We start from the raw sequence: 72,089 nt of genomic DNA, 5'->3' as shown, positions 1-72,089 counted from the left end.
AGAGTCATGGCAGTTGAACTTACAAAAAAATTATTCTTTTCATTGAACACAACTCCCCCTCCTTTTCCTCGGGTATGTGTGAAACACGAAACGAGAAACAAGAAACGCGAAACGAGAAACAATGGAATGTCAGATTCAGCATAAAACACAAAATGACCTTAAAATGTCAACAAAGGGGGGCAGGTTGTGCTTTTGATTTCATTTTGTTAGATAACAGCTAGATGCAGAGTGAAATGAGATATCTAATTTAGGTCAGATTTATCATCGACCCGCACAACTATCTCACACACAAAAAATAAAATGTTGACAAATTTCATTAATACAATACTATTACCTGAAAGAAAAGCTTACTCAGTTTTTGCTTAAAATAATAATAATGTTGTCATCAAATGATACAATTTTTGCTTATAATTAAGAAATTATGTTAATGAATATGGTCAGTTAAAATGTCTTTAAAGAGGGAATTCGTTCAATATCATGTGAACCCAACATATATTTTAAAGAGAGATGAAGCATTTGATGATGAAAAAATTATCTTGACACATAATATAAAATCATTATTACAAACTGATCATAAAAAAAAAATATTTAAAGAAAAATTGGGACTAATCATTTAATCTTCTTATACTTTAAGTAAAAAGGATTAAAAGAGACATTATTTATGTTTTGTTCTTTGTGATTTAGTAGTTCTGGTAATATCATTGGTGAAATTTATTGTCAATTTTTATATAATAGCTTTCTTTACTACATATAAAACAAAAATATAAATATATTATTTATAAATAATTATTTATAATTAAATTATTTAACTTTTTGTTTATACTTTGATTATGAAAAAATCAGAAAATAATTTGAAGGAATCTGTCTCTTACCAGTTAATTGTGTACTTTTCAGCTATTGATATTTAATTAAATCTGTCATGACTTTATAGGTTAGCAGTGCCAGATCACTGATAAATCTATCCTCAGTTATATGTTTTAATTTCACTCAGCACTTGTTTTCTAACAAAATGAAATCAGGGCAAAAACTGCCCCTTGGTTGACATTTTTAGGTCATTTTTTTTTTATTCTATTGTTTCTCGTTTCTCATTTCTCTTTTCTTGTTTCTCGTTTCGTGTTTTACACATACCCCCTTTCCTCTCTCATTTCTGTATGCCCCAGCTATAGCTGATATCTGTGATAACTGATCAGACTCTTGCTCTTGGAAACTTCCTGATTTCAGAATAAATGTTACAATTAGTCAGAAACTTGTTCATGTTGTATGAACCATATTGACAATAAAGTGAATGAATGACTGAGTAAATGAAAAAAAAATCATGACCTTCAAATGTCAACTCACCAATGGGAAAAGCTTTTTGTTTAGGGTAACAGAGACTACCGGTAAGTGACCCACATCCACTCCCATCCCAACAGGCGAGAAGTCATGACAGATTTAATTAATGCACTAGAAATGCTTACTCATTTGTTGCTTATAAAAACAAATTTGCTTTAAAATGAACTGAAGTAAATATAACTGGTTTTGCTTTTGTCAGAAAAAAAAAAGAATCTAAATTTACAGCTGGGCATAGTTTACAATTTGGAATCTATATAAGAATTACAGTAAAAATATAATTACACATTTGATACACAATAAATTTTTCAAGTTCGACAGTACCGGGTCACATAAATGTACGTACTTGTAACCTAATAAAATTTTCATCATTATTCAGGATATGTCCACTGGGTTATATTTTTGGTTTGAACATATTTTATTGTAATTTATAATTACAAAGGGATTGGGCACATGTTCAGAAAACTTATTACGCCCTCTCCCTTATACTTTTAACAACAAACATGGGCTGTAGTGAAAAAAGCATTAAACAAGGGTACCGCAAAGCGGAGCATCCCCTCGCAAAGAGCAAATCTATAAATCGAGACAGCATTCGACATCTAAACCGAAGCAAATTACACAAGGACAAACTTACATACACTCCCAACTCCGTTGCGGGGGGATAATAACTGATAAGACATATAAGTAACTTATTTTGCAACATACCTTTACGATCAGATATTTGAGACCTGATTCTTCAATGGATAATAAAATCTCTTGATATTTCAATCCATTGGCATTTTTGTGGCAAAACTTCTTAGACATTCTTCGAAATAGTTCAAATAATGCTTATAAGACATCTTGGGTCTGTTTCACAAAAGAACTTATGACTAAGACCAAAACATAATTTTGAGATTAACTTTCTTTTTAACATTGACTTGAAATGATTTGAAAATGATTTTAATCTTTTTAAAAATTGATTTAGATAGATATTTTTATGCAAGCAATTTTTAACAGAATCATTGATTTTGCAAGATTATATTATCATCTAAGGTGTTTGATCTTAGTAATAAATCCTTTTGTAAAACATGCCCCTGGTAAATGTTGCAAGGATTTTTTGAAAATAAAACTTTTAGGTACCATATAAATTGTATCCCCTAAGGTAAATATTGGCAGTCTCAACAACATCAAATACAAAATAAAATAATGATATTAAAACATTGAAAATTTTGCCCGTTGTAGGCAAACCTTGTAACTTATTTTAATAACTGAATCAAGATGACAGCATCTTGCTTGAGTCGTCTTTATATAACAATATCAATGAGTAACCAAATATATTTCAGCACATGTGGTTATGGGGATCGACATTCTTTTAAAGTTCTCATACTCCAAGTAAATTAATTCTGTCAGAAAGTCTTCATTTTTGTTTATAAGAAACAGTGATGCTTGTACTGGTTGATAGACTGCATGTGAAACACTGATCAGCAAAGTATAAAGAAAGCAATAACTCAACAGTAAGGATGTAATAAAATGTTTTAAATATATTTTAATATTACTCATATATATATAATTTCTGTTCTGAGTCACATTTATAAAACAAAAAAAACTTCTTTGTTCAAATATTGGTGAAACTAATTATAGGTAGGAGTTAACACTGCCCCCTCCACAAGAAACAAAGGTAAAAAAATTTAGAGTGAATAATGCATCATCATTTAAAATGCACAATGTGTACTTCAAAAAAATTAAAAATAACTAAATAAGCTGTTGAGTTTATTTTGATAACTATTTTCCTTTTTATGCCTCATACTAGAAGTAAATCCTTGACATTTAACTTTGATAGATTCTGTAGCAGATTTCCCCCAATTTAACCAGAAAAAGGTATATGTGTATGTTAATATAAACAAAACAAGAGGAATGAGATACAGAAAAAATAGTGACCTTCAAATATCACCAAAAAGGGTTGAATGCACTTTAAAAGTAAAACAAAATAAAAAGGTATTTAAATCATGTGCCTTTATAATTCAATTTTCATCAGTTCCGCAGTGCAGTTGTTGCTCTTTATCTGTTGATATTATAAAGCTGTCAACACTTCTTACTAGGTTTGTCTGTTTTGGATAGGCGAGCAGGGTCATATATCTGAGCTTAGTTTATATGCTGTTAATGTATTACCAAGTCTTTGTTTAAAAAAAAGCATTTCTGTTTGACATTTACAGTTCAATAATTTTTTGGTCGCACTGATATCTTTTGTTCCTTGTATCATTCTTGTTACACAAATCCAAAATGACACTGAAGGGGCGAGATTGTATGCAAAAGAAATTGCTTTGTTCTCAAACTTTCTGTACCATTATAATACTCCACTCCATGATTCCACAAGACTCCACTCCACTCCACTGAGCTTTTTACCCCAAGCCTTATTTTTTTTTTAATAGAAACCTTCCCAATAGATTCCCCTCTCCTCATCACACACGCACATACACACCATCACCCCAGACCCTGGGCTATGAATTTCATAATTTGGGAAGAGACATTGTCTTTTATCATAACCAAACATTTATCTGCTTAATACCTAGATATTTCTCTACTACAGCAGAGCCGAGTCCTAACATGCCTAATACATCAACCCATGACCCAAGGATCGTGAAATTCACATTTTCGGAAAATAGGCACCTTTGCTCTTCATTGCTATAAATTTAGTCTGTTCTACAAAATACTCAAGAGTAGAGAATAAGCTTTTTAAAGGAGGTTAAATATAAAATCAATAGAGCCTCGCCCTAACACCGAAACTCTTGACCAATGAATAGGTTATGATTTTCATAATTTTGAAAGAGACACAATCATCAAAACCATCTTCTCTCCCCTTGCTAAATAACCAGGGGGAGAGAAAAACTTTCTTCAAGAATGTAAGCATTCTCTTTATATGATCAATAGAGTCTCACCCTAACTCCAGAACCCTGATCTTTGGGCTAAGAATTTCACCAATGATAGAAGGCTAAACACTTATTACAATCATGCCAACAGTTTGACTGCTCTATTTCTAAGAGTACGTTTAGTCCCACTCATGCCTAAGTAAGGAGGAGTGCACGTGGATCATGATTTCACTGTTTTTTTTTTTTGCAATTGTTTCCCTTCAGACAGTATCTCCAGAGAAGAGGCCAAAATGTTCAATTGTTAACACACAAAGCATGACGACGGACAAAAACAGATAGCAATAGCTCACCTGACGGACTTACTTGATCTAACAATAGCTTGCTATATTTATATTTATATGTCATCATTAGAAAAATTAGCATTTAAGGTCGTTTTTTATAAGGTGACCATTTCTAACAATTGAGGGAGGATTTAAATAGTTATATTTCATATAAGAAATATTGATGTGATCAATTTATTTCAGATGGCAAAATCTGATGCCTAGACTAATTGCTGCAGTAAATAGTACAAAGGAAATTTACTTTAATTTAATTTAAATGTAAAAGATATTTTAAAAATCTTCTTTGTTATACTTACACTAAAGAGAGACCTACCTTAAATCGACTTACCTTAAATCGAAAGTGACTGCATGATATTTCGAACAAATATTAACAGTCAATGTTACATTGTAATGTTTAACAGTAATCGTAATTGAAGAAAAAACAGCACTAATTTCTTACCAGGTAAAGCAAAAATTGCTTTTAAAGGTGTTAAAACGAATTAGCAAACGCTAATTTCAATATGGCGACAATAGGCATGATGTTGGAAATCACAGGGTCTAATTTTAGATACATTTATTTTTTTTTAAAAACATTGATAGTGTACCCGAAATTATAATAACGAGGGTTGTTCCAGTGCGAGCTTTTAAAATATTTCATTAACTGCACTACCTGACGACTAAAAGTATTAGCCAATGTATCAAAATATAGTTCACTCAAAATAGGGTTTCAAATATTATGAGTAGAGTAAATAACTAAATTTTGTTTTCATTAATGAGCTATTTTTGTGTAAGATCCTTCATTTAGCCTCAAACACACCAAGTTAAATATCCAATAACGGCTAAGTGAAGTGGCTCTACGTAGTACACATATATGGTAAATCAGTTGTGTTATTTGTAAATAAAAATTTTGATATTCAAATTTTATTTCTTTTTTGTTTTACTTTTTGTAAAAGAGATGAAGTATTATTAATTATTAATATAAATGATATTCAACCAATTTTGTACTATGTTTTGGACTTAGTCCTTCCAATTTGCAGATTAGTGCAGTATATGTATTTCTCATGGAGAAAAGTAAATTAAACGATAAAAATTTTCAAGGATGTCAACTTAATTTAATTATCTAATTGCTTATTACTTGATATGTAAATTGTTCATCAAATGAAGAGTGCAGCAAAATTGAAATAGTTTTTTTTTATTTAAAGATATTAATAATAAATATTCTCTAGTTGAAATGGTTAAGATTGAAAACTTGAATTTCTGCTATTGGTTTCATCAAAAAAGAACTAATAAGGGCTCTTACCTGATCTTAAGTAACCATTGAGCATGCTCAATCAAATGTCACAAAGCATGTTTATTTTTAATTGAATGTTCATTTCATGTAAGTTTTTCATATGCTCAATCATACTTAGGTTGTTGGTTGCACTTGTAAGGAAGAGATAAGGTGCGGGGGGGGGGGGGTAAATCATGTTATTGATCCATAAATACCATAATATTCTTGTAGAAACCTCTAAGATTTTTCCATAAAATTGAAAAACAAATGAATGTATATGTAGCCACCACTTTATCTCAAAGGTTATTATTTTTTTTAAGGACCTGCATTTTAATGGTACAGGCAAACTTTGTTATTTCTATCCTGATGGGACCAATAAAAAAATCGAGAAATCTGGTATAGTTTGACACATTGAGGTTAAAATGCTTAATGAAAAAATGGAAGAGCCAATGAAATATGAAGATAACAAACAATAATCAAATTCACATTTATTGATGTTGGAGAGATTGAAACAAAACTCTATTGTTATAATGTCTCAGAGAAAAAAAGTTTTATTGGACACAGTTTCAGGAAATAAAAGACCATTCAGTTAAAACACTGATACCCTTCAACATGTTCAACAAAGATTAATATTTCTCTGGACTGGCAATTTCTGCATTTCATGTGATACCTGTGTTGGAGCCCTCCCAAAAACCTCCCCTGTAAGGTAAGTTTTATATCACAATGAAATGATTCTGTAGATTTAATAGACATGTGTATAAGGTAGGTGTTATAATCACAGTGAGCTGACTAGTCATTTTCATTTTGTTTGATTGGATTCAGATGTTGTTCTATGTGTACAGAATGGAAGAATTTTTATGATGAGAAATATATATGCGGTTGGATGAAAAGAAAGATCTTGTTTAAGTAAATGTTGTGTATGTGTCCATCGCATTGTCTCAATCCATAGTTGGAGTCCGCCTACAGCTCTCCCCTACCCGAGGCTGCTTGATCAAATAAAGTATTATCATATATAATCAAACCGTATGTGTAATGTCACGTTTATAAACCAATAAAAGTAATTGTTTATATTGCAGTTGACTTTATTGATAAAAAAACAAATGATAGGTAAACAGTGACTGAAAAAAGAAAAGTCACATCAGAGGTTATTTTTAAATATTTGAAAACTTCAATCTCTTTTGGAAGGAACTGTTTCTGATCATCTTCTTGTAGCTTACTAACACACATGTCATCATATCAGGTTTTTAAAATTCTGCCATCAAATCCTTACCTTGTCATTTAACCTTCAGATTTTGTACCGATACTTGTTTGCTTTATTTAATTATGATCTTATATGCTTGTCTCATCTACTTTCCAAGGCAAGATGACATGACAATCACTTGGGTTTATCTTGATCTTATTTATGGTTGACCTCTTTGTATACAGATTAGACTCATTTATCCCTATATTGATTAAACTACTCTGATCTACACTAATTGTAAATTAAAATAAGATATATTCAATGCAACAATCAGTGTTAACCAACATTTACGATATGACCATCATTGCTGAGGGATGTGTAGCCTTTGACCCTGAAATTTACATGTCTATCTTTGCATGCTTTTTTACTTAGTCATGATGTAAAGATTTAACTTTCAATTCAAGTTCCCTCTTTGAGAGTGATCAACAGTATTGTTTTTTAGTGGTATATCATAAATTATTTATATCTAATATTTTACAGATTTCAAAGTTAAGGAGATCATCCAAATGACAGAGGTTTTGGTCCATGTTGGTTCGTCTCAACAGTTAATCTTTTGGAAAGCAGTGTTGGAGAAAATATCAGCAACATGTGAAGACTGTGATTTTGACTTGAGAAAGTTAATATTTCATGGTTGTATGAACAAATGAATTGACCTTTCCAAACATCATTGAAAAAGAACATATGATGACCAAACAAAAATACATATTTGAACTTTCCACGAGTTTACAATGAAGAAAAGTTTGGGATCTTAATACATGTACAGGATATTATAATAATGTTTTATCTAATTTATTGTTTAGTGCATTTAATGCAAAAAATGTTTTAAAGTCACTCTTGTGAAACCCATGCTTAGAACACAGGTCTCAAATATCTTAGAGAGTTATATTAGACTTATATTGTTAGAATTGAAGCTTATTTATAAAATTATACCTTATATCTTTAAAGAAACTTTCACAAAAATTAGTCAAACTTGCATTGCTGGTTAACATGTTGAAAGAAATATAATATCCTGGAAGTGATTTAGAATACAAAAAAAGTTCATTTATCACCCTTTTCTTTTTTTTCTTCTTGGTGTCTTTTTTTTCACAATAATCAAAGACATTTTACCTCATCTGAGCAGAGGCTCTATTGAACTTTTCTGATCAAAGAGTCTCTGGTGTCTGTCCATCTGTCATCCATAAAAATTAAAACCTAAAATAGGGGTATCAAAGTTTGACAAGAATAGATATAGATATGGGAATAGATAGGGAAAAATCACCCTTTAAAGAATAACAAGGTAATCATTTAATATGTTTTGTTGCTCTGTTCTGTCAAATTTCCTTGTAGATAAAGAAACAACCTCAACATTAAGAGATCCGCTGCTCAGACGTCCTATAGCCTGTAGACAGAAAAAAAGTAAATTTCAGTGTTTCTTCATAAATTATTTGATTTAATTTTTTTGTGTGCATATCATATACATAGTTAATTTTTTTTATTTAAAGCCATACAACAGTTAGCAGAATGACATTTTGACTAGTCAAAGCTAAGATGCTGGATGTTATCGACACTGGTAGCAGATAACAATAATAAATGTGTCAATAATGTGTCCTGTGAATTATTCACTTGTACACTGTTTTCGTGACCTTTTTGCAGTGCTAGCTTGTACTTATTGAGTTTCTTTTTGGCATTTCTATTTATGTTGATAACAAGACAGTTTGTGTTTCATGTTAATTGACCCATTTTCACAAATGTTTTTATTTTCTTTTTACTGTTTTCCATACGTTTTGCTTCGCTTGTAGGAGATTAATTGATTTTTAATGTGAACAATAAATGATGATAATTAAGGATTACAGGTAATGTTCGAGTTCCATGTTAATGGACCCTCTCTAATAGGCGTTCTAATCCTTGGACTAAATAATTTTCCAATTATTTATACTTTCCCTGATTTTTTCCTCATATGCTTGTAGATATAATAAATTGTGAAATCGTCAACTGATTTGAGAAAAAAAAACAGCAATATAATATTTCATTTTTGCTTCATTTCCACCAATTATTATTTCATGTTTGTAATTTACAGAATTAAAAATAAATATTTATTTTTAGCTTACTTGTTCTTAAACAGAAAATTTTAACAGCAACCAGAATGATGGACAGACAGACAGGGAGATAGACAGACCAAAATCAATATCCCCAGCTTATAGCGAATGTATTTGACAAAAATCGAAAATTTATTATTTTTTTTTACTTAAGAAAAAAAATTCTATTCAGCATTACAACCTATGGAAGCTATTGCTGCCAATTGAAAAAAAAATTATTCTAAGTCGTACGCACGAGATACTAAGTCATACGTACGAGATAACAATAAGTAGTACGTAAGTCATAACAGTAAGTCGAACGTACGAGATACTACGTCGTACGTACGAAATACTAAGTCGTATGTACGAGATAACAGTAAGTCGTACGTACAAGATAACAGTAAGTCGTACGTACGAGATGCTACGTCGTAGATACGAGATACTATAATGTACGTATGAGGTACTAAGTCGTACGTACGAGATACTAAGTCGTACGTACGAGATACTAATGCGTACGTACGACATATTAAGTCGTACGTACGAGATACTAAGTCGAACGTACGAGATAACAATAAGTCGTACGTACGAGATATTACGTCGTATGTACGAGATACTAAGTCGTACGTACGAGATATTAAGTCGAACGTACGAGATAACAATAAGTCGTACGTAGGAGATACTAAGTCGTACGTACGAGATACTACGTCGATTGTACGAGATACTAAGTCGTACGTACGAGATAGTAAGTCGAACGAACGAGATAACAATAAGTCGTACGTACGAGATACTACGTCGCACGTACGAGATACTAAGTCGTACGTACGAGATACAAAGGCGTACGTACGACATATTAAGTCGTACGTACGATATAATATGTCGTACGTACGAGGTACTAAGTCGTACGTACGAGATAACAATAAGTCGTAAGTACGACATAATATGTAGTAATCAAGATTTGTTTATAATTTTATTAAGCATCAAGTATGGACGGCGTACAAACAGTTGTGGTGCTTATGAAGTTTATTTTTATGTTAGGATTTTACTACAACGAAATGATTTTCCGGGAAAATCCCGTTTGAAAATCAATGTTTCATTGTCAAGTTATTTTACAATATATATTTCTAAATATATCAGATTTGGATTTAGAACCTTAATTTCATATAAGCAATTTTATGATTAACCTTCAAAGTTTATCAAAAGAGCATATTCATGGTTAAAAAGTTTATTTTTGCATAAATGTTGACTTAGAAGTCCGATCAAAAGTAGGCCTCCCCCGCCCCTTTTTTCTCATCTAAGAAATATTTAAGAATAAAACTTTCAGAGGTACCGATGGGGTTGAAATGTAAAAAAAAAAAAAAAAAAAAAAAAAAAAAAAAAAAAAGATAAAGCAAAATCATATTTCTGTAATCGTGGTTTATATTTATGTCTCATGTCGTTTTAATTAGAAAAGCTCGGATGGATTGAGACTGACATTCAACATTTTTATAGTGGCCTGGTTCGAATCACCTGGTGGCACACGTTTATTTTTATATAAACAGTTTGTGTTTTTCACTTAAATTTTCTTCCATTAATGTTTTTTTTTTCTTTTTGAAATAAACGGCAATTATGAGAATGCAGATCATAAATATTATTCTCTAAAAATAAAAAAAAAAAATCAACTGGAACTATTCAACAATGTAAGCATACTTTGTTTGAGGACAAGAATTATTCACTCTTTCTTACCGATACAAATTGTAACAAACTAACAGTTTTACAGATAAATATAAAATAAACTATATTAAATCCCGAGTTCGAATCCTGCAGAGGAATCTGTCTGTATTTGATGAATGCGATTTTTAAAAATCGCATTGTTTATTTTTGCTTATTTGACTTGTATAGTTTTATGCATCATGCTATCTTTCAACAAATCTTGATAACTACATACAGTATTATCTCGTATGAACGACATATTATCTCGTACGTACGACTTAGTATCTCGTACATACGACTTAGTATCTCGTACATACGACTTAGTATCCAGGGTTCTCCACAAGAGGTTTTACCATGGCAGCCCGCCATGGTTAAATTTATGTGCGCCATGGTTAAACGAGCTGCGACATGGTCAAAATCGGCGGCCGCCATGATTAAATTTTCATTGCATTTCAGTATTGACACCTACTTTTTAAAGGTGCTTAGACACAGATTTGAAGTTAATATTTTCTCAAAATTTCTGTATAATATCACGACTTATATATTGCAATAGCATTTCACACGAAAATATAATTAAAAACTTATTTTATCTGGAAATTATTGGAACTACGAATTCCTGGACGCGTTTGATTAACATATCCTTGCACTTTCACAAATTTTATTTTTATCCTTAATATTTAAGAAAAGAAGCGATTTTGTTTTGTAATAATGAAAAACATTACATCTATAATCCAGAAAATTCAGAGTAGAAATGTGCGAAAGCAAACCCCCTCACTAATATCGTCAGCCCGTGCTCAGTGTTGTGTACAGAGTTTAACAAATTGAATACACCCGTGAAACGTAAACTGTTTCTGTAAACAAGGCACGAGCTCTGTTATTGTTAATGTTTACGATTCACCGGGTGAGTTCAATTGTTAAAGTCTGCACACACCACTGAGCACGGACTGACAATACTGTGAGTGGGTTTTGCTTTCGAACATTTCTACTCTGAATTTTCTGGATTATAGTTTTAATACTTTTCATTTATACACAACAAAATTGCCACTTTTCTTAAGCATTAAGAATAAAATTAAAAATTGTGAAAGTGCAAGGATGTGTCAATCAAACGCGTCCAGAAATTTGAAGTTTCAATAACTTCGAGATGAAATAAGATTTTTATTATATTTTAGTATGAAATGCTATAGCAACATATAAGTCATGAAATTATACAGAAAATCTGAGAAAATATGAACTTCAAATCTGTGTCCAAGCACCTTTAATGATTTAAGGAGTTAATTGTGTTTATACTTCGACTGCCTTGCATCTCGCATGCATTGAGCGAACGCGGTCTGTGCTAAACAAACACGGTAGTTAATCGGCGACTATGCTGTGTAGCGTGACAATGGAGATTCAATCAGCTGATGATCAAAATCTTGAGAGTTAATTATCCTGTACAGATGTAATTTCGGGGAATTCCAACGTGTTCACTGTAAGATAACAGATTTACAAAGGATGACATAAGGACTTACGAGCAGTAACAACATGATAATCGACAAGTTTCTGTGCCAAGAAAAAGTTAACCGTTTCAAAATTCCTATTCTTTGTATTTAATCAATTCCTCATGCTTTATTTTTTAAGTATTAACTTTATTATCTTTTTGATAAAATGTATGTAAGTGCCAATCGCCGTCTTAGTTTTAGAGTTACCTCCCGTTTCTATTAAACGTCGCGTGGCGTTATTTTTAGCACTGGGGCACGTGGAGAAGTAATCAATGGAGGAGACTCGGCGAAAATGCAATTTGTAGAAAAAAAAAAACGTTTAGAAAAAAAAAAAAAAAACAGAACAGAGAAAGCGATATTACAGTTATGTCAAAATTATGCCCCGGTTATATTAAGTTACTTTTACCAGGTTTGCCATCAGTAAGTTTTCAAAGACCATGCAGTTAAAAAAGCTTAATTAGGCATTGTTAGGATATCAGTGTTCGTTCATCTGTTAGTTTGTGTGTCTGTTTACTTTTTTTCAAATTACTACCCATTCATCAGTTTTAGTAATATTTAAATAAAACGTTTCATACAACAAGCAACATCAATTCTGTATTTCAGTTTTGAATGATGTTGCCATGGTTTACTCTATCAAAATTTTTTTTTTTTTTTTTTTTGATATTCCTTCAAAATGTTTTCTACAGTTTTGGGCCAATTTTGGTACATTTGTAAAGTAAGATAAATAATCTTTTTTTTATTTTTATTTATATTTTTTAGCTTTAAAAAATTATTTGATATTTCAACTTTATGTGTTGCAGTGGTTAAGTTTTGTGAAACCAATCATTGATAAATGAAGGTTAGGAAGTCTAACACACATTTGAGTTTTTGGTCACATTTCGCCTTCGCGAAGCTTCCTCCGTGGTTAAATTTTCAAATGTGGAGAACCCCGAGTATCTCGTACGTACGACTTAGTATCTCGTACGCACGACTTAGTATCACGTACGTACAACATATTATCTCGTACGTACGACTTAGAAATAAATATTTTCAATTGGCAGCAATACGCTTCCGTAACAACCCATGTATTTAAGAAATAAACAACAATGTTAAAAAGTTCTCCGGGAAATGAACTTGGTTGGTCACGTGATCAAATCCTGTGAAGCCCGAAGGGCTTCTCAGAAGATTTGATCACGTACCAACCAAGTTCATTTCCCAGTGAACTTTTTAACATTGTTGTTTATTACTTTTATTTACATTTGAGACGAATATTCTGAATAGAACTGCATTTATTACACGAACGGCCCGCCGTATTGCTATGTTGTGACGCGCAATGACCTAGAAGTTGTTTGGTCTTGAGAGTTCGCCTCGCTCCAACATTTGAATACTTACATTGATGTTTAGCAGTCCAGTTCAGGAAATGTCTGTTCATAATGAAAAAACAATGATCGCTACTGGGAATTATCTTACTATTATTGTACGAGTTCTTTATATATAAAGTCAAAAGCGGTGCTATCGTCTTCAGTTTACATACCTTCAAAGGAATTTCGGGTTAAAAAGGTAAGCGTGATTTTAGGCTAATTAGAAACATTCTTCACACCGAAGAAAGATCTAACGATCATTTGTTGAACGAAAAAAAAATATATGTTTCAATAATTTTATCTTTTTCATCGCTTTGACGGTTCAGAAGTTCCGAAACCAGTGTCACTGTGACAGAAATATGTAGACAAGATATCGTCTCGCTGTGTGATTCGGTCACGCCATGACCTCTGACCCCCTAATAAGTTCATACAGAATTGAACATATTTTCTCTTCTATAGGTTCATCTAAGAAAAATATTTGCAAATGTAAATAATTAAAAACAAAAGTTTTTGTTGTAAGTGGTCATTTTTTATAATTAGTTAATATTCCAAAACAATTTATTACCTGGGTATAAGATGGCCATCTGTTGAGGATTACAGCGCCTCTTTTATGTTGCTTGTACTTTCTTCAGTAGGCCTAATATGCCTATATCGTTACATTTTTATTTATTTACATTTGCCGTGTTTTTCTACTAAGCCAACTGTGAAATTGATTTGAAAGTCATTTTTGTGTATACTCACGCGTAGAAATATACACGGAGAAACTCGCGCTAAAGTGACGTCACAATGAGGCTACAGAGACGTTAATAAAAATATGGCGATATAGGGCAGCGAGAAATTCAAACATTGAGTATATTTTTGGTGCATTTAAGCATGTAAAATGTAAATATAAGGAATGTTTTAAGTTTAGTGTGAATTATTGGTGTGTAAATCACACAGACTTGCCCGTAAGCATATTTTTCATGAAGCGCTAGCGCGCTTCATGAAATATGCCTACGTGACAAGTCTGTGATTTACACACCAATAACTAAGCCAACTGTGAAATTGATTTGAAAGTCATTTTTGTGTATACTCACGCGTAGAAATATACACGGAGAAACTCGCGCTAAAGTGACGTCACAATGAGGCTACAGAGACGTAAATAGAAATGTAACGATATAGGGCAGCAAGAAATTCAAATATTGAGTATATTATTGATGCTTTTAAACTTGTAAAATGTAAATATAAGGAATGTTTTAAGTTTAGTGCGCTAGCGCGCTTCATGAAATATGCCTACGTGACAAGTTTGTGTGATTTACACACCAATAATTCACACTAAACTTAAAAACATTCCTTAAGGTAGGTCGCGGGTTTGCTTTGTCATCAATTTTGGTACACAATTTCGACGATTCGAGCGGTTGTTTTGTGCACATTTGATTATGACGTCAGTTACGTCACAAAGGCGACGTTGCGTTGTTTCCCGTATAATTCTCTGGAAATAACTTCATAAATAGTCTACAGGTACGAATCAAGTAGATTAATTCTAAGTGCATGTTATTGTACGTAAACCTCGTACATGTATGAACCAAGATCGGGTATTATAGAATGACAGTCTGAATTCTGATGTGATTATGTGTAATGTCTTAGAAAAACCAAATGAAAGGAATGATTTATATTGTAAATGTAGCTGGTGTATTACTAAACCGCTAAAAGTCAATCAAAATGAGTCAGCGTAAAAGTTATGGTATGCAAAAAGAAAATTATCGTAAATTTCTTAGCCAAAAACTTGAAGGGTTGTATGTGTGCACGTAATTTGCACCTCAAAGGGAAGTGCGTATTACACCATGTTTGCCGGGTTGAAACTTTTTCAGGATGGAATCAATCCTCAACACTAAAAACGGATGAAATTTAATTACAGTACATGTATTTTCCTTTTATTTATTATCATTATTCCAATCATCATAATTATTATTTGTTTATTTAAATTTTTGTATTTTAATCTCATGTAGTAGTTATGTATAATTTTATTATGCAGGCTTACAAATTGTGAAATGCATTTTAAAAAAAAAATAAATTTAAACAAACACCCGGACTATCAGACCTGTATGACACTGTAAACAATTTACAAGTATCAAGTACATTTTTTTCTATATAAGAAAAGCTCTCTGTGTATAAGCTAAATGCAAGTGTTTTACATTTTGCGTATGGAAGTTTGATTGAGAGAATTCGAAATTAAGAAATGTTTTAGAGTTAGCTATATATATACCAGCTTGCGACTAATATTGAAAGAACATAGCCGGTAACACCCTCCCCCCTCCTTTTTCTCAGTATTGGGATGTTTTTTCTTCACCGTTTTCGAATGAAGTGATCAAATTCATGTGTTATGCCTGAAATCTTGCTGAACATGCACATCCTAAAAATACATGAATTAATATTTTATCACTCGCCGTGTTGTCGCTGCATGTTAATTCTAACACACGAGAAATGTTTAATATACCGTTCATTCTGACTTTGTGGGCAGAATATGAATTTCACAATACTAGAGTAAATAAGTTACTGTTCATCCTAACATGTTTCCGCAATAAGTGAAATGATGAATAAAATTACATTTTGAAACTATGTCACCTTTTAGATCTTGCATATTCCAAATGTAAAGATATTTATACTCATATATTTACATTTGCAAATGTTTTCTTTTATATAACACTATTAAAAGCAACGCGTATCTATATCCGTATAAACACTGGTTCCTCGCGTCATAAACGTTCGACGTAATTTCTCAGTGACGACATAAAGGGTTGACGCGCAATCAATAGATCAAACTTGTGCCGTTGAGTTTGAAAAAAATAAAACATTCCACGCGTTAAAGGTTATAAACAGGCTAATGTATTATATGAATAAGTCACAAATGTAAATATAAGTAATAAGTAATCATTTTAAAACATCTATCGGGATATAAATACGGGTTGGTACGAGATCAAATGGAATTTGATCTCGTGACCAACCCGTATTTATATCCCGATAGATGTTTAAAAATGATACCTTATTTCTTAAATAACGCCATAAACGCAACATTTTGACAATGTAAAAGCAAACTTTGAAATTATTTAGCAAAAAAACTAGCGAGAAGACATATTGATTTTTTATTTCAATAGTTTTAATTTTACCTCATCTTGATATTTTGAAATTACTGACTAATTCGTCTACGTCTTTAAAAAGTTATCCAACCTCTTTTCGCAAAATTGGTTTAAAAACGTCATTTTTCTATATATTTCAATAGTAAAGCGTAAAAATAGTACTAAAAACTATACCGCGTTTACAGTAATACAGCATTAAAACTACGTAGACAAATTTGATAAAAATTACAGATAAAATGCTATAAATTCTAAGGAACATTATATAAAATTTTCAGGATATGTTTTCTCGTAAAAATTTTTAAGCAGTAAACCCGCGACCTACCTTAATTACGTCTCTGTAGCCTCATTGTGGCGTCACTTTAGCGCGAGTTTCACCGTGTATATTTCTACGCGTGAGTATACACAAAAATGACTTTCAAATCAATTTCACAGTTGGCTGAGTAGAAAAACACAGCAAATGTAAATATTATACAATGAAAAATGTGTTTTGTAATTAAATAAAATATTATTTGCAGATATATATGAGGCCATTAACTTGGATGCGATGTCTATTTTATGATTTTATTCATATACTTCCCGTACATTCCCTAGACAAGTGAAACTGCCGAACATTTGTATGCAGATTCATTAAAGGGTAATAGAAGGGTCGTAATAAATCGATATATTGCAAGGGCATACCCTCAGTGAATTACGACAAGCTTTTACACATAAACTCAAGAGGAATGATGATATTTGAAAAGTGCTGCGAACCTGATGAAATCTTGCAAATGAATTAATTATATCTACATTTAATGTACTTGACCAGCAAAATATTCAACATACGGTCTATCAAATGTAATTTTAGCAATTATATAGTAGAATCTATATAGGTTCGCAGCACTTTTCACAAACTACAAAGAGTGTTGAAAAAATTATAAATTAAACTTAGATTTTTAACCTGGTTATGCCCTTGCAATATTGGAATTTATAGATGACCTCAATACTGCATGTATATTTGCGAAAATCACGTGACTGCCACATTACGTGACAAATCTAAATAAGAAATATAAACGTCCTCAACATGTAGTTTTCAGCCACATTACATTTGTCCCATAATAGTAAAGGCCTAAAAAGAATCGCCCATCCTTTAAAGAATGTATTTTCTGTCTAAAAAATTCGCCGATATTTCCATTTGGCACCTTAACTGTACTGTGTTGAAGAGTCCTACATAACCGATAATAGGGTAACATGTAGGACCCGGAGGAAGACCTTTCTGTTGTTTGGAAAGATCGCAAATAAAACAGACCAACACAACAATAATGGCCACAGTATTCAACACAGTGCAAAAAAACTTTTACGGAATATATATATTTTTCCAATTTTTCGAAGATTTGTGAATACCTCTATATTCACTGTGCACCTTTCATACGAAATATAATTGCACTAACTTAACCTAACATTGCAATATTTTCTAACGATGTCCGACCTTGCAGTTGTTACGTGTATCTTGTTTTTCCTCAAAGGTACACAAAAAGAAATAAGAAATAAAACACATATTTCGATATTTTCAACCATATTTATTTAAAAATATAATTTTATATATTTAGTAAAACTTTAACTATAAGTTAAAAATTAACCTGGGAAAAAAAATCAACGAATAATTGCTCACGTTGTTGATATGATGGGAGATTATTTCATACATTGGCTTTATTCAAATTAATTATTTGGTTTTATTTTGAAGCGTAAAAAAGCGGCATTGAATGATTTTTTCCCTTTTTTCCGTGATAGCTGCGTTTAAAAATAATCACTTTCCAGTGCAGCATGTAGCTTTGAATATTTTCTAAAACTCTAATACCGTGATTGTTTCCTCCTTTAGGACATAGAATAATGTAAACTTTGAGTACATGATTTAACAGCTTTAATTAATTAAATAAATTGTTTAGTTTCAAACACGTGCATTTACGTTAAATACATGGATTAAAAAAATGATTTTCTGACTTCCGTTTTTTTTAAACTGGCAAAACAACTTTTTATTATTACCAACATTTAATTAATTTTTCTAATTGATCTTACACTGCAGTTGCAAGAAATCGGCGGTTGATGAATATTAATATCTCATTTTCCTTCAGTAACTAACCGTACTTGTTAAATTTTTGGAAAATCCTTGTTGATTTTACTTTTACAACTTTTCTGCTGAAAGTAAACAAAACTACTGCACAAAATGAAACCTGCAAATTCAGAAACACAAGGGATGAGGATTTCTTGTCATTTAGAATCCTTTTCACGCATGGGTGAACAAAGCAGTCCCAAGGACTGCTGGGTTTGCTTTCTAGAGCAGTCCCACAGCGGTCCCAGAACAGTCCCACAGCGGTCCCAGAGGGGTCCCACAGCGGTCCAAGAACAGTCCCGAGGACTGCTTTCTGGGACTGTTTGAGTGTCAGGTTGGGTCTGGGTGGTACTGTATGTAAATAAACAGTTAGGCCTACATCACATTCGCACCAAACTTTACTCTGTGCCTTTGAAAGTGTTGAATGGTTTATTTGTAAAACGCAAAGAAAATCCTTATTTGGATTCTTCGACACCATAATACAGGCTCGGATCTGTGGTTATAGACATTGCAAATCATAGGCTCTTAAAACTGCCACGTTTCGCGGAAGAAAATACCGCTCAAACAACCCGTTTGTTCCTTAAACTTCAATATGCCAACAAAGGAATTGACGCAGTTAATATAAGTAATATTCTTAATCACAAAAAGGCCCAGTCTTGTATTCCACCATATTTCAAGTTCAATTCCACACCTTGTATTTCTTACAATTATACATCGACAATTGCTTCCAAACTTCTTAATTCTAAAAAAAAAACTCTGATTCCAAAACTCCATAAGAGTCCTTACAATCAAAGGTACATAGTGGGTTCCAGTAAACTTCTACCAAGCCTCTCTCTTTACTCCTCACTAAAATATTTACAGCAATGAAGAAGAAACTTCAAGAGTACTGTACAACAGTATATTTGAGAAGTGGTGAAGATCAGATGTGGATACTTAAAAACTTCAAGGAACTTTTAGAAAATTTGAAATCACGAAATTTTATCAATATCAATAACATCAAAACGTACGACTTTTCAACTCTTCCCCACGATAATTTAAAGTCCAGTTTTTTGACATCATAGACAGTTGTTTTTCAATAAAAATGGAACTCAAAAATATACTTACCTTGTCATTGGTCATTTGCAAAATTATTTTGTAAAAAAAAAATCCTGAATCAAAAACACGAGTACTCTGAAGTTGATATTATAAAGATGCCTGAGTTTCTGATTGACAGTATCTGTGTATTTTTTGGAGATCAGGTCTTCCGACAATCTGTTGGAATTCTCATGGGTACCAATTGCGTTCCGTTGTTAGCAGACCTATTTTTGTATTCATATGAAGCAGAATTTATTCAAAAACCTATACATGAGAAGAAGTAAACACTTGCTGTGGTGTTCAACTCGACATTTCGATATATCGACGACGTATTATTAATTAACAATAGTTACTTCTTTAGTATGTCGACTCGATATATCCTAGTGAGCTTGAAATAAAAGATACCACAGATGATTTTGACATATCTGTTTCATTTTTGGATATTTTACTAGAAAAAGACGTTAATGGTAACCTAACAACAAAGCTTTATGATAAACGTGATGACTTCAACTTTTCAATCGTCAACTTCCCTTACTAATTTTTTGTTTGTTTGTTTATTGTTTAACGTCCCTCTCGAGAATTTTTCACTCATATGGAGGCGCCACCACTTTCCGGTGGAGAGCTACAAATTTTGACGTATACTCGGCACTTAGGGCCATTGAGCAGTGAGGGATCTTTTTCGTGCCAGCACCTACTGCGACACGGGACCTCGGTTTATACGGTCTCATCCGAAGGACCGGTCTCCACGTCCCACAGTGGGATTCGAACCCGCGACGTAAACTTACTAATGTAAATGCGCATCTGGTGCATCAAAATTGGTACCGTATAAGATTTACATTATATAGCAATATACTCTTATCACCTGCATATGCGGTTTACGTCTCTCAGTTGATTCGCGATGGAAGAGCACGCTCTACGTTTGAACAAATTCTAAAACGGGGCAAGCTATTGACAAACAAGTTGATGAAACAAGGATATCAACAGTTTCCTATGAAGTCATCATTTCGCAGTTTTTTGGTAGATACAATGAGCTTGTCAGCAAATACGACCTATCATCGAGCCAAATGCTGACTGATGTTTTTCATACTAATTGTTAGTCTCTTATTTACACACTGAATTGTCTACGGTTTTTCCCGATCATGACAAGGAGCACACGGCCGGTGTGACAGGTCGGCAGAGGGTGCTCACTCCTCCATGGCACCTGATCCCTTTTTGGAGGTTTGTGTTTGCTCTGCTTCCGATTTGTATTGTTTTAATGGACTTTTGAGGAGCTTGAATACTGTTCGTTATCTCCATATTTCATTTCACACTGGTACCAGTTTCTTCAAATGTGAGTTCATGTCATGCACAAATTGTGACTTATAACCATTTCTTCTGGAAATATTCCATTTCTACATTATTTTTATCCACAGGATTATAAGAATACAGGAACATGAGGTCAATTGAAGAGTTATTACGTGAGTTAAAAATTACATTGTGACATAAAATACGAAAATTTGTGATGTTTTCAATTATCAAAAACATAAAACTATTATTACTTAGAACTTTTAAATAGCCCTCGTATTAATGTCAAAGCTCATACACTATTGCAGTTTAACGTTTAACAAATCTCAGGTTAAAGGCATTCGGCGTGTGAGTAATCCCAAAAGTTCCCTTTAAAGAAGGCAGACACTCCGGATCCTCCGCTTTTATCTCAAACTTCTGTAGAAATCTGACGAAAAAAAGGAAGAGTTCCATTTTGGCGAGGGCGTCTCCTAAACACACCCTGGGCCCTGTCGGAGGAAAGATAAGCCATAATATTTATAAGTGCATGAGTGATTTCTAAATAATAGAGAATGATATTAAGGATATTGTCAGTTTAGTTCTAATTATCAATTCTAATGGGTCAGATTCAAACTTACGTATTAGCCATAATAATTACTATTTATAACCCTGGACATTTTTCATACTGAGATCATCTATTTTACATTCATACCTAACGAAAAGGTGATCAACTTGTCTTTTAAGTCTTCACGACATCTCCCACTGACATCTAAAAACCGTTCAGGTTTAAACTTTGAAGGTTCAGGATATGTTTCTGAATCCATCAATGCGGAATTCAAAAGAAACAGTACAGTGGTACCTTTAGGAAAGAGATACCCTTTGTACGTGAGGTCTTCCTTGCCTGTATGTGGGGCAGTTAAGGGAGAAGTATTTCCTACTCGCACAGTCTCCAGAATGAAGGCCTCTACCATTGGCAGCTGTTTCCTGTGTTCCATCTTAGGCTGACCTTGACCGATTACGTCATCAATGTCCTTCTGAAGTTTTTTCTGCCAATGCGGATAATGGATCAAGAAAAGTAGTGCCCATCTGAGTGTCGTGGAAGTAGTCTCAGTGCCAGCACCAAAGAAGTCTTGTAAAGTTTGGTTCAGATTTTCAGCTAGAAAAGAAGATGTATAATACTGGATAATTAAACAACCACAAAATCAATATAACGATATTATATAATATATTTGACTGCTAGTAAATGAAACAAAGATCAAAGCATTGTAAATAAACGAAAATAAGAACACTTCAGACTGTGTTTTATATTTGTTGAGGGTGTTCTATAAATATATAATTCTCTGTGATATCAATATCAAAACAGAAAAGCAAAATCTAGATGTATATATGCATATAACACTACATATACATAATTAGTGAATAAGAATAAATTATAGACTCGGTTTTTACAGTACACTTTCTTCTAACATGTCATGAGGATTAACATTTAAATGCCCTTTAATCCCTCCTTCAAAACTCCATCATTTACATACATGATGAAATACCTGTAAATATAGTGTTGATTTCATTTGATCTTTGTTTTTGTTCCAGAAGGAAAGCATCAATGAAATCATCGATGTGGTTCTCGTCAAAACTTCTTCTATGCTCCTCTATTATTTCATCAAGAAATGCTCTGAAAGCATGAACATTTTCTAAAACTGGGTCAATGTAAAAGATTCTGATGTTGCGTAAAGATGGAAAAATAAAAACAGGTGAAGCTGTAGTGACGCTGCTGAATGACTTCGACAGTAGATCAATTAAACGCTTGAATCTTGTATCATCATAATCAAATCTTCTACCGAATAAAAGCGAACAAATGACGTTAGCTGTGGATGCATTCAGTACATTTTTAATATCCAGAACCTCGTTTTCACATTTTCCCAATTTCTCCATCAAGCAGTCTACCTCTTCCATGATTTGGCTTTCCATGCACCGTCTCCCAAATCCAAACTTTCGTAATGTCATCAGTGCAAACGATCTTGTTTCTTTCCACAAAGGACCCGATGACCACACCACACCTGGACAGGTGATGAGAAATTAGGATCCAGGTAATAATAATGTTGATAAATGATCAGATAGGATGTGATACATTTTAATAGTTATGCGGTAAATAAGTTTATCATCAGATTTTTTAATATGGTGGAATGATCGGGAAATTAAATTGAATAAAATCTTTTTACAAATCTAAATATTTCACTGAGAGATTGTTTCTGTGGTATTGTCAAAAACCTGTGTCAAATTCACCCCAATATAAAGATTTGTTATCGTTGTATGCATATCGTCTGCCTCTAAGACTTGAAAGTGAACTGTTTTCATATATCATAACAATCATGGAAAATGAGATATGTACTTAAGAATTTTACCATTTCCTCCTGCAAGATCAGTGCCAAGACACCTTGGTCGCTCAGAGAAGATATCCCCATGTTTAGCAAGTAGCGCTCGAATGTCGTTGAATCCATGTACAAATATGATAGGTTTATGGAAAATCATTATGGTATAGATGTCTCCATAAATTTTCCTCAGTCTTCTGTGAGCTTCCAAACCCTCTGACGGTTTGAAGATTCCGACATTGCCGATGATGGGGTAACATGTAGGACCAGGCGGAAGTCCTTTTGGTCGTCCAGTCAGGCTCCATATCAAACAAAGTAATACAAAAACAATGGTCAATGTCACCCACATAATGCCAAATGTACGTGGTGTCCTACATTCAGTGAACTTTGCTGTACGGTTGCATTTCTGTGCCAAAACTCTAATTTTTTTCCTGTCTCCTTTCTAATTTATTTTTTTTGCGTCGCCTATAGAGCAGAGCGACTCTTTGGGATCATTTTCCCCTGCATCTGTCTGTCCGTTTGTCCGTCTGTCACACTTTACATCTTCAGAACTGTTAGAAGTGGGGATTTGATATTTGGATGTATTGCTTGGGAATGTAGTTTTGTAAAATACCAGGACTACTGACCTCGTGACCTTTGGACTTAACCTGTGAACTATTTTTCAAAATACATCATAGTGCTGATATTCACATATTCATTGAGCTTTTAGAGGGAAGTTTGTTCTATTTGGCAAATGCACTACTTCTCATAAGACATGCTGAAAAATATCTGCATTACAGTCCAACTGACATTGACCTATTGGCCTATTTTCAAGAGTACGCCGAACTGTAAAGATGCGTTTTATACATTTTTAAAAGAAGGGGTCTTTTATCTAGCATGTTTAAACTTGTTTATAACCTACTGACATTTTCTTTCAAATTCATAGAATTGATTACCATCACAAACTGAATTTAAATGCATTCTGTTAACAATCGGAATATCATTCGACCCCTACAGTCAACCAAGGAAAATCCTCGGTTTTTCTTCACTTGATGAAAAACGTGCAGTGATGTTCTCGATTTGACGGAATACAGCTTGTGATTTTCCTATTGATCTATTTAATTGTCTTCAAAAATAAATCGGGATCAATATACCGACTTTTGTTCGTGAATCTCAAGGAATAATTAAATTTATATACTAGAAATCTCGTATAATATACTAAAAAATAAATAATCATCATTTAGTTTTACGAGGGGCATTTGAAAAGTTCTGAGAACTCTTTGATACAATATTAATTGTTTAACGTAAATTACTGAATTTGATATCATTGGACAGATCACAAAAATATACAGATACTGTGGCGTCACTCTGTAATTTTCATTGCATAATATCTCCGAAAATGATGTCAGAATCCCGTGTGTTTTGCATTTTTACCATAAAAATGACGTATCAAAAGACACAATTTTCAATGAAGTAAAATTTTAAAGTCAACTTTTGTTTATTACTTGGATGCACGCTAACGGACACAATTGTCAGTTGGGAGAATGTATACACAGACTACAGTCTATCATACAGAGTTAAGTTCAGGAGCTCCTATAGTTCTGAGGTGGTTTAAGAGTGTGTCAAACATAGCACATTATTATCGAACCTCGCGCAAAATATTGGGTATAAAATTAAAGACGTTGCTGTAAGAAAGTGACAAAGTTGACAATCTCAGGTGAATAATGAATGGTGTTACAGAATTGCTGGCATTAATTCATCAGGTGTTTTAACCAATTTTGCGGGAACGATTAATGCTCAAGAGAGGTTAAGCTAAGGGTGTCCAATATTTTCTTGTAAAAGAACCAAAATGGCGCCGGTGTAGTTGTAACCCCACTGTAACTCGATATGTTCGCAAATTTTAAATAATGGAAAATAAATAAGATTGTACATAGCAATGGAACTCAAATTTATTTTTTGAGTCGAATGTCAACAACAATAGTGAGTTTTGGATCGCCGAAGTTGAAATACGATGAAAAAATATGCTCAGAAACAAGTCCAGGGGGAAACTTTTGTACGTTTTATTCGTAAACGGTAAGAGTCTTGATACTGAAGATGCATTTGTAGAAAACTGCATTGTTACACTTTAGTTGTATACAGAATATGTTTTTTGTTTAATTCAGTGGAGGGCTTTATAGTAGACTGAAAGTCTAGCTATATCATATAAATCAAAATCTTTTATGAATGCCTATGATAACATAGCCCGACATAAACTGTCCTAATTAACTTACCATAAAAAGAAATATGGAATTGCTGATTTACAGTACCATTTCTACAATCTTACTCTACCTCCATGCAAATTTTCTTTGAAATATCTTTTCAAATAAGCCTTTGACAGCACTTTTCTGATGTTATCATGTGGACAAAAACGCGACTTTTCAGTATGCTAAACATTCGAGATTCTGACGTCATTTTCGTAGTTATTACGTCATAAATATAAAAAAGTGACATCGAAATCAGTGCAAATTTTCCAGCTCTTTTCAATGGTATCAAACTCATTAACTTCCGTGAAATGGTAAATATTTAAAAAAAACAGTTCTCAGAACTTTTCAAATGCCCCTCGTATTTATGTCTCTAATGATGCTAAGGTTACAGGCGACAATGCGTTCCTCGCTACTCTTTATTTATCTAAATCTTTATACTTGTGTTCCGTGTAAAAATATATATTACTAGTATACATACTATTATCCCCTCCATTTGTCTCAATCTTCAAACAAAATAGTGATTTTTTAAAAGGCTTATCACATTTTTATGCTTCCGGATACATTGACTCTAAGTGTGACCGCCATTTTATCGGAGTGAAGTTGTAGAAATTTTTAATCTAAATGTAACACAGGTTTTTATAATTGCATGTATTGATGCTAGAGGAAGAATTTAGAATAATAAAAGAATAAATAAATTAAAAATCATTATTGCATTTACACTTCTCCTTAACAATTGATATAACCTGTTATCTTCACAAAGCTTACTATCTGAAATATGATACCTTATAATGGAAGTAAGAACATAAATATACCTTTAAATGCCATCTACGACCTTGACGACGTAGTTTAATTTTGTCTCGAGTTTTGCATGTTTTAAATAAGTACAGGAATAAATGTATTTTTAAAAAAAAAATCTACAAAAATATAAAATGAGAAAATTACAACTGCGTTTACTAAGGAAATGAATTTAATTTTTGAGAATTCATGAGACATGAACTACGACGCTAATGAAAAATATACAAGCTTGAAGCGTTGTATTCATGTACCTTATGAATTCTCAAAACTCATATCTTATATTTACATTATTTGTTTAATGACTTGTCATAAATTTATTTCATTTAACGACCATTTTTGAAACAAAACAGTTTGGACTATTGTTTAAAGTCAAGTACGGCATTATGAGGTCGCAATGTAAATATTCTTGCTCAATCATGGTAGTTCATGAGAAAATAAAGTTTTTTTTTTTCTAATTTGCAATAATATTTGAAAATGTAAGTATATTTATATCAAAAATTAAATCTTTTCTTCTTATTATTTTTTGTGTGATAAACTTTTCAAGTTCTAACGTTTTAAAAGTCTCATTTTAAAGTCTTGTGGCGAATAGGTTATTCCCAATGATCCACCCATATAGGGAAAACACTCGGGATCCTCTGGTTTTATCTCAAACTTCTGTAGAAATCTGGTGAAGAATAAGAAAAGCTCCATTTTGGCAAGCGATTCTCCTAAAAACACCCTGCGTCCTGTCAAGGAAAAGTCAGGACATTTTTACTTATATTCTTGTAAATTCTTATCATTTCTGAATAAATCTTTCAAAATATTTATTCGCCTTGACGTTTTAGACGGACCGCTTTTACCATTTTTTAACTTAATTATCAGCCTTTTAATATACATAATCATACTCCGCACCTATTGAAAAAGGAATCATTTTATTTTTTCTTTTCTCCTTGACATCTTCCGCAATCGTCTATAAATCTCTCTGGTTTAAACTTTGAAGGCTCAGGGAAATTTTCAGGATCCGACAGTACAGAATCTAAAACACAAAATATAAGGACACCTTTGAGGAAGAGATGTCCCTCGTACATGAAATCTTCACTCGAGGCATGTGGCAAATTTATGGGAACAATGTTTGCAAGGCGTTGAATTTCCAAAATGAAAGCTTCTACCATTGGTAGCTGTTCCTTGTGTTCTATTTTAGGCTGACCTTGACCTATCACCTCATCAATGTCCTTCTGCAACTTTTTCTGCCAACGTGGATAATGAATCAAGTACAGAAACGCCCATCTGAGTGTTGTAGAAGTAGTTTCAGTGCCAGCTCCAAAGAAATCTCGTACACTGACAACAAGCTGTTCATCTATCAAAAGTGAAAGTCATTTTTTCAAATTGATATACATTTCTTTGTATGACATATGAAAATGAAAAAAAAAAACATATATTATGCTCACAGCTTCAATTATACATTACAAACTGAGAGCAGGGAAAAACACACCCTGAAAGATAAGAGGTGGGATCAGAAGCCATATTCGGGTAATCTGTTATTTGAAATAAATCCGTGTGAAAATAATGGTCAGTTTGTATTAAAACTGTCAGTCAAGATGGAACCTTACGACAGATTGTGATGGAAACAATGTCATTGTAATGACCAAAGAGTTTGGAAAATTTATCTTCAAACGAGGTTGTAGTTACCCTTGATACATCACTTTATTTATCAGTAGTGTGCCTCAGTTTAGAAATCGATCGTATGTAGAACATGCTCTTGCTTATCAAATCCACTGAGAGATAGAAACACCACATGCAGCTGATAATGTTACATTGCTCCATCAATAAGAAAAAATATTAAAATTTATGTCACACAATATGTTTAAAAATCATACTTTTGACCTAATTTTACCGAAAAAAAAACTACTCTCTCGTCAACGAATACCTGAAGTCCCTTATAAGATTCATACAATACTTTCTATCTCGTTTGTCTCCTATAATACTAGCAGCAAATGTATGTTATCAAACAAAATGGAATTTATAAAATTAACGCAAAATTAGAAGGTATTCCTTTGACATAAGCCCATTATGTCTGAGGCGCATTGACACTGTTTTTCCCTCATAAAGACATATTTAGTAATTCTTCCTTTAACTAGGGTTTCCTCCATTTCTTAAGAAAAGAAATACAATTATATTCAATAAAATTGAATAAGGAAGAAGGGGGATGGAATCCAATGTTCTTCATTTACTTGTAAATGTTGTGCTTATGTCATTTCCTCTTTGCTTTTGTTCCAAAAGGAAAGCATCGATGAAATCCATGATGTTGTTCTCATCAAAATTAAGTCTGTGCTCCTCTGCCATTTCAGTCACAAATGCAGTCAGAGCATAAACGTGCTTCATGATCAATATCGAGCGAGTGTTACTCATTTGAAAATAGCGTACCCATGGAAAAAGAAATCCGATTGAAGAATTACTGGATATACGGAACAATTCCTTTATAAGATAAACTAACTGCTTGAATTTCTCATCTTTATAATTAAACCTTTTACCGAATTAAAGTTAACAAATGACGTTAGACACAGAGGCGTTCAGGATACTTTGAATGTCAAAAGCCTCCTGTCCATTCTTTTCTAGTTCATCCAATAAACAATCTACTTCCTCCATGATTTGGCTTTCCAAGCAACGTCTTTCGAATCCGAACTTTCGCATCGTTGAGAGTGCAAACGTTCTCTGTTCTTTCCATAACGGTCCCGATGACCAAATCAGTCCTACAAAGAAAGAAGTCGAGAAGTACTCTCAAAGTTAGGTTGTTTCGTACACCTCTTCATTGTTAGATAAATGATATACTTGCATTCCTTAGATTAGTAGACTATTTGCAGCAAACAAACCTTTCTCTTTAGCTACAGCCACGTTAGGAAGTATTTTAGGTCGGTCTGAGAATACATCACCATGTTTTGCCAGTATTTCCCTGATATGATGATATCCATGGACAAATATCATAGGTTTGTAGAAAAACATTAATGAGTATATGTCTCTATAAATTTTCATTAGTCTTCTGTGAGCTTTCGGGGCTTCTGAGGGTTTGAAGAGTCCCAAATTACCGATGGGGTAACATGTAGGACCAGGTGGAAGGCCTTTTGGACGTCCAGTCAGATTCCAAATCAAAAGCATTAAAACAGCAACAATGGTTAAAGTTACCCACATAGCGCACAACGTATTGCATAAAGTTCTACATTTATCGAACTCTTTTTTACGGTTGCATTTTAATGCCAAAATTCTATTTTCTTTATTTCAGTTTTAAATTTTGAATCAAACCTTTTTTCCTGTGTCATCTAAGGAAAATAAAATATGTTAATGTTATCTCCCTTTTTCTCATTTTTCATGAGAATTTCATGTTCTTAAAGATTGTTTAATTCCTTTTTTTAAAGCAAATTAGTGTTAACCGAAATGCAGATATGAGTGAATTAAAAAATAATGACCACCAGATTGAAATTTTTGAAAAATTCAACTACCCATAACATATTTTTCACTTATATCACCATACTGTACATGCAATCTAATTTAAATTCCTGAAGAAGTTGCAATAGAATAGACAATTGGATAAATTGGTCTCAGAATTTTTAAACTACCATTGAGTCAAATGCTGATTGACGTTTTTCATACTAATTGTTAGGCCATTATTTATACACTGAACTGTCTATGGATATTTTTTTCCGATCATGACAAGGAGCACACGGCGAATGAGACCGGTCGGCAGGGGATGCTCACTCCTCCATGGCAATCCCTCTTCTGAATTTTGAGGTCCGTGTTTGCTCTGCTCCAATTTTGTATCGTTTTATTGGACTTTCGAGATTGAATACTGTTCGTTATCTTCATATTTCATTAATAAAACTTTTTTTGAAAAAAAAAAAATCATTACATCCTAAAGGATTTTCCAAAATACATAATTAAAAGAAATTATAGTTTTTTATGCTTAAAAATGGTATCAGGTATATAAATGATTAGATCTAAACCTTGATTGAGACTCTTTTCTTGTATATATGGAAGAAATAGCTTTTTAATGGTTACTTTACATTTTTTTTTCAATTCTGGTTTGAAAAGTTTTAATATGAAAGAAATATAAAACATTAAAATCCCCCCCCCCATCACTTTTTTGCTCCATTATGTCAATTCTTTACATCTAAGCCAAAAAAGAATTTTGATCTATTAGTTTTCTTACAAAAAATATCAGATTTTGAAGTGACCCTATTTTACATTATAGTGTTGCACTCCTCACATCTCATATGTTAATTTATTTAACATTGTTTTAAAAATTATAACACACAATAACCCATTCTTAGTTTGTAAATCAGTTCGTCGTTTTTATATTTTCAAGACTTCAACACATGATTTTTGCAATGTGTAATATGTATACATCGTATTTAAAAATATGTGTGAAGTGATGAAAACTATTCTCTGAATTGACTGTAAAGTGTCTGTAATTAGTTGATAGACATAATGTTTTGAAAATCAAATAGTATCAAACATTTTTTTAAATTATGTTTCTTGGTAAAGATAGATGAAGATGATTGATAATTATAAAACAGTTTTGTTGAACTCTTGACTGCAGTAAAATTAAAAATTAAAACCATAGAACACAAAACTTCACGAAGTGTTGGCAACATCAAATGTTAACGAAACTGTGCAATATTTATAGTCCAATACTATTGTTTAACGTCACTCTCGAGAATTTTTCACTCATATGGAGATGCCACCACTTGCCGGTGGAGAGCTGCAAATTTCGACCTATACTCGGCACCTACATTCCTTAGTTTCAGAATCCGATTTCAAACTGCAATCATTGTGCTAGTAGTAATGTTTTAGATGCTGTGTAATATCGGTACATTTCCTACATGTGGAGTCACTTTGATTTTTGAATGTGGTCTTTGATTCCTATGCTGACAAAACTTGGATGTGTGATGAAACAAAATGGAAAAGGATAATGTATAAAATTTGGTTAAACTCAAAGGTCAAGAGGTTATTTATTTTAGTATCCAAATAAAGGTCTTGTCTTCTAACAAAGAATACATATGAAAAATGAAGCTCTAGCACTAGCGATCCCGAAGATATGGACAAGATAATAGTTTTTCAAGTAAAGGTCAAGGTCAAAAGGTAAAAAATATTGATACCCAAGGAAAAATCTTGTAACAGGAAATACACACTGAAATATGAAAGCTATAGCACCAACTGTTCAGAAGTAATTAGCAATAGATAAAAGCTCTTCATTAGTAGGTCAAACAAAGAAAATTTTGTCAAGGGAAATTTTCGATGACAGGGGAATAAAACATTATTTTGAAATAAAGTTTATATGGAGTCTCGGTTAAGCATTTTTTAACGAAAATGGGGATTCGGAAAAATGCAGTATCTTAATTCTGATTATTAATAAATTATTCAGAAAAAAAGATCCTTTTCTAAGTTGCTCTGTGTTATAATAACACCAATAATTTTCATATATATGTCCTTAATTAGTCAGAAAGAATTTAGAATTTAAAAAGAGAATGAGTTTTGTTTTACACAGATCTGTGACACTAAGATCTATCCATATCAACTGCAGAGCAATCAGCCGACGATCTGGAATATAATGCCTTGCAGTAGGAGTTAGTGAATGTTATGCAATTTTTGACGTTGTCATAACTTGCGTATTTAATTACATGATTAATTTGGCGGCATGTAATTTATGGACTAGCGTTTAAGGTAGCGTTTAATGGCGGTTTATTCAACTTTGTCAGGCACGAGGTCGTATGAAAGAGTTAGTTGTAAGACTAATATAGATTAAAAATATTTGCGTACATTAAAATAATCTTTCTTTAAACAGCTTTCAATTTGAAACAAACTTGAAAAACCGTCACGTGCAGAGGATAAGAGAGTTAGCAGTAGTTCTTGAATCAGATCTATACACACTGTTTAGTAAAAAATTTAATCCTAGCTTAGCTTCGAAGATGTTCTCATTTACAAACGAAATACGGCAACTTGGAATTTTATGGACTATAAGTTGTTTTAGAGTAGTTTTCTGTAAGAGTTTCAAAATCTGGTTTGTATGCAATTACTTGCAGATTATTTTAACAAAATTTATATGTAGATTTAAAAAGGGGGAAAATGTGAATTAAACAATACAATTAAATCAAAGCACAACTTAAAAAAACAAGATTCCGAAATTAGTGCATTAGCAATGATTGTCCTGTAACGGCAAGTTCAATCAGATTCCCCTACAAAATGAAGCCATTTTCAATAAATTCATCGAAGAGTGACTCGATATATCCCAGTAAGCTAGAAATAAAGATACCACAGAGTCTGACACGTCTTTTTGATATTTGAATATTTTACTAGAAAAAGGCGTTAATGATAACCTAACAACAAAGCTTTATGATAAACGTTTTCAATCGTCAATTTTCTCTTGCTTATGTAGCAATATACCCTTATCATCTGCTTATGGGCTTTATATACCTCAGTTGATTCGATACGCAAGAGCATGCTCTATGTTCGAACAATTTCTAAAACGAGGCAAGCTTTTGACAAACAAGTTGATGAAACAAGAATATCAACCATTTCATTTAAAGTCATCATTTTGCAAGTTCTTTGGTCAAATCAATGTCCTTGTCAGCAAATACAATCTATCATTAAGTCAAATGCTGACTGACATTTTTCATACTAATTGTTAGGCCATCATTTACACACTGATATTATGTAGTTGAAGTGAGTTTGTATTGTTTCATCATGTATATATTGAGTAATATAAACAACTGGAAAATCCCGGAGTGGTCAACATGTATAGTCATTTTTTCTAGAACATTCTTGAATTTTGTATATGTCCAGGATGTTCCAGTAACATCCTGTCCTTACAAATTCTAGAATTTCCAAGATTTCTGTTAATATATAAATATACTGTCGGTTGTATGCATGTGGAAGACTTGGAGTACAAAGAGACTGGGATATGATAGGTGTTGGATACTCTCACTGGGGCATTGTGTGTACAATAAATGATACTCTATTGCATGTATGTTTGGATTCTTGCTGTAAATTTGTTTGTTTGTTTGTTTGTTTTTGTTTTTGTTTTTTTTTTGTTTTGTTTTTTTTGATTTTTATATTTTATTGCAAATAAATTGTTGTTAAGTTTAAAACTGTGTGATTGATTTTTACTGGCATTTCGGGTTATTATGACCCATAACACTTAAGTGTCTACGAATTTTTCCGTTTTCCTGATCATGACAAGGAGCACACGGCCGGTTTGACCAGTCGACAGGGGATGCTTACTCCTCCATGGCACCTGATCCAGGTTTTGATGGTCGGTATTTGCTCTGCTCATGATTTGTAATGTTTTAATGGACATGTGAGCTTGAATACTGTTCGTTATACTGTCCAAAAAATACCGTCCATATTTCATTTCAAGAAAAAATGTTGATTTTGTGTTTGTGTTCTACGTTACTGGTCAAAGGAACAATTATTTTTTGTGAGATGAATAAAAGGTGATGATAACAAAAAGTAATCAAACTAAAAGAATACAAACGTTACAAAAATATGAACAGGACCTCTGGAAATTCCAAAAGTGGGTTGAAGTGCCTAAGAGCAGTAAGCATCCCCTACCGACTGGTCGCACTCTCAGTAAGCCCTATGTATTTATCAGGTAGTTGGAATATTCTGTGGACAAATTTTAATATAAAACCAAACTTCTAACAATTGATAGGAAAAATTGCTGTTAAAATACGACACAGTGATAAGCTATATTGATTTTGCTAACAAGGTCATTATAACAGCCATAAAGTTTACGAATTGCTGACTTTAAAAACGGATAAGTGAATGAAATGTGATATATCAAGGGAAAAACTTATTAAACAGAGCTTGTATATATTCAGAAGAACACATCTTTAGCTAACAAGTTATAGTTACAATATATTTATTTAAATGCAAAACATAAAAGAGTTGTTTTATAAGACATAGACATTTAAAGCGAAAAATCATGACACTCCACGACAGCCTCGAAGTTTATAAAGCCATGATTATAAATAATCTAGATTTTTATGAATAATAAAATGGATAAAAATGTAAAATTGAAATAAACTTCTACTCATATTTTGAACATGCTTATTTTTTGAAAATAATTCTCAGGAAAGTTATTTTTTCACGAGACAAAAACATCATGGGCAGAAGAGCTGGGAACCCAACGAGACTTCTTTCCAGTCTATAGAAAACAGTGAAGCGCAGAAACAGTCAACACGAAAGTCACACGTAAAGGTTTATAAAATATTATCTAGAAATATAGAGATCTGAAAATTCTTTCTATGTCTTGATTATTTCAGTCATTCTTTGAAAAAGACGTATCGAAAAAGTTAGCATATAATTGAAGTTTATCGTTTTATAAATCTCAAGTTAAAGGATTGTGGTGTGTGAGTTAATCCAAATTTTCCCTCTAGAGAAGGCAAACACTCGGGGTCCTTTGGCTTTATCACAAACTTCTGTAGAAATCAAGTCTGTTTTTAAAAATATTGGTATTTAATGGCATTTAAGGATGCACAGAGTACAAAATGTTTATTGACTTCTATATCGTTATAGAATAACGATATTCTATGAATATAGTTATATGGTGCCATCCAATATCTTCAGCTACGTGCAAAATATGTGATTAAGAATCTATACTGAAGATGTAGATTTGCATTTTAACACATTTAAATAACAAATTAACATAACTCAATACCTTCTTGTTAATTATTCTTTAAAAACATTACTTTTTTTTAAATCCGTTTTTTTTTTTATTTCTGTCGATGACGCAATCTGTGCGTACCTGGTAAGAGGGATCGTGATCACGTGACGAAAACAATCCCGTCTTTTGTCAGCACCGTATGCCAAGGGTTTATGAGAGAGTAGTGTATCAGAAACCCTTGGCTAGCGAAGATGTCTAGCATGATAAATTACGGGTTTTCACCTTTGTAACTTTATTACAAAAATCAATCGGCATAATTCAATCAAGAAATTTACAAACAGCGTTATTCTACATTGTACAAAAAATTTCCTTATTGGAATTAGTCACGCAGTAGGTGCTGGCACGAAAAAGGCCGTAAATACCGAGTACATGTTAAAATTCGCAGCTTTTCACCGGGTCGAAGGTACATGTAGAATTAAATCCCAGTTCCTCTAAAATACAATTTATATAATAAGCCTTACAAACAGACAATATTGTTACCTGCTTAGTCAGCAGGGACCAGAACGTACTGATCTTGTAATCTATCTAATTCTTTTTTCACTTCTGAATTATTGAATACAGAGGGATAGATGGTTTTCATACGGCCCCTCAATCGCTTAATGCGAGATTTTAACATACATCTGATACATTAAATCCATTCTGACAAAGTGTCAAGGTCTTCTTTTTCATGTCTGATCCAACGCCTGGTGTAATCCTCTACAGAATCCATTATATGTATGAAATTACGTCGCCAGTTAAAGGATCGGGGTTCCCTATATTTAGGACCTTTTAAAGTTAGTGATGTAAGGACCTCATTATTAACTATATTTACGTCACCAGTAATAACGTGTCTAGCAAGACTATAGTTATAGGGTGAAGAAGAACATGAACGCGAAGGAGGATTATGTTTAATATATTCCATATCCAGGCCCTGTAAAGTTTTTTTGTAATTAAAATTTTTGGAAGCAAAAGTCGATGTATATTTGTAGGAAATACAAGGTGTAGTCTTCAACTTTAAATTTAAAGAATCGACGTAAATGCACAAAAAGTAATTTGGGGGGAATTTTATTGTTTCATATTTCTTTCATCTTAAAACTTTTCAAACCAGAATTCAGAAAATAATGTAAAATAACAATAAAACCAAATTTTTTCCACATATACAAGAGAAGAAATTCAATCAAGGTTTAGATCTAATCATTTATATCCCTTATACCATTTTGAAGCATAAGAAACTATAATTTCTTTTGATTATGTATTTTATAAAGTCTTTTAGGATGTAGTTATATTTTCTTTTTTCAAATAAAGTTTTACTAATAAAAATTCTGAAACTTTTTTATCCAATTGTCTATTCTATTGCAACTTAAGGAATTTTAACTAGAATGCATGTACAATATGATGATATAAGTGAAAAATATGTTATGGGTAGTTGAGTTTTATAAAAAAAAAAAATCCAATTTGGTGGTCACTATTTTTGAATTCACTCATGTACCCGGTAGTTTCTTTTTTATATAAGTTAGAGCTCATAAAAAGTTTCCACATTTCCATCTTTGAATGGTGTCTGTAATTTTATTTTAGTCTAATTTATAGGAAATAGGGGAAAAGTTATTATTGGTTATATATAGATTTAGGAGCAGAGAGTAAAATATTTATCATATGACTTATTTTGAATTATAATTACATTGTTCTCAAATCACTTATTTTGGAGGGAATTGAATTTTTGTTGTTTTAGTGGTACCGAGGAAGAGACCCACAAATTCATATCTACGAAGAATTTTCACAATTTCTACTAACAGAATTTTGTTTGTCTACCAACCTTTAAATCAAATCTCCACGGAATAATATTTTTTCCTCAAACCATTTGTCTAGTTATTCTTGAACTACATCTATCAGGTTTAAAACATCTATATTGTGTCGGATTTTTTTAAATCCATTTTTTATAATATCCATAATGATTTAGTACGATAAAATATCAGTATAAGCTTAGGTGTTTTTAAGCTTTTTTCGAATGTCCAGAACTTTATCTTAATTAGTATGTTTTTTAATGATTAATGGGACTGAAGAGTTTGTTCCAAAGAATTCAATCCCACCTGCAAGCGCGGCCCCAAAAAGTGTACAAGGAGAACATATTTACATGTACATGGACTTAAATATCACAAACTTATTAGACACCTAGTAATGAAAATAATAAATAATACACTTTAAAACAAGAATCTGTAATTGAAAATTGAAAGTGAAGAGTTTAGGTAATAGATCTTGACAAATGACAATTCCTTCCTTCCTAGTCACCATATATAGCTTTAAATTACGCCCCCCTCTCAATGATGTCTTATGCATTCGTTTGTTTTTGCTTATTTATCAAGAAATTTCTGTTTGGTTGTGCCGTACCCCCCCCCCCCCCCGAAAAAAAAAAACTGAAATTGCTTTCTATGGGCTTCAGTCAGAAAATGAATGTCATTATGTTAGTACTTTCTATAAAAATGTTTCTGTCCCTAGGTTTCGGTTTTATGATAATTATTATGACGTACTTTTGGAATAAATTTGCTGGGAAAAAGTGTTTGGATTTTTATATTTTTTTTCAATGTGAATTGAGATAGGACTTTAAACTGATAAATTATTCAGGTCATCGAAAAAAAAAAAATAAAAATTAAATTAAATTTTCATATTTCTTGATGAAATAAAAATAAAAAATTCAGCAAAAAATAAATTCTGAATTACATATTACTTGAATTTATTATTTGAATTAACCGTAAAGCAGACAATCTACTCCGCGAACTTCAAGGCCAGAGCAGAAACCCAAAGATGTCCACATTTTCCAAGTCATGCACAGAACGTAAAATTCACTGGAATGAACTCAAAGAAAAATAACTATTGAGGAAAAGATATTTTGACTCGACTTATAGACTTAAATAATTAAATAAACCGATATTAGTCCTCTTTCTTGCCACTCTTTCCTGGTGCTCTGGGATTCTGAATTTAGGGTCGGCATTTTTTTGCAGATCCGTATTACGCGGGGGGTGGGGGTGGGGTGGGGGGTTCCCCGACTTTTTTTGAGAATAGTCTTTTGCTGTAGTTTTTTAATGTAAATTTTGATTTGGATGATGCTTGCTCCCTCCCCATTTTTGTTGCTGTATGGTCATAAATAGGCAAATTCCAGCAAACATGTTCTGATGTGTTAGAGAAAGGCCTAAACCACCCCCACCCCCCTCTACACACACATACTTTTTTAAAGATATGTATTGACATAGGACTTAAAATTTTAAAATATTTTTCTGTATATCTGTACATCAACAAATATAAATAATATGAATATAACATATTTTTATATACTAGTATCCGTAGTCCCGCGTGGGTAAGAGGCTAGAGCATTTGCTCTAGCTATAGAGTAGTGGAGTAAGAACTTGATATTTATGTCACGGGTTCGAATCCCAGTGTGGGACGTATAGACCGGTTCTGCGGATGAGACCGTATAAACCAATGTCCCATGTAGCAGACGGTGCTGGCACGAAAAAGATCACTAGTACTGCTCAAAGGCCGTAAGTTCCTAGTACAGGTCGAAATTTGCAGCCCTCCACCGGCAAGTGGTGGCATCTCAAGGGACGTTAAACAACAGATGTAAAGACGAGCGATACATTGTGCAAAACTGCGGAACGTGGAGACCGGTTCTTCGGATGAGACTGTATAAACCGAGGTCCCGTGTCGCAGTAGGTGTTGCGACGAAAAAGATCCCTCACTGCTCAATGGCCCTAAGTGCCGAGTATAGGTATAAATTTGCAGCCCTCAACCGGCAAGTGGTGTCTCCATATGAGTGAAAAATTCTCAAGAGGGACGTTAAACAACAAACAAACGAATATTGTGCAAAAGATAACGGTATGGGGTTACTTTCGGTAGTTAAGTCTATAGTGGGGTGGATATGTCCAAATAATTTTCTGTACATTCTTTCATACTACAGTTTTATGTTCATAATTTTATTACAGAGTGGGGTGAATTTTAGTACTGAGTTCCTCAACATGTCTAAAATCCTTATGAGGTTAAGTCTATTTTTTTAACCTCGCACAGTCACATCAAGCATAAATAAACCTTGTTATTAAGGGGTTAACCCCACAATACAAAACTGGAAAATACGCACATTTAACCTCACAGGGTACCTCTGGTAAGACCAAACAAACAATCAAACAAACATTTCTGTGTGAAATCAGCATAGATCATTAGGTGTAGATAATTAATGAATTAAATATTTCTTTATCTTTTAACGCAGATAATACAAGTAAGGTCTGAGTTATAAAACATGATGTGATAGGTATCATAATGCATCTTGTACTCCTTTGGAAAATAGGCTTTTAAGATTTAAGGCAGTGCAGAAACCCAAAGACGCTGACGTTTTTCAATATCGAAATTGGAAATGAAACATTTGCAATAAATCTGAGTTTAAACCAGTGAGTTGAACGTAATAAATTACGACTATAGAGGATAAGATATTGAAAAACATGTGTGAACTTGTCAAGTCGGAAACACACAAAAGGGTATTGCTGGTATTATGCAGAGTGTGTCATGGCCTTGACTCAAGTTCAAGGTCACTAAGGAAAAGATATTTTGACTGGGATGTGTAGTCTGAAAGAACATGTGTGAACTTGTCAAGTCGGAAACACACAGATGGGGTTTGCTCATAACCAGAATGTGTCATGACGCAAGGTAATTTGGAAAAGTTCAAGGTCACGAAAGAGGAACGGTACATTCCTTTACTGTCTTTCCACTGGCGAACATTGCAAGTTGATACCCCTTAAAAGATTGCTTATAGCTTTAGAATGTGACATGACCTTGACTTAGGTGTTTGCTCCAACGGAAGACCTATTCGTTGCTTTGCTCTAGTTTTTACTATTATTGTGATGGACTTTTTATCTAGCAAATTAATTCTCCCTCTCTGGCTACTGGCTTGCCCTCAGGTGATGGGGAATGCCGTTTTTACCCAGCTTGTATAAATGCAATAGGGAAGACACAACTCGTCTCGACCATTCTTTTATTGATTTTTTAACAATCCACCATTATAATTAACAAATACACACAATATAATAAATATTACAAGAAACAGTATTATAAATATTATAAAATATATTATCCTGTAAATAAAATGAGCCATCGGAAACTTTAACTTTTTATATTAAAAAATGCACAAGTATACAAAAGCATCCTACCTGTATAAATGCAACAGAGAAGACACAACTCGTCTCGACCATTGAGACGAGGTATCTTTCTCCAAGTGCATTTATACCATCGTATTAGTTTCTCCACTCCTTACCATTTTTTGTTATTTTATCAAAATTTGCATCTATAACCATAAATTTGTGATTTGAATTATTACTTACATTAATGTGCCCTTTAATCCTCTTTACTTTTTAACTTCACTTTAATATTCATATTAAACTTTTTGCAAAATCCTAAGTTTGTTTTATTCCCTGTGGATGATTTATACGTCACACGGCTGACCTTTCGTTGGTTACGTACGATTGGTTGTCCCTTCATCATGAAAAGGATCTTGCGATAATCATTCATGCAAACAAATCCCTTCACCGCACCTCACAGGTGAGAAGTTAACCACTTGTGCCGCTCAATAATACAACCGTAGTAACGGAAGTAACGGAAGTAATGGGAATCGAGGGGAGGTAAAAACTGATACATAGGCCTAGCAGCCATGTTGGTTGTTTACATGTGGTAAGATCGAATTATTGTTTGAAATTAAAGGTACATTTATTAAATCTGGAATTTTCCATGAATCCCGAGGACTGGAAATCATCTGTATGGATACAGATGATTCAGCTGGTTGTCAGGGGGGGGGGGGGGGTGTCCCCATACCAAACCAGGTTACACAGAAATAATTTGTGTTCCTTTTTGGATATTAACCAATCAGAGGCTAGAATACAAACAAAATTAATATATATATATATATATATATATATATATATATATATATATATATATATATATATATATATATATATATATATATATATATATATATATATATATATATATATATATATATATATATATATATATATATATATATATATATATATATATATATATATATATATATATGTATGTATGTATGTATATATATATATATATATATATATATGTATGTATGTATATATATATATATATATATATATATATATATATATATATATATATATATATATATATATATATATATATATATATATATATATATATATATATATGTGTGTGTGTGTGTGTGTGTGTGTGTGTGTGTGTGTGTGTGTGTGTGTGTGTAATTTTTGCTATGATACTTAAGGGAGCCGACTGGGGTTTTATTGTGTGAAAACTACTATAGAGAAACTCTTTAATTTTATACTATATGTACCTAACATTGACTTCAATATATATGCCAAGTTAAGTGAAAATCTACATCATGGTTATTTTTTGGGATCATCTTCAAATACAGGTACATTTCTATAGGATTATATAGGAAAACACTATTTTTTCGCACTTCGGAGCATTATATACAAATGCTACTATAGACTTTTTGCTCAAATTACATTATTTGATGAGTAATACTTTATTGTACATTTTATGCAAGAAACACAAAATTCTACCGTTTGGTTTCCAGAGGGGACATCTCAAAATGTCAAAAATCATGATATTTTCCTGTTTTTATGAAGTATTACAAAACATGACAGATACCACAGATTTATTTTAAAAAATAATAAAAATGATTGTGAGATTCTCAATTTCCTATGTTTCAAATTTTATGAGCATCTATTTTATACTTTTTATTTTATGGCATAATTAATGACCCCTCTAAAAGAACTTCGGTTATTCATAACGTCAAAAATGTGCACTATTACGACGTCTATCTACCCATCATTTGAAAAAAAATCGTTGAATTAAACAGTTATTTAAAAACGTAATTAGATTTTTTAACCTGAGATTTCCTAATTTTGTAATTTTTATAAATTATGTAAAAATAGTTGCTTTAAAAGAGTAAATACGCTTTAATTTACTATGCTGCGCGAAGTATTGCGCAATGAAAACCCAAGTCAACCCCTTACTTACATGTAGCAGGTATCTAAAAACCAGCCTGTTATAATTAATTTCCGCATCACTGTCGTTTTTCACATCGTACCGAATGACAGAGGGAAAATATTCAAGTTCTTTGACATTTCCCAAATAACTTCTAATAATCAACTTGCCTTATAAAGTTACATACTAACAAGTAAGTTGTATATGCTACTTATAATCACACACCATACATAACACAATGAATATTATACAACGAAAGGGGGTTGCATTATTGACGAGTCTACATAAAATGTGCGCCGCATAAAAGAAATGTAATTTTGACAGTCCAGGAGAAACAGTGACGAATTACATGCATTCACATGCACAGCCCGACTTTACTGGCTCCAGTCATCGAACTAAACTGAAAGCTGTCATTGTATTTACAATCTCCTTTTGATTAATCGGCGAATGCGTTAAAAAATTCTGTTTCTAAGGATTTCTCTGTTAAATGCATAATTGTCACAGAAAGTTTTAAAGACTAACGACGATGGGATTTTGCCAAAGAACATTATTTTATTTTTCAGATATTTTTCCGTCAATTAATTACATGTATAATACTGACAATCTAATTCAAGCCAATTTATTTTAGGCAATGTAATATACGGTATGGGTAGTGCTAAGAAGTGTGTGTGTGTGGGGGGGGGGCATTTTACTGATGATGTAGGAGAAATAGGAGTTTATAAAGCCGAAAACACATTTTCTGTGTTATATTTAGAGTACGAGTTTCTTACTGTATCGGAGATACAGGGCGGGGCTTAAGGCGAGAGCGATAGCTCGAAACGAGTATTCTAAATGACTTGTGACATGACCTTTTTTATGACCTCGCTAATTTACATGTGTATTTGGGTATATATCTCTCAACCAATCTGATGATTTTGCAGAAAGTTGATTCGGTACCCCATTTTCAGCAATCGCAACTGAAATGCCGAGTGAGGTGGACGTGCAGGTACATGTATCTATTAATTCAAATAATTATACATGTAATTATGAGATGCATTGTATAATGTGTTTTCCCAAAATTTGATTTATATTCGATTGCGTAAGTTTTTTCCTTTCTATTTAGCTCTTGCTGACTTTTTTTTTTAATTCAAGCTTCGAATTTAGTGCAAATCATTTTAATACATAAGAATCATGTTGGAATCATGTATTTGAAGCAAAAATGTTTCGGGGAGGCTGTATTTTGAGAGAAATTCCGACAATGTCATCGACCGGTCGTCATACATGTGTATACAAAATTCTTGGCTCCAAATTGAAATAAACAGATGAAAGAAAGGGGGCATATTACCTTTGTTTGAAACAAAATGTAGAGGAACCAAAGGCAGATCCAGAACTCACTCGCGGGCGTCTTTACCTCCTCCTCTTTTCGAGTTTTTTTTTCTTTTTGGCTTTCGTAAATTATGTTTGCTAAACTTGTATACACTTTTAATTTATCAGCACGTAACGATCGCGCACATATAAGGTCAGGCCTGATTATGAATCTACCCCCCACGAAATCCCCGATTTTCCAGTTTGGACTTTTTTTCAAAGAAAACCATTTGTGTACTGCCCCCACTCCCTCCTTTCTAAAATTTTGAATCCGCCACTGGTAGCTTTACGTTGTAAAATTAATTATATTCTTAATTCATCTCAAATTTTGAATAAATACTAACAGCGCTATCATGCGATTTGATTGATTCTTATGTCTATATCAGATACGCATTCAGTTTTCATCGCTAAAAATAAACCGTACTGTATTGTTGATATTTTGCAGATCTGCACATTTGCATAAGAAACGCCCACTTAAAGTGTTCTGTATCGCAGTTATTGTACGGTTGACTTCAGAAGAAAACTTGCCGGGTCATGTCACAAGATATGATGAATGGTTTAAATCTTGCATCTACAGAATTCCGATATACTTTGTGCATGTATCTGCCAATTTACAGTGTTCATTTTTATGTTTTAATAAGTGAATCTTTACGATTTATCATGCTGAAATCCTATTTTCAGTTCTACGTTGTGAGCAGAAAAGGATAGATACATATATCACATGCCTCCTAAGATGGAGGTGTAGTAATAAAGTTTTCTTAAAAGTATTCGACGTTTTAATTTTCGGCAATTCATTTTCATCCGAAGGTGAAAATGATTTCGTTTCAGATAAGAGAAATTAAAAAAAAAGTATTATACAATTGCCAAAAATTAAAACGTTGAATATTTTTTTAGTAAACTTTATTACTACACCTCCATCTTGGGAGGCATGTGATATACGTACCTCCCCCAGTCTTTCTCTCTCTAGATAAATGATTTTATACCATATAATTGTGTTGATAATTTTAAATATTATACTTTCATGTAAATTAGATGAATCTGATTCGTCGAGAAATATTTGTTAAAAAACACTATTGCCCGCTGAATGATGAAGCCACGCCCTCCAGCATAGCAACAGTCAACATTGCTTGACGACTGGTGTTATTCCAAAAAATAGCGACTGCGCAGAATTTATGCGCGCAAGGTTCACTGTTATATGAATTTGTATAAAACATTCAGTATAATATAATAAATATTGCATGTAGTTGAGTGTAACATTGAAAATTCTCACCCCTCGAAAACCATTGTCAACCTCGGCTGCGCCTCGGTTGACAATGGTTTTCTTGGGGTGAAAATTTTCAATGTTACACTCAACTACATGCAATATTTATATAATATCATTCCGTCAGACTGATTTTTACAAAAGCCGGATAGGGTCATTTTTGACAAGATAAAAAAAAAATTAACTCGTTATAACGAGTTAATTATCTCGTTATAACGAGTTAGTATCTCGGTATAACGAGTTAGTTATCTCGTTATAACGAGATAGTTCTCTCGTTATTTCGAGATTTAAAAGTAATATATGAATAAAGGAATAAAAATGGTTGTAGTTTTTAATACCATTGAATTTTTAGTTAATAATTATCAATTCAACTTGAACAATCGATAAATGGTTGAAAATTTAATTTGCGCTAGGGTCTAATTATGATTAAGTCTTGAACTATCTCGTTCTCAATAATCATATTTTGATAAGTATAGCAACTCTAAGGCGAACAAATTTACACATTAATTCGTGAACGCCTCCTCATGTTGTTGCATTAGGACGCGATATATTCTTATATTATAATATTGCCAAATATACTTGCTTCAAAGTTTGGCAATTTATTTATGACAACTATCTCTGATGAATGACACTAGTACTATTTTGACATGTTTTGGATGACTTATACACTTTTATATATTAATGTATGTGCCGCTAAAATTAAACAGAGACATTATAATTGCAACATATTGCAGGCGTTAATGCAACGCATAATACGAGGGTTGTTGGTTTGGTTTGAACATATTTTTTTGTAATTTATAAATACAATGGGATTGGGCACAAGTTCTGAAAACTTATTACGCCCTCTCCCTACATGTAAATTACACATTTTAATGGTCACAGTTAAACATGAAGTTTTAAAATATACAATATTTGTAAAAGTTTACAAATCGATGCATTTTGCTAATATATAGATACACTTAATTTTGTACAAATGCATATACTGATACATTAATTAATGCTAATAAGGAAATATACCAGAATGTTTAATAAATGCTTGGACAAAAGAAAAGAGACGTTCATTTTCTGCAGCATTCAATGCATCTACCCCCATAATAAGACATGTGTATCTAGAATGTGGATCTTGTCAAATTGTAAAAATTTATTTAAAAATTCTTTTCTGGCTTTCTCATACTTTGGACATACAAAAAAATAATGATATGTATCCTCAACTATACCACACGAGCATAAAGGACTTGATATTAAATTGCATCTATAAAGGTCGGTATTCAATACACGATTATGCCGTAGTCTGGTTTGAGGAACATTTAGTCGTCTGTTACCGTAATCAAAGTATGATGGTGGAAGAGATTTTTTAGTACTAATTTTAGATTTGAATTTTGACATTGACTGTAAATTTCGAATTTCAAGTGGAATTGAGCTCCATTCATTAACTACTGTCGGAATAAATGTAGACTTATAAGTTTGTAATCGACATTTTGGAATATCATAATTTTGAGAATTTCTTGTAGAGTAGATAGATGTGTTACAGCGCATATCTGGAAGTATGTCCATTAGGTATTCAGACACTAAATTATTGTGAAGCTTGAACATAGTTTTTATTCTAGCTTCTTGTCTTCTACAACTAAGAGGTTCCCATCCCGTTTCAAAGTATAGTGAATCTTTAGAAGCTGTAGTTGTTAACCCTGTTACAATTCTAGCAGCATAAAGTTGCAGTTCTTCTAACTTATCGTTATCTCTATGTTGACAGCGAGGGTTGTTCGGAAAGTTCGTGGACTACCGTCATAACTTTTTTACTTAACGTCATATTAAATCCAAACTTTGAAGAAATATTTCAACAGTAAATTCAAATGGTGTGTATTAAAATTTTTTAAAATATCGTGGTTTATGTCAAACTGATTTAGACTTTAAAAATGCGAAAATTGGATCACGGAGCAAGTCAAAATTTTTCAATTTACAATCAAGACACTAAATAATGTCTAAAGTCATATCTTCTGTAAAATGACACAAAAACGGAAAAATTCTATACGTTCAAATTAAAAATTGTTTCATAGTTTCTGAATCAAAATTTTGACTTAATATTTTGTTTCATTGAAAAGAAATCATTTTCAAAAGATAGGTAGTCCTCAATGAAAAAGGCAAAAAAGATGACGCCATAGAACGTCACGGGGCAGCAGTTGACCATACAATCTTGTGTTGTACTCTGGAAAACTCCAGGAAAAAAAACTCTGAAATTGCCCGAGGAAGTAGGAAATATGTCAAAAGCAAGCCATGTGTGTGTACATGGTACAAGCGGTATTTGAATGATAGACTACTCTGCTTGGACGATAGTGATCTGTGAGAAAACGGATTATCTGTAAAAATCTTATTAAAAACATTGAAAAGTTAGTAACGTCATACAAAGAGTTTTTAGCGCTTCAAAGATGCTGATCTTGTGAAAGCACACTTACGCAGTGAAAAAAAATGTAACACTGACAAACAAAATGATGCTACTGGAACAAATGTTAGCAAAATAGATTTCAAGTGATAGAGAAACGTTTTTCATGAGTGCATTGGTATTGGGCAATTCTGTTTGAAATGTAAAGGTATAGTATTTTTGAGAACCTCATGTCAGAATGTTTTTGACATTACAGTTTTGTTGAGTTTGCTCCGTGATTACAAAATGTGTTGATTTTAAAATTAATTAACAAGAATTCTATTGTGACATGACCCGGCGAGTTTTCCTTTGATGTCAGCCGTACAATAACTGCGATACAGAACACTTTTAGTGGGCGTTTCTTATGCAAATGAGCAGAAACTGTACTTTATCTGAAAAATATCAACGATACAGTACGCTTTATTTTTAGCGATGACGGAAAACTGAATCCGTATCTTAAATGATATAGACAAAAGTGAGTGCTGGATCTGCCTTTGGTTCCTCTACATTTTGTTTCAAACATGAAGGTAATATGCCCCCTTTCTTACATCTGTTTATTTCAATTTGGAGCCAAGAATTTTGTATACACATGTATGACGACCGGTCGATGACATTGTCGGACATTTCTCTCAGAATACGACCTCCCCGAAACATTTTTGCTTCAAATACATTCCCATATATGATTCTTATGTATTTAAATGTTTTGCACTAAATTCGTAGCTTAGATTTAAAAAAAAAGTCATCAAGAGCTAAATAGAAAGGAAGAAAACCTAAGCAATCAAATATAAATTAAAGTTTAGGAAAACGCATTATATAATGCATCTCATAATTATTTAAATTGATAGATACCTGCACGTCCACCTCACTCGGCATATCAGTTGCGATTGCTAAAAATGGGGTACCGAATCAACTTTCTGCAAAATCATCTGATTGGTTGAGAGATATATATACCCAAATACACATGTAAATTAGCGAGGTCATAAGAAAGGTCATGTCACAAGTCATTTAGAATACTTGATTCCTACTGTATCACTATCGCTCTCGCCTTAACCCCCGCCCTGTATCTCCGATACAGTAGAAAACTCGTACTCTAAATATAACTTAAATCACATGGAATGAAACTTCACACTTAAGGAGGCTGGGGGGGGGGGGGTGGGTCAACAAATTAACCATCAGATATAACTTATTTTTTTTAGATATGATATCTTAAGCTGTCAACTATCAATTGGCAAAGAAAAAAATCATACATTTTAGTTTTAAAGAACAAGGTACGGTTTCAATACAAATCTGGACCAGTATTTTTCTAAAATTTAGAAGTGATGTAAAAAATTAAAATTCATCCTTTCTGAATTATTGAAATTCCATGCAGTAAAAACATACAAATCATTTTTCCAAGATGACCTCCTAAATGCTAACTGTGACGTCATGAACTTGTGTATTTTCCCGTACTTTCTTTAAAGCTGCAGAAGACATCAATTTTCAGTGGAATTTTCTTTCAGAAAACATACAGCGCATGCATCTCCCACAAAGATTTTGAAATATGCGATTTTTCAAAGCATTTTACACAATATATCTAAAAATTGAAGTGGGCGAAGGCTGCGGACAGTATTTTCTAAGGGAAAATAAGCACAGAGATGAGTCATTTTGAGGCTTTTCTGCTTAAAACTAAGAAATATACCAAATTAATGATGTCATATTTCCAGATTGGTCCTCCTTCATGCAATATTCTTTAATGATTTATCATATTCATCTACTCAACTCACGTTATAGCCAAATTCATAACTTTTTAAGAACATTAGATTTTTAGGGCACAATAAAGCCCAAAACGTACTTTCCTCTTTGATCTTTTTTGTATAACTTTATATGGAGCTCTTCTTCTAAAGGAGATTAATATAGTCTAAAAATGGCCACAACCACCCAGCCCTCTTAAGCAAAATAAATATTTTTACAGATGATAATGTGCTCATTTTAAATTTCTTGAAGATAGGGTAACAAAGATTGACATAGTCCACAAACTTTCCGAACAACCCTCGTATATATGATGACTTCACGTCCGCGACTTATTTAAATCAGAGAAGATGTCAACAAGATTTGAACGACTTGTAACAGTAATTTGACAGATTTGTCAAAATAATGTGACGTATTGAATCGATGACTGATAAAGTAAAATAATAAATTCAAATAGTTAGGGAGAGGGGAATAATACGGGAGAGTGTAGGTGTCTACACTTGCTGTGTTATGACTTGTACATTGTCTTATTTGTTATTGTCTTACCAACATGTAAAGTGTTTGTGTTGAATAGAATCTTGGTGTTATAGCAAAATTTAAGGTACCTTCTTTTATTTGATTGATTTATTGCTATAAGTTATATCGGCTTAAAAAAATACTGATTTGAAAATATTGATCAAAGCAAGAGATTTAATCATATCGATATAGTAATATTGATTTGTAACAATAAATAAATAGTTAAATCGATATAAATATATCAATATTTGCGGGGAAAAAAGTGAGAAAATATTGTTATTAAATTAACTGAGCGCTGCGGGAAATTCTAATGAAACGTCATGCACTCCACTCGAGATTCAGAGACAGCACCTGTACCATGTATTTGCTATCGTATACGATTACAGTGTGATACATATATTACTTTTGAGATTCAGAAATTTGTTTAAAGAGGGGGATGGGGAGATACCAGCAGTTAGATCATAGGCGTAGTAATAAGGGGCTACTGCCCCATCTCCACTTTGGAAGAGGGGGGCGGGAAAGAGTATCTTTGTGCCCCCTCCTCCAGCTTCTTTTTATCTGAGTGAATATATCCCGAAAATAATGGCGAATACTCGTAGCATCAAACCAGAGTTTACATAGCCATTGTCACTTTAATAATATTTTTACTTTCGATGGATCCACGAATAGGTCTAATACTACATGTATATGAATAGAACATTGAAACAATGTCATTAATTATTTTCCTCATCACAATATTTCTTATGAATACTTTGCAAGCATATAATTTTTATTTTAAAAAAAGATGATGATTCTTTCGTAATAAAAGAAATTATAAAATCTTTACTAGACTTGCATATATTTCATTTTTATTAATTAGAATGATAAATTGATATTTGCTTCATTGGGGACAATCTAACTGCTCATACCCACCCATCCCCACTTCATCTTCAAAACAGTTTTCTCTATAATCATACAGCAAATATTTGATACTAAATACACATGGTACATGTACAAATTAGCTTACATATAGACTTATATAGTAAAAACTTGTGTTTTATTTTGTTTGAAACTTTTTTTTAAAAAAAGCTTTATTTCTAAAATATTTTTGACCAAATGATAGAGTAATGTGTCTGCTAAATATTCATGTCCAAAAATAGGGGTGTTTAAAGGTGTTGTCCCTGGTTATTATTAAGCTTGTGACGTCATGTCCTCAGAATAGCTCTCAGCTGGCTAAAAAAAGTGTAAACAAATCAAATTACCTCCCATTTCAATACACATTTCTGGGCATAATTTATGCTTGAAATACACCTTTATGCATATCATTGTAAACTTTAGACATTAAACTTTCATTCTATACCCAAAATGTATCACAAACAGTATTCTGTTTTTATTGTCAATAAAAGTGAGGCATGTGAATTTCCTACATGCACTACATTTCAGCCTGTCGACCTATAGCTTCCGTAGAATAAAGAACCCCAAAAGTTTTTATTCTACCACATTGATAATAACGCAAAAATACATATTGTACATGAGATTTCATGCTAAATTGTTAAGACAAAAGAAATATATAAATTGTTAACAGTGTGATAAGTACAGTATCAGTTCTTGAAATTCATCATTTTTTCTATTGAGGGGGAGGAGGGATTGATGATAAAAACTATGTGAATTTAGTTTTTTGTCGGACATTGAATTTTGATCTTGCCCCTTAAGACGATAAAATTGAATTGACATTCCTTGTTGACAGGCAAGGAATTATCAAAATATGGACGTTAGAGCCTAACAAATGGTATTGTCATGGAGAAAAACTTACAGTTTTTCAATATACTTATTTATCTCTGAAATATGTAATTAATTTTAATAATTCAAAACAGTTAATTTTTCATTTTTTGAAATATATTTTATAATAAATTTAATTATTACAGAATTAATGTAATTTGTCATGTAATCATTTTCAACTTTAGATTGAAAATTAATAAAAGACAGTATCATATCGACATTATTGATTCGCAATATATAAAATAATGGGTTTTTTTTTAGGGATGTCGATTTTGTCAATAATTCATATTCGAATATTCAATAAAATAAATAAAATCTGGTTTATTTTAAATATGCATGATCCTACTCTCATGAAAGGTGTAGCGTAGGTATTCTTATATTGGAAGCAAGATTGTGTGAAGGCTTTTGTAGATGTACCATAAGGAATTTCATTTGATATTTATAAATGTTTGAAATAAATAGTTGATTTAAATGTAGAAAAATATGATTTTAACAAATTTAATAATTTAATAAATTTATAGTAGCTCCAACTGAGGAACCAATCGTCTTACCAAAGGCAGGATAGTCGTATACTGTTTAGATTTCAACACGTGTAATTAATTACAATTATCAGTCTAATATGAGATGTGATTATAATATTTAATAAAATATTTTTAAAATATAAATAAATATTTCCATAGACAATTTTCCTAGGTAATTAATTAATTTACCGATAGTGAATATAAAATTCAGGATTATGTACAACCCGAGATAATCAAATAATTTACAAGTAATTTATTCTGAAATTAAGCCCTTTGCAATAATAAATATAGACTAATTCTATCAGACATTCATTCAATGCTCAATTAAATTTATTTTGATAAGTATACTCTTCACGTCTTTTACACATTCTAAGAAGGTTTTCATTTAATCAAAATTTATTAATCACAATACTTCTTTTTACGAAATCTGTAAAACACCGAATATTCGAATCTTAAATTTATATTCGAATATCAACTCATCGAATGAGTATTCGAATGTTCGAATATTCGTTGACATCCTTAGTTTATTTCTATGCATTTTTTTTTTTATCGCGACAAACGTTATTAGGCAAAAAAAAAAAAAAAAAAAAAAAAAAAAAAAAAAAAAAAATTATCATAATTTGAACAAAGTCAAGAAAGCTTGAACAGGGCAGATAAATCATCCAAAGAATATAATTTTTTCTGATCTCCTTGTACAAGTCGACATAATTAAGACATTATATAATTCCATTTGAAAATGCCACTAATTTTATTTTGCCATTATGAGGTATAACACAACAACACGAGGCGGATATAAGTTTTCTTTATATTTGTCTTAGGTCTTTTCAATAAATAATTGAAAAAAAACTAATCAAAGGCATAAGGCAAAAAACTAGTATGCTGTTGTTCAATAAAATCTATATCATGCACACTTCAAACAAATTTGATCTACTCGCTTCTGTATATTTCCTATAAGGGTCTTTACTTAGATATGTCAACTCTTTAGATCAATTTTTATCTCGTTATAACGAGATATCTAACTCGTAATAACGAGATAACTAACTCGTAATAACGAGATAATTAACTCGTTATAACGAGATACTAACTCGTTAAAACGAGATAACTAACTCGCTATAACGAGATAATTATCTCGTTATTACGAGATAACTTACTCGTTATAACGAGATACTAACTCGTTATAACGAGATAATTAAATAGTTTAGTAATAGTTAAATATTTTTTTTATCTTGGCAAAAATGAGCCTATCCGGCCTTCGTAGATATTAAACTTATTGATATGTTAAAATATTCCGTCAGGGCATTGATCCTTTTTAATAGCCGGATTTTTTTTCTTGGGTAGTTTCACTTGACTTCAGTTTTGTACATGAACAGTGCATGTGTCTACGTGTGTATTTATTTATTTATTTTTTTTTTTTTGATGTTTTTCTATTTAATCTTTATTGAACGTTCCGGTGACCTGATTGTAAGGCATATTAGAAAAAATTAAATTTTACATGTACTAAATTAATCCCTTTGGAAATAAATGACTATGGACCTGGCAATGCCTCAAATCACTTTGAAATCTGACAGGTCAAATGAGTCGTCTTTAGAAATTCAGAATAAATGGCTACATGGGAGGTCACCTTGTAAAATATGTGTAAACTTGGAATCTCTAATGTTGTGTAACTATATGTAATTAGCCTTAAAATTTGTACTCGTGTGTTTTATGCGGTAGTGACACCTATTGTCTTTTCCTAGTTACCGTAGACGTGCAACACTTCGCTAATTTCCGACTGTGTTCGGCACCCGGGAAGAATCAAATGACCTAACTTTTCTTTTATCTTTGTCCCCAACTTTCAGCGACCTTACAACTAAGCTACTTGAATCATTGTCTTCATTAGAAAAAGGAATTTTTAGTGGTATTATTTTTATATGGATTGTATATGCCGAAGAAACATTAAAATTTTCTGCAAATTTTGATGGTAAACTATAAAGTAAGCATGGTAAGGGATATCTGTTGTAATCATGATAATTTACCTGCCCCCCTCTGAAGCCTTTAACTCTTAAACTCATTTTAATATAATACATTTTTAAAAAATCAAAAGTAAACTGAAACATGATCTTACATAGTGTTAAACATTTTTCATGCTGTAATTGTGATATATAGATGCCTTGTTATCACTGTACATATATACCCGGTACTATACATATTTTGTAACACTTGCCACTCAAAATAGAAGCAACATTAACTTATTAATAATTTTAAGTTTGCTCAAAAGTGCACTAGTTTTTCTGGTTGCTGCATATTTTGGCATATTTCTTAACCGATTTTTTTTTTTCAAGATTTAAGATTTTATTTAAAATTTCATAATATAGCTTAAACATTTCATAAAAATATTACATTCTCTACATTGTCGTGTAAATTTGTTAATTTACTTTAAAATATTCGAGTACTGCTGGGTATTTCTAAAGAATAGATAATCAAATTCATAGAATTTCTGTGTTTTACTAGCATCTATATTGGTGAATTAAATACATCTTTGTCCGAGTGTTGTGATATATATTTTTTAGTAAAACTCACTGAAGGACAAAGCATTTATGATTAAAATTAGTTATCTTCGTACAATGTCTAAAAAATACTGATTTCTGCACAGTTTGCAGAACTAATATATAATCAAATCAATAAATCTTATTGATTAAAGTTTGCATTTATTAAATATATTTTCAAATACCCTACTTAAATTTAATTATAAAAAATCACTAAAACATACTTCGAATGTTGCTGATATGTTTTGATGTTTTTAATCATCCTAAGAGTGACCTCAGTGTCACTCAGGAACACCTCAGTAGTAGCCACAGTTTAAATCTCAGGGCTACACAGTATCAGCTCAGTGTCCTCAGAACCACCTCAGTATTCCTCAGTACCCCTTCAGTGCCAACAGAGTAAACCTCAGTGCTTCTCAGTATTACCTCAGTGTCCACAATGGAAACCTCAGTGCTGCTCAGTACTATCTCAGTCTACACAGTAGCAGGCTCAATATCACTCAGGGTTTTCTCAGTACAACTCAGTACTACCTCAGGGTTTTGTTAGATCTCAGTGCCTTTTAGATACAGTATAGAATGATATCAAGATAAGTTTTTTCAATATCCCATACTCTGGCCTTGATAGTATAAAATTTCGAAGACCGAGTTATCACAAGAATTCCATTGAAGGATTTTTCAACAAGCCTAGACTATATCTAGTACTCTTTGACGCCGTGACTTCATACAATAAGCATTTATGACCTACACTGTTGGTAACAAAGCTGCAGAAAAGATATCTTGCTGTTTGTATTTTTGATGTCGCTATCATGGGAGATAAGTGACATTCGTTATTTCCTTGTACCTAAAAATAACACACTTTTTGTACCAAAGTTCTAAATACATTAAAAAACCATTACTTGCATTTCTTTATTACATCTACATATGTATCTAATTCTTAGTGGTGGCGAGGGCATGATTACCTCATGTATTTCAACATATCTAGTTCTATCTTTGTTTGGTAACCAAAGATTTTCTTTGTGTGATTGTTGTATACTGATAGAGATGTATGAGTAATACTTTTCTAAATTCAATCGTCAAAGAATATATTTGTAAATGAATGACAGTAGGTACATGTTCTGTAAACTTAAAAATTGGACAAAGTGTGATGCAGTGGAAATGGATTTTGAATGTTCAGGTATTCTAAACATGAATAAGGAGAATGTATAGTTAAACAAAATAAAAACCTTTTCTTCTTTGAAAATAATTATAGCATTTTGGCTCTATACGATTTACAATCGATAATAAGAATTAGGAAGACAATGGGGAGATCGTTCGAAGTTTCCCGTTAGAGTTTGATCTACTTGAGGTGGAAAAAAAGATAAGAGATTTTATATTCCTAACTCATTGTTATAGATCAACTTAATAAATCAGCAATAATTTATAATCCACTAATATCTGTATTTGAAGCACAGCTGAATTATCGCCTACGTGACGCAGTGATAAGAGCGTTTGTTCTAGAGTCGCAGAGTAGTGAGTTGATCTTTACGTCGCCGGTTCGAATCCCACTGTGGGACGTGGAGACTGGTCCTTCTGATGAGACATATAAACCAAAGTCCCGTGTCGCAGTAAGTGCTGGCACGAAAAAGATCCCTCGTTCACTTTTCAATGGTCATAAGTGCCAGGTTCAGTCGAAATTTGCAGCCTTCCATTGACAATTGGCGGAGTTCCAACATGAGTGAAAAATTTTCGATGGTATGTAAACCAGTATTCTTAAGAACGTTTTATAGACCTATTGATTGCTTCTGAACCCCCTCATTAGCCCTCCATCATTATACAGATTGTATTTTGATTCTTGTTGTTTTTGCTACAGTTTTGTTTTTTTAAATTTGTTTTTCGGGTTTTTATTTTAGGGAGTGGGGTGGGTGGGTGGTGGTGTTTGTTTTTTCTCCTCCTTACCTAATATTAACAGCTCCCCATGCCATGACCTGTTCGCAGTCTGGGTCAAGACATTGATAAACAATCTAGTCTAAGAAGAAAAGCAAAATAATAAAAACATACTAATCTACTGAAGAAGAAAAGTAAATATAAAAACATATTAAAGATAAAAAAAAATAATTATGCTACAACAATATCAATCCGCTTCTTAACACTTTTATTTTAATTGTTTTTAATTAGACAAATTTGTTTGCATTAGATATACAATCAGAGCATGCTTTAGAGCTGACATCTTATGATTTTGGAGTCGTTTGAGCAAAGGAAAACTTCGAAAAGTCATTTTTAAAATGAAATATGAAGATAACGAACAGACCTCTAAAAACATCAGAGGTGGGATCAGGTGCCATGGAGGAGCAAGCACTCCCTGTCGATCGGTCACAACCGCCATTTGCTCTTTGTCATGATCGGGTAAACGGTAAACGGAAAAAAAAATCCGTATTCAGTTCAGTATGCATGTCCACAATTTTTATCTGACTGAAAACACGTTTTTATCCGATCGTTGACTTCATACTCACTTTTATTAAGTAGACGATACTTAACTAAAGACACTATTTAATTGATTTGTAGTGCCATGGAAAAGTTCAAGGTCAGAAGGTCAAGATTTAAAGTATAAACTGAAAGAGTATGTTTTTTGGCATAGCATACGGTTCCAAAGTTCATTAATATGCAAGAGATTTCCGCTTTATTCCATCATGATATTCAGAAAACCTTAACCTTGATTCTTAATACACCGAATGGGTTTATTTTTCTATGCTCGGTGAAAGTAGTCCGATTATTTGGTTGAACAATCTTTTATCAAATTTACATAGTAAAGTAAGAAAAGAATAATCTTGGAACCCGCCCCCCCCCCCCCCCGAAACACAGAACTGTGGTAAAATGGTAAGGAGAGTCAAATATATGAAGGGAAGGACACCATCCCCCAACCCCCAACCCTAACCCCTAGCCCAAAGTATTAAGCTTTAATCAATCATTCAGCTGTAAAATAACTAAAACGCAGTTTTCAAAATACGAAATTTCTGTATGTATCTCCCAATGTTGCGTCTACGTAAGATTGGTTGTTAATAAGTTCCTATTTACATTCCAACAAATCCAGAAACTAAAGGTTGCATGGAGCATCAGAGTATGCTTTCAAAATTGCAAATCATCAATGCAGGATTTAAATTGCTGAATTTAGAATTTAAATTCCAGTTCAGTGCAGCATCCAAAATATCTGGGATAGAGACTTGGAAAATTATTACTCCAAACCTTTAATCTATTCGCTCATCTATAGAAAGTATAAGTCATGCAGTCTCCGATTCGCAACTGTTAATAGCGATCACAAGATGATATATTTATACCAGATATATCAATGTAAGTCTTAAAAACTTGGCCCCAGAGTGGAACAAGATCGGTGATATATTCAAATTAATCATACAGTGTTTAGACTTCCTCCTAAAACATCTATAATCTCACTCATCCAGAAAAAAATAGGTGTAGCATCTAGAGAAAGGTTTGCATATTTAAACGAAATTGTTAAAACTTTGCAAAAAGTTTTTGGCTACTTTTGAAAATTTAAAAACTCATAAAATTTCTGGCAAATAGAGGGGATAACAATACTATACTGCATTTTTTAAGAGAGCGCAGGTATAAAACTACGAATAAAATTTAAAAGATAAAATAAAGAACATAGAGTTTTTGCACAGAAATGCAACCATACATTAAAGTTCAATGAATGTAGGCCTTCATGTACGACATTTTGCATTATGTGGGTGACTCTGGCCATTATTGTTGTTTTAGTGTGTTTGATATGGGGTCTAACTGGGCGACCAAATGGACTTCCACCAGGTCCTACATGTTTTCCAATCGTAGGGAATGTCGGAATCTTCAAACCATCAGAATCTGTGAAAGCTCACAGAAGACTGAGGAAGATTCATGGAGACATCTATACCATAATGATCTTCCATAAGCCCATCATATTTGTACACGGATTCTACAACATACGAGATGTATTAGTTAAGCATGGCGATGTCTTCTCTGAGCGACCAAGATCTCTTGCCACTGATATTGCAGAAGGAAATGGTAAAAGTTTAGCACGTTTATTTTATCTTACGATGGGGATGATAAATAAAAATCATGCCCGTTGGTATGCACAGAACAATAGGGAACCTTTACTGTATTGGCGTAAATCCATTGTATAGACCACAAGTATAAATTAAACACTGCACGTAGAGCCTATGATATCAGAGAAATAACCATTAGTATCGGGCAATATTTATCATCAGGATGGGACCAGTGAAAAAAGAAAAGAAAAAGTCCAGGTCCTATACCTTACAGAATGACAAAAAATTGCAAAAACACATGCAACCTGAAAATGTATCGAAGTGGTAATTAAACAATATGAGCCATGTTTCATTTTTCAGTTCATAACGATAAGGGATATCTCTAAGCACTTCGGTACAAACCTTAAAAATCTAATTCAATTTATTGCATGTCTCTATATTTGGGACCAAGGGTTGTTAATGTTATTAGAAAAAATGGAGTTTCTGAGATTCTAAGATGATTTGAATTTTCATCCAACATCATGTTAAGGTCTGTCAATCGACTTTGGCGGTTCCCTTAATTAATCATAACTTTTATTTTTCAGTGAGTTATGGCAAATTTGGTTTTGTTTTCTTGTAATAGTATGAACTTTCTATCTCTTAAATAATACAATAATTTCCAGACAATCTAGATATGTAGTGATGTATTTGTACACTGTATGCTTTGCTAATTTAACTTAAGTGTTAATTTTTTTTTACATTGAATTTAATAGAGGAAAAATATGAATGTCCCATCAACATCATTTGTAAAAAGATTGTTCGTCCCTAATGAAGGCAAAAAAGTAATGTCCATCACACTTTGCACCGGTCTCACCCTGGTGATAAATATTGCCTAATCCTATTGATATCAGTTATTTTGATTATAAAAAGTATCTTGTTGTAGCATCACTGTTAGGGGGTGACCCATATTAACTGACTCTTCTAATTTTAATCAACATTTTTAATTTCTTATTTACCTGTCTAGGTGTGTTGTGGTCATCAGGTTCGTTATGGAAGGAAATGAGAACTTTCTCATTGATGACTTTGCGTAAGTTTGGATTCGGGAGACGTTGCTTGGAAAACCAAATCATAGATGAAGTAGACTGTTTGATGGAGAAATTGGAGAAATATGAAAACGAGGCTTTTGATATTCAAAGTTTACTAAACGCATCCGTGGCAAACGTTATTTGTTCACTTTTATTCGGTAAAAGGTTTGATTATGATGAGACAAGATTTCAGCGTTTAATTTATCTATTGTCAAGGTTCTTCCGCAGTATCTCCTTATCTTCACCAGTGTTTCTTTTTCCCTCTTTACGCCATATTAGAATCTTTAACATCGACTCAGTTAAAGAAAATACGAATGCTATGACAGCATTTTTTAACGAAATGATAGAGGAGCACAGAAGAAATTTTGATGAGAACAACATCAACGATTTCATCGATGCTTACCTTCTGGAACAAAAGCAAAGAGGAAATGAAATCAACACTAACTTCACAGGTACTTTTTCATATATAAACTGATCTGTTCAAGATAATCGTGGGTATTTGTTGGAATTTTTTTTTTTAATTGAGCTTATACGACACATTCAAACCTTTTTTTAAATTGCTTAAACCGGCAAGATCATTAGATTGCGATATAAAAAGACCCTAATTTATACTGTATGTAATTAAAAAAAAAAGAAGATACAAATATGTGTTATTGAATATAACAAGAGCACCACTAAGCGGAGCATCCCTCGCGGCAGGAACATCACCGGGAGTGGCAATGTCTCAATACGAGAGAAAAATTCTCAAGAGGGACGTTATTGAAGATAAAATCATCTAGTTATGTTTAAGATAAGGTAAAGAAAATAAAATATGTTGCAGCACTAATTATTTTTGTAACAAAATCATCGGGGGGGGGGGGGATTTTTAAACCAAAGTGCATAGCATCGGGGGGGGGGGCATAACATGCATACGTAACTGGGCAGTTTCCCTTATTCCTAGCAGAAACATATCACGTATGCTCTAAGTTTCAGTAATGTACCTTCCTAGGTATATCTCAAAGTTGCATAAAATGCATAAATGCATAAAATCTGATAATACCCACGGAGACAGTATTTTTTCGTAAAAAAAATGACAATATACCGGTGTTGAGAGGTCACTGAAACAAGGGACCTAGACTTGCAAAATGTCTTTATAGCTTCCAGGAATTACGTGTGCCTCACGAATAAATTCCATGTTGTAAACAGACACCAGTGGAAATTTGGTAATGAAACCGCGACGTTCATCAAATTATTTCAATTACTCAGCATCCGAGATGAAACTTAATTCATACATACTGTCTCAAGATACGCACAATAATATGACAATACGCAAAAATTTAATACAAAGTTGGGTGAACTTACTGAAGCTAGTCTATCGAAGCGACCCGAATTTTCCAAGGTTGATTAAGCGGAAGCGAGTATTGTCAAGTCGTACATAAAATTTCAGGGTTTGAAAGTAGTAAAAACGCAATATTTTGAAAAATATTTCACCGATTAATTTGAAAATGAATAGGGTTCGTCCTTTAACAATGCCACATAAGTATGTGAAAGCTGAGAATTGATAGTCCAAAGGTTCACTTTAAATCTTGCCCACAAGCTGTAACGGACACACTAACACACACACATACGCACAGTAGCGATGCTATATCCCCTCCGCAACTAGTTGCTCGAGGGGATAAAAATTGTTTTTTTTTTCTGTTTTGAAATAGACGTCAGGAAAGATTATAAATGTATGAAAACCGAATTTTTTTTTTAGCTCACCTGAGATTAAAGCTCAAGTGAACTTTTCTGATGACATTTCGTCCGTCGTCCGTCCGTCCGTCCATAAACTTTTCATATTTTCGACTTCTTCTCCAGAACCACTGGGCCAATTTCAACCAAACTTGCCAAAAAGTATTTTTGGGTAAAAGATATTCATGTTTGTTCAAATGAAGGGCCACGCCCTCTTTCAAGGGGAGATAATTAAGAATTAGTGAAAATTTGGTGATATCTTTTAAAAATCTTCTTCTCAAGAACCACTGGGCTAAAAAAGTTGAAACTTATGTGAAACCTTCTTTACATAGTGTAGATTCAAGTTTGTTCAAATCATGACCCCCCGGGTTTGGATGGGGCCACAATGGGGGATCAATTTTTTACATAGGAACATATAGGAAAAAATCTTCAAAAATCTTCTTCTCAAGAACAGCAAAGCCATGATTAGTCATATTGGTTTGGAAGCATCCTCATGTGATGTAGATTCAAGTTTGTTCAAATCATGACCCTCGGGGGTAAGGCTGGGCCACAATGGGGGATCAAAGTTTTACATAGGAATATATAGCAAAAAATCTTTTAAAATCTTTTTCTCAAGAACAGCAAAGCCATGATTAGTCATGTTGATATGGAAGCATCTTCGGGTAGAATTAGGTTTGTTCAAATCATGGCCTCTGGGGGTAGGGTTGGGCCACAATGCGCTATTGTTAGTTTAACATAGGGATATATGGGGGAAAAAGTCTTTAAAAATGTTTTTCTCAAGAACAGCAAAGCCATGTTTAGTCATATTGATATGGAAGTATCTTGAGGTAGTGCAGATTCAAGTTTGTTCAAATCATTACCCCCAAAGGGGTAGGGTGGGGCAACATCTATAAAAATCATGACACCTGGGGGCAGGGTGGGGTGACAACATGGATTAAAGTTTTACATAGGAATTTATAATGGAAAAATCTGCTGATGAAGAACAGCAAGGCCATATTGACTCAAGTGAGCGTTGTGGCCCATGGGCCTCTTGTTATCAATACTTGACAAAAGACAGTCTGATGTCTATCCATTTTGGTCAGAGTGTAATGCCATGACCTTTATTTTACTTATCTAATCCAAAATATCCTTTTTATGGAAAGCACCATTACTATGAATGGTCACAAAGTTTTACTTCTACTTTTACAGATGAAAATCTGAACCAAACTTTAAAAGACTTCTTTGGCGCAGGAACTGAAACTACTTCCACAACATTGAGATGGGCGTTTCTGTTTTTATTTCATAATCCACATTGGCAGAAAAGACTTCAAAAAGAAATTGATGACGTCATAGGTCAGGGACAACCCAAAATGGAACACCGGGATCTTTTGCCATTTGTAGATGCATTCATACTGGAAACTCAGCGACTATCAAATATTTCTCCCCTAAATGCTCCACATGCAGGTAAAGAAGACACTATGTTCAAAGGGTATCTCTTTCCGAAAGGTACCACTGTGCTTTGTCTTTTGGATTCCGTATTGATGGATCCGGAATTTTTTCCTGAACCTTCAATGTTTAAACCGGAGCGGTTTTTAGACGAAAGCGGGAGTTGTCATGGACAGCTTAAAGACAAGCTGGTCCCCTTTTCGTTAGGTATGAATATGAAATAAATGCTTTCAGTGTTGATAAAATGTCGAGGAAAACAATGAAAAAGAAATTATCATAGAAATTGTCTAGTTCAATCTAAATTTGAATTACACAGATAATTAAAACTAGGATATTTGCTATTACTGTATATTATTTAGGAATTATTCGTGTTTCAATGAAATGTCTTCTTTTTGCTCCGACAGGGCCCAGAGTGTGTCTAGGAGAGGCACTCGCCAAAATGGAGTTATTCCTTTTTTTCACCAGATTTTTACAGAAGTTTGTGATAAAACCAGAGGATCCCGAGTGTTTGCCTTCTCTGGAGGGAAACCTTGGGGTTACTAACGCGCCACAAGATTTTAGAATGAGACTTGTAAAACGTTAAGCTGCAGTAGACTGAGCATTATTGATAGTTCTGTGTCACAATGACTGAACTGTATCAGGAGGTAATGAAAAAGATTTTTTTTTTCATTTCTTAATAGTTAATTGATTTTATATTTTATAAAAATTCTATTAATTGATACAAATTTTGAACGTTTTTTTTCCGTTGATTTATAATCATGGATTTGTTCCTCACGGCTGTTTCCTTTGGAGTGGAAAGGAATCGTCTGTGGGTTCCGTAACCCTCCGTTCTTAGTGATTATACCTCGTAAAATAATAACTTTTCAGGGATTTCTTTTTCAAATTAGCAAATTGTGACTAACAATTGTAGACCAAAGATGTGAACATATACATGCTATACACTGTAATTTATATTACACTTTTTATATAATGTACTCTGTTTTATATACTAAAATTTTCTCAGTATATTTAGAATGATTTGTGCATACATTTTACTAACAATATACTTTATTACAATGATTATGCATGTTCTTTCTTTACAATTATGAAGAGCCATTCTCTGTAATGACTTGAACTTTTATATAGGAGCTGTGGCACGCATAGTCTCAGAATTTCTCCAAACTCTCTATGATAAAAGTCTTTGATACCGTAAACTCAAATCAGGCAAAAATTGGTTGCTACGTGTCATGGTTACCATAACAACATGTCCTAAAGTTTGAAAAATGGCATTTTTCAACATCCTCAGAGTCCCACAGTTAACGTTTGCAGCAAAGCAAACAAGTGGCAATGACTGTTTCTGAAAGCTGAAGGCCTGGTGTCTTAAATGCATGATAAACATGTTTGGTAAATCATCTATACCATACGTTACTATGGAAACCACGTATTCAAAAGTAATAATTTTGTTCATTTAATTTTATAAAGTCATACACTTAAGAATAAAAACAATTATAGGTTGAAATGCAAGCAAATAATAGAGAAGAGATCCTTGTAACATATACCAAGGACAAATTATGATATTTCTTATAGGTTGGCAATGGTTGCCATGGTTTTAATACCATGAAGGGATTTTAAATTTACTCTCTTAGTGTTTTAATCTTATCCTATCTTTTTAAAAAGCATATTTCTATATAACTGATGATCAATTTTTAAAGGCCTTGGTGTGACCCTAATTTTCGCATTTCAAAAAATTCAATTTCAATTCTTTAAATAGTGCGTTGCTATGGAAATAAGGCGAAAAAACATGCATAAAAATCTGAAAAAAACACTCTGTTTCCTTGGATACGTACAGTTGTATGTAGATTCTCAAAACTTTAATGATTGATATATGTGAACAACTAACCTGACTTTCAATTTTGACTATCACCCAATCTCTAACTGGATGCAAAAAGCTGGCACATAGGGTCTAATATTGACAAAAACTTAACAAAATCGAACATTTTCTCTTCTTGGTAACCATAGCAACAGTGTTGTATTTTTCAACAACCTTTATCAATATATGATATTCAACTTTAGTTCTACGAGATAAGTACTATTCAAGGTGATTCAAATAATATTTTTCTTGATTAAAAGGTTAGTAAATTCCTAAAGCAGCAAAAAAAATATCACTTTAAACAACTAGTACGTTGTTTCCATGGTTACACTACAAAGTAACAATTAATCTAAATTTTTCTTATGTTGTCGGTGTTGTAAGGTCCTAAGGATGCATATGTGCCAGTCATGAATTTTATTGTTTTTCCTCACGATAGTAGCATTAACCCAATCATAGTAACATATTTTGCATGGTGACACTGTGTTACCATGGCAACCATGAAAGTTATTTTTAGAATAATATTGCCAATACCTAATTACATGAGGTCAAATATTTTTCATTGTTTTTCTTACGTTGTTGATTGAGTTTGATCATGTAACATCTATCATTTGTGACTATAGAGCGTTTTTCAGCATTTTACAGCATCTAAAATGTATTCCAAATGTACCCATGGTTACCACTTACTTAGAGATAAATTCTAAATAGTTTCTTTATAGCATAAGTGGCAACAAGGTGTCATGTTTTGGGGAGAATGGTTTGTTTGTTTTTCTTAGTCTTTATTAAGGCTTAATAAAAATTTAAAGTAGCTGAAAATCTCAATTTTTTCAACTTTTCTGGCTGTTACCATGGCAACCAAGACACATAGCAACGAAATTTTATTTGATATACGTTTCTGGTGTCAATTTGTAATAATGGGCAAAGTTTCATCAAAATCGGTGACCATGCGTGGCAAAGAAGTTTAAGTGGTTACAGAGAATCGCTATTAAAGACTCCTTCACTTTCCTTAACTACGGAGTACTCCGTCTACCTGATTAATACATAGGGCTCCCTGCGACCGGTCGACAGGGGATGCTTACTCCCCCTAGGTAACTGATCCCACCTCTGGTGTGTCCAGGGATTTGTGTTTTTGCCCTGTTTTGGATTCGTTTTCTTTACTGGATTTGTGAGATTGGTCACTGTTCGTTATCTTCTCTTTATACATTTATACTAATAATAAAATTATACATACAAAAGAAACTATGTTTAATTGTACATGGCAGTAGGTAAGCTTGAAAACAACCTTTTTAGATAAAAGTAACAAATCTATTCTTTCTTAACCACAAGAAAATTTCATCTATCGTCATGTAATATGTCATTCACAAAGTTTCATTGACGTACTGCAACGTAAAAATATTAAAAGAAAATGCTTATCCCTCAATATCCTTAGAAAAGTAAAATATAATAGAATTTATACATTACAAGGTAAAATAACGCTGTTTTGTTACTTTTTAGTTTGAATTATGTCGACTTATTTTTGTAATTTAAGTTACTGAACATCAGTAATTTGTTTATCATATTAGATGACATCGATGTTCATAGATTAATTGTGACGATAACGAACAGTAACCATGCTCAAAGTCCAATCAAACAATACAAACTGTGAGCAGAGCAAACACAGACCTCTAAAAACGAGGTGGGATCAGGTGCCATGGGAGAATGAGCATCCCCTATCGACCGGTTTGCTCTTTGTCATGATCGGGTGAACGGAAAAATCCGTAGACCATTCAGTGTGAAAATAATGACCTAAAATTCGTATGAAAGACGTCAGCCAACATTCGATTTAACGATATATTTTATTTGCACTATTTACTGCATGTCATATGTATCTTTCAATTATGGCAATTTTATTTAGCAAATGATCGAAGAAATTCTAGTATTGATGTTGGTACGTGTTGAGTGTGGAGCGTCATATTAAGGATGCAATTTATTGCCATGAAATTAAACTGATACCACAATATTTATGGAGTTAACTCTTATGCAAATTATACCAAATTGATCTAACCAAAGGTTCCTTTTCAGATGCAATATATTCAATATGACAAAGGTATATATCTTAGTCTATGAAAAAAATCGCCTTTATATTTCCTTACAAAACCACAATGAACTTCATATCGACTGTAACATTGGGTCACGTTTTATGAATAAATGTTGGCAGTAATTGATTAAGGTTGAAAGTTTTTTAACACTTCTTGATCGTAAAACTGTTATTGATAGGGTTGTACATTTCTACATTTTTTTTTTTTAGAAAAGAAAAGGATATTTTACTCTAAGGAAAACAGTAAATATAAATATATAAATATATAGAGGATATTCAATGTTTTGTAGTTGGATCTGGAATTATTTACAATTTCAACAGTGAATTTCTGTAATTTATTATAATTTGAACAATGAAATACTGGAATAAAAGCGATAATTTGAAAATGATTTTTTTTTTTGGAAGTGAAAAATATCAAAAATGATATATTTCATTTTCTCCAAATTATTATTGATATCCATGTTAACAATTTTCATTCTCACAATTGCTTAGATATGACGTCACAGCCTACGACACTGCGTTACGAAAAGGCAGTGGCGAAAGGAAAATCAAAGAAAATGTAACAAACATAAAATTCAATGTTTTTCTAGTTGGACCTGGAATTTATTTCACTCGTGAGACAGAACTTTTTTTTATATGTTCGCACTCGTGAAAATATCACAAAATCCTGTCCCACTTGTAAAATAAAATTTTCTTCTAAGTCTGAAATTTGCATAATTTGAGCCGTATTTAAAACTTTACATCACAGATCCAATTTTTTTTCTTCATTTTTTTTTAATTACACGAAACTTCTATGGCTTCATAGATGCTTTCCTTCTAGAACAAAACAAAAATCAAATGAAATCAACACTGCATTCATATGTAATTCATCATGTTTGAACTGATTTGATCAAGAAATAACATGAGCTCTGCTGGAGAATTTTTTTTTAATTCAGCGAATGAGACATTTTGAAACACATTTTTTTTTTTATCAATTAAGGTAAGTCACTCGTCAGCTTTTATGAAAAGTTTGGTCAAAACCTCTTATATCAAAACTATTATTTACAATTTAATTTTTATTACATATTTGAATTAAACAATAATTAAAAAAAAAATGTTGAATGTTAATTTTACACATCTGTATCCTTATTTATCGAAATTGAACATTGCACGCAAGGAACAACTTTGTAAATGCTTATTCGAGAAGTCATGTGACTGCCATATGGCTGTTCAATAAAACTTGCTTAACTTACTCGATAGAACTGTGTATTTCTACATTTCTTTTTAAAAAGATAAGATTATTTTACTCTAAAAAAAAAAGTAAATATAATATAAATATACATGTATAGACAAGTTATTCAATTTTGTTTAATTGGATACGGAATGTAAAGCACGAGTGAAAATATTCCTTTTAAAAATCCTGTCTCACGAATGAAATAAATCCATATCAATCTACAAAATATTGAATGTTCTGTTTATAATATAGTGCCTTGAAACTGTTCATCTTTCTTTACAGGAGTAAAACGCCTGATTTCATTTTCTTCTTTTACTAGGAATAGGAAAAGTTTGACTACAATAAAGGACATAACAAAACTTACTATGTTATACAAAATATAAATATTTGACTTTAAAATTGTGCTAGATAATTATAACTTACTGATATAATTAAACATATAAATATGATAAATAATAAATACTAATAATAAATAAATAATACATGACAATACTGAAAATTTAGCCGACCAGAAAATATGAAATTTATGCTCAACCTGTGTGTAGTAACTTTGTTTACATTCTTTAACTGACAATTCACCTTGTTTCAATGCATGAGAATACAATATGAAGATATACATCTATTGAAAATTATGTTGAAACAACTATAGAATTTATAATTACCGTGATTATTACATCGAAGAAAAACAGCTCAAGTACTACACTATAGAAATCAACTCATGAAAGTATGGCGCGTTTCAAGTTCATGTTTTTACCATAAAATACCTTTCTGACAAAATTGGAAAATACAAATAAATTCAATATGATAAAATTGGAAAACATCAATCAAACACTTTACACCGGCCCCTTAAATATGTTCCTAACCTTAACATATTTTATAATTGATCATGGGCAAAACCATACATTATTTGACATAATCCTTCAAAATCACATTGGACAGTTTTCATTTGCGCAACGCCTAATGTTCAAGATTCGATTCCAAGATGAGGCAAAGTTTCGAAATTGGTCGCACTAAAGTTGTTGAAGCTGTTTTTACCTTCACAACTCGCACCATACTGTTGGAGTCAGGTTGCACTTCAATAACTCTTCCAAGATTCCAATTGTTTCTTGAGGTATTTTCAAGATTAATACGAGATCGCCAATCTGTAGGTTCCGTTCGAGTTTTAACCATCTTTGTCTTTTCTTGAGAAGTGGCAGATATTCCTTGGTCCATCTTGCCCAGAAGACATCAGCAAGATACTGTATTTTTGTCTCCATCTTCTTTTTACATAACTATCAGTTTTTAAGAAGGTTCCTGGAGGAAACTGCTCTCCGGGTCTCAAGAGTAAAAGATGATTCGGCGTGAGTACTTCTAGATCATTTGTACTGTTAGGGGATTCTACAAGAGGTCTTCCATTTAGGACAGCTTCTACTTCTGTAAACAGTGTTTGTAGTCCTTCGTCGTTCAACCGTATCACCTGCTCTTGCATGACAGAATATAAAACCTTTCTTACTGATCTAATTAGTCTTTCCCAGAATCTTCCAAAATGGGAGGCCGCAGGTGGATTGAATTCCCACTGCATTTATTCAGTTTTGCTTTCACCCTTGTCTTTTCGTAACGCAGTGTCGTAGTCTCTGACATAATTCCTGAGCTGTTGTGACACGTCCTAGCGAAGCGTGGAGAGATTGGAAATTGTAAATATGGAAATATGGATTTCCCCAACAAAATTTAGTTCGTGCCAGGATGGTTTATTCATTTTAATGAATTAGGGATTATGGATTCATAATTTTCAAAGGAATAAAGGAAGAAATTCTGGAATTATTGACATCAGTAACAACTGTCATAAACACCTAAAATTTACATTGAAAATATCTCACTCATGGACGTGAATGTTTTGGACACAACGGTTTACAAAGGCCACAGATTTACTTATTGTCAGGAACTTATCAAATCCTACATCAAACCAACTAATAATTTTCAGTTTCTCCACAAAAACGGAACTCATAACGCCTCTGTTTTTAAAGGCTTCGTCAAAAGATAATGTATAATGCACTCTAGAAATACTAATGGCCCATCAACCCTTAAAACAATTTTACAGGACTTTAAGGGACACGTCTCAAATAGAGGCTATTCTGACAGAGAAATTAACTGTACAAATGAGAAACTTCACGAGAGGAAAGACAACTCTTTTTAAAGAATAGAGAAAAAGCGTATTTTAAAGTACTAGAATATATTGAAAACAGACCCAACATGCAAGGACTTATTCAAATCGGAACCTATCATTGCTTACAGTAAGCAAAAAAAGGGGGGAAAAATAAAGGAGATCTGTTGATAAAATCACAATTACAATAAAAATGGGACCCCTGGTGGAGGCATAATTTGTCGCCGAAACATTCTACAACTACCGTTATAACTATCATTTTGATTATAATAATATAATTTTAAATGCAATCAAAGTGGTTTAGAGTGCCGGGTCCTAAGGATTCATGCGCGTATTCTTGCTCGAATAGTTATAGAAAATCATTATAGCCTTGTTATTTGTTTTACTTTAATGGGAATAAAACATCTTGTATTATTGATGTAAGGTATAGTATAACCTTTTAATTTTATTATTTAAACTTTAAAGCTTTTAGAAATGAACAGTTCATATCATATCATCGTATTTACCTTAGAAGAATATTCCTATCAAAACCAGTTTTTTGTATTAAAAAAATTATAAAGGGTCATTATTCTACAGGGTCATTTTTCTAAATCAACACAGAGAAAAATGACCCCAAGGCCATAATTTCTACAAGAAAAGTGGGTCATTTTTCTACGGAGAATATTGGCCAGGGTGTCAAAATTTCTACGTTGAAAAATGACCCCGGTCATTATTCTACGGGGGTCATTTTCGTCGTTAAATCGGCTCTGAAGATCATACGTTTTTCTGAATTGAATTTCTAATTGTCACAGAAATTATTAGTAAATGAATGACAGACAGTATCTATTCTTTAAACTTACAATATGAATAAAATGTGATTCAAATGAAATCCATTGTGAAAGTTAAGGTATTTTAAACATAAAAGAGGGGAATGTATTGCTAGACTAAATAAAAAAAAAAAACTTCTTTTCATTGAAAGTACTTTGGGCATCTAAGATTTTATATTATTTACTATCGATCATAAAAGTTATGAGGACAATGGAGTTATTGTTTGAAATCGTGTGACAGTTTTATCTGGTCGACTTCAGTGGTAAAGGGATGTGGGTCCGAATTCTTAATTCATTGCCAAGACCTTAGAAAATAAAGAAGCTACAAATACGATCCATTAGGTTGCTTTGAGTAGGTGTTATTAATTGAAAACAAACTTTTGAGAAGTTTCCTTTTCAGATCTGTAAAACAATTCTTTATAAAGATTACCAAAAAATACATAGCCATCCAGCAAGGCACGCAAGTTTGTTTCGGTCGAAGTCGAGCAGGTGCTTGAAAATCAAGTCTAGGACCTAATCACTCCCCACTCAAATACAGTATATAGAAAAATCAGCACGCCCTAAATTATAATGAATCTAGTCAATACAGGAAGTTTACATATTGTTTTTATCTCAAATAAAAATTCAGCTCCAGTCTCGTGTTAAAATGTCCGAATCGGAAGGGAAGATTCGGGAATTATTTTGCGTCAGCCATGATATGACGTGAAACTAAAGTGAAATACTGTTAGGACACCATCTGTATTTAACTGCCTCTTAACAGCGTTTTATACATCTGTTGATCGCTAAAAACCCCCTCCTATTTTTCTCCATCATTGTACTAAATTGTGTGTGTGTGTAAGGGTGTGTGAGGGTGTGTGTGTGTGTGTGAGGGTGTGTGTGTGTGTGTGTTCTTTATTGCTTTATGCATATATTTTTGTTTTGCTTTTAATGTCATTGAATTTCAGACCCAGCCCGGAAAGACATTTTTGATCTGAACAGTTTACACAATAGGAAACAGAAGGATTTTTCTATGTAGACAATTAATTAGACATAGTCAAATCTGACACAAACTCTACTCATGGCCTAGACACGTTACCGAATTAATATTCTTCCGAAAATGATGATTTAAAAATTGTATGCATTTTTTTTTCAAAATCATACCCAAATGTTGTCAACGGTGTTAAAATTGATATTTCAAAACCTAAATATACATCTGCATTACAGTTAATATTAGCTCGCAAAAAGGGTTTTAGTTACTTTAAAAGAGTTGAAAATCATATGAGAAATTCTTACAGATATAGATTGGATGAAAATAATAATCTGAATTTTCTATTGAGAGCACATGTATAAAGATTTAGATGAAAATGTGAAAACGAAAATAAAAAGAATAGAATTCTGGCACTGAAATGAATCCATAGAGTAGAGTTCAATGAATATAGGTCTTCATGTACGGCATTACGCATACATTAAATTAGGCATTGTCCATGATAATTACTTTTAAATATTTTTTCCCTTGACATTTTCAAGACTGAACGCTAATGTGG

The 72,089-nt window shown here is 32.6% G+C and overlaps 2 protein-coding genes and 1 pseudogene across 2 annotated transcripts; 1 reads left to right on the top strand and 2 right to left on the bottom strand.

Annotated features, from left to right (window-relative positions):
• Window positions 1-21,301: 21,301 nt before the first annotated feature.
• LOC133192507 (cytochrome P450 2B4-like) lies at window positions 21,302-23,856 on the bottom strand. The gene is made up of 4 exons (XM_061328507.1): window positions 23,508-23,856; window positions 22,650-23,162; window positions 21,818-22,261; window positions 21,302-21,614 (listed from the first exon to the last, which is right to left on the bottom strand). Exons 1-4 carry the CDS (start codon window positions 23,821-23,823, stop codon window positions 21,436-21,438), a joined length of 1,452 nt encoding a protein of 483 aa, XP_061184491.1. The 5' UTR covers window positions 23,824-23,856; the 3' UTR covers window positions 21,302-21,435.
• A 3,169-nt stretch (window positions 23,857-27,025) lies between these two features.
• LOC133179957 (cytochrome P450 2E1-like) lies at window positions 27,026-29,656 on the bottom strand (annotated as a pseudogene).
• A 28,332-nt stretch (window positions 29,657-57,988) lies between these two features.
• On the top strand, window positions 57,989-63,503 carry LOC133179944 (cytochrome P450 2B4-like). The gene is made up of 4 exons (XM_061314615.1): window positions 57,989-58,304; window positions 59,289-59,801; window positions 62,248-62,691; window positions 62,889-63,503. Exons 1-4 carry the CDS (start codon window positions 57,989-57,991, stop codon window positions 63,065-63,067), a joined length of 1,452 nt encoding a protein of 483 aa, XP_061170599.1. The 3' UTR covers window positions 63,068-63,503.
• The last annotated feature ends 8,586 nt before the right edge of the window (window positions 63,504-72,089 follow it).

This window comes from Saccostrea echinata, unplaced genomic scaffold, assembly GCF_033153115.1.
Source record: "Saccostrea echinata isolate AGI-Se365-2 ecotype Australia unplaced genomic scaffold, CSIRO_AGI_Sech_v1 ptg000001l, whole genome shotgun sequence".
NCBI lineage: Eukaryota > Metazoa > Mollusca > Bivalvia > Ostreida > Ostreidae > Saccostrea > Saccostrea echinata.
Note: the sequence above shows the minus strand (reverse complement) of the source record. Positions and strands in the feature narration are given on the sequence as shown.

Bases quoted from the DNA above. Each gene is read 5' to 3' on its own strand.
- LOC133192507 (XM_061328507.1), bottom strand. From the start codon at position 23,823: ATGTGGGTGACATTGACCATTGTTTTTGTATTACTTTGTTTGATATGG. The intron at 22,262-22,649 runs GTATTTCATCAT...CTTCTTTTCTAG, and splicing joins AATCAACACTATATTTACAG to CTGAAAATCTGAACCAAACT. The intron at 21,615-21,817 runs GTATGAATGTAA...TTCCTCCGACAG, and splicing joins GTTGATCACCTTTTCGTTAG to GGCCCAGGGTGTGTTTAGGA.
- LOC133179944 (XM_061314615.1), top strand. From the start codon at position 57,989: ATGTGGGTGACTCTGGCCATTATTGTTGTTTTAGTGTGTTTGATATGG. The intron at 58,305-59,288 runs GTAAAAGTTTAG...TTACCTGTCTAG, and splicing joins TGATATTGCAGAAGGAAATG to GTGTGTTGTGGTCATCAGGT. The intron at 62,692-62,888 runs GTATGAATATGA...TTGCTCCGACAG, and splicing joins GCTGGTCCCCTTTTCGTTAG to GGCCCAGAGTGTGTCTAGGA.